Source organism: Alligator mississippiensis, chromosome 4, assembly GCF_030867095.1.
Source record: "Alligator mississippiensis isolate rAllMis1 chromosome 4, rAllMis1, whole genome shotgun sequence".
Classification (NCBI taxonomy): domain Eukaryota; kingdom Metazoa; phylum Chordata; order Crocodylia; family Alligatoridae; genus Alligator; species Alligator mississippiensis.
In genome coordinates this window covers 14,297,242-14,349,341 of record NC_081827.1, presented here as the reverse complement: position 1 = coordinate 14,349,341, position 52,100 = coordinate 14,297,242, and the positions used below count along the sequence as shown (strand labels likewise).

Genomic DNA, 52,100 nt, shown 5'->3' with positions numbered 1-52,100 from the left:
GTTTGCACCAATGTTCAGCCTTTGTTACACAGTCAGAGTTATGTGAAAGGCCTTAATTTAACTAGGAATTCAGGCCCTTGCATCCATATCCTTAGTGGCACTCGTGCAGCTCCATTGCCTTCACCGGTGTTCAAACATCTGAACAAATGGACCTTAACAAAGGAGCCTGGTGATGTTGTGGAGCAAAGAGGAAAGCCCGTCATCTTAGCTTTCATAGCTCTGCTGATTGCAGGCTGACAGGAGAAGGGGGTGGGGGGAGGAGAAAACTATTACAGGCGGCAAAGGTACCAGCTCTGACTCCATACCAACAGGCAGTTGCTCTGCTGAGTACACAGGTGCCACTTTGTGGGGTTTAACTATAATTTATGTATCATCAATAACAAAAAATAAATATGCTGTCCCAGCCCAGCCACCTGCGGAGGGTTTGGGATTGAGAGTATGGTCGAGGGTAGAAAGGTAAGAAAGGTCTATTGACTTAACAAAAACACAACTACGCGTAGTAACAAGGCAAACAAAGACAAGAACAATTCGTGTCGGCAACTTATCAGCAGTCCCCTCTGATGCCTGTTGTACAACAAATTTCTCTTTCCACAAAGTTCAGCGAAGTCAGGCGTCCCTGATCAGCGCTGTCCGAGGGGTACCAGGAAGGACCCTGGAATTCAGTCCTTGGGCTCCTCGAGGTCCACGGGCCCACTGATCCAGGCCAACAGCTAACTAATCCTTTTCACAGAGCTGCATCTTCCTTCTGAATGGTTTCCAGATATTCCAGCTAATTTATAGCTTCTGAATTGTACTGATAACGTACAACCACTCGATTCTTTTTACTTCAACTGTCCTTAGACTGACCAATAGCAGTACAAGCCTTGCATTCCTTTGATAAGGTAATTTTAACTACTCCACAGGGCCTTACTATTTCAAGGTTTTGCTAAATTTACTAAGCTTTACTTTATACAAGGCCTCACTACATCTTAAACTTTAATTAGGCTTTTAGCAACAACATACAGCTTAATATCTAAACAAATACAGAAAAAACACTTGGTCTAATATTCACAGAGTCTTCAGCAAGCACCTTTATCACGCAGGCATACTTTTCAGCTGGCACAATATGGTCTCTGTTTGTTTGCTTGTACTAGTCAGCTTCTAGGCAAGGATCCCAACTGCTTTCGAGTTTGTAGGGCTGATTATTTCATTCAGGTGTATAAAATTCTTCTTGAGATGTTTTCAAGTCTGCTGAAGTGTCCTTTGGTCTGGAAAGGAGCAGCCAACTCAACTGGCATCCAGTGCCCCTCCTCTTCCCTCTGTGACATCCCAGCTTCCCGCTTCCTTTCCCAGCTAACAGGAGGGATTTGCAAGTAGATCTCAAGGAACTTACTGTGATAATTGTTTGGAGGAGTCAACCAGCACTCGGGCAAAGATGAATTGGAAACAAATCCTTTTTCTCTCCTGCCTGGCAACTTTTGTGCTCTTGACTGGTACGTACAATCCAGTAATAATACAGCTTAGAGGGAGACTGGCATTTCAGTAAGGGATGAGCTAAAGCATGAACTCATGTAGGAGGGTAGCATGTTATAGGAGCCATGCTATTTCAAGGAGTTTGAGAGTATGTATGTAAGAATTTAATCTAATCCATTCTACTCTATTCAAATCTCTAAAGCACTGTGATATTCTAAGGAGAGGCCATTTTCTGAGCGTACTGTACACGGATTAAACTACTATTCCTGTAAAATCCTGTTTATCTCGGAATTCTTGTTTTTATTTTTTTATCCAAAAATCAGTGACGAGCTAAGTCTGCACAGGCATAGGTGCTGAGCGCACTGATGCTTTTCCTATGAGAAAATGGATTTCCGAGACTGCCTGTTATTGGATTACAACAAGTGGATTTTTTAGGGTTTTAGCAGGTTGTAGCTTTAAGCATCTGCTTGAGGTCTGTCCTGTGGGATGCTGAATTCAATGCTGTCTGTGCTGTTGTCCTCCAGTACTTGAGGAGAGCGACACCGCTGCTGTGGGTTCCAGGAAAGCAGATGGGGAAGAAAATAAGGAAAGTAAGTGGAATTGCAAATTTTAGGAGGGAGAGAGTGGGAACAATGTGCATAAAGCATTCACATTTATATTGATGCCCCCTCTTAACTATCAGTGGCCAATCAATTCCTCTCTCTCTCTCTTCCCAGGTCTGAAAAAGATTTTCATACAAGAATCAGATGCCTCTAACTTCTTCAAAAAGCGCAGCAGGAGATCTACCAGCTCCATAGACGAGCTCAATGGTGAGGCTGTTCGGGAGTGTTTACGGAAAGTGGTATTTTCTTTCCCCTTCTCTCATCTTCCGCTTTCCTTGAGACAGTCCCAAGTTGACCTCCTGCCTCTCAAAGAATTTATTAGATGATCAAAGGTGGTGGATGGTCGTGGTGGTTGTTTCTTTTGGATTAGAAACTGTTCGTCGTTGATTATCTAAATTTTAAATGGCAGAATGTGCCAACAAATGACAATTTGGAGGAAAAGCAAGAGGAGATGGATGGTGCAGGAGGAGAAGTGTAATTTTTATGGAACTAAATAAAAATGACATGGTAGGAAAATAAACCTGAATGTTAGACATCCAGTTTAAAAGATTTAGGGGAAATTGAACTATTTGAGTAGGTTTAAAGTGATTAGTCATTAGAGTAATCTCCAAAATGTGTGTGTGTGTGTGTGTGTTGATACTTCCTTGAAATGAGGTGAGAAGGAACCTTGGAATGAATTTTTTTTTCATGTAAAAAATCTCTTAGACTTGGCTAACAGGACTGAGATGAATATTGTATCCTTAGCGTTTTCCAAAGTGCTCAGACATCAGACACCTCAGGAGAGGCTGAGCTCAGCAGGCTGTCGTAGGAGGCACAGGACAACACGGTGAAGTGGACGTGTGTGCTTATATAATCCCTCCCTTCACCCCTTTCACGCAGTCATCTTACGAAAGGAGCTAAACAACAAGCAGATCTCAGGTCCAGCACCGAATGAGTGTTTTCATCTGTCCTTAAAAAAAATTGCATTAGAAAATATGCACCTGGCTTCCGCAAGAACCTTAATTTCCATTTGGGAGGAATAAATGTAACAAAAGTCAAATGGCTCATTTGGTGAGGCACTGGGGTTGGTATCAAATGAACTGATTTGATGCTACCTGTCCTTTTGATCAACGAAGCTACTGGTAGGTTACTGGGAGACAAGATAACCTTTCAGTAATAATTTGAAAATTACCTCAATTAAGGCTAATTTAAGTGGTTACATTTCAAAATACAGGGTCCAAATATATGTAAACCAGTGATCTATTTAGTTAGGTTGCGATCACTTGAACAATATCAGGTAATTATGTAGTAATCATGCATGTGTAATAGCGTTTGCCTTCTAGCAGTGTAAGTTAGTCCAGCGTATGCAGTGGCAAATACGTCTGCAGCAGTGTTTATTGTTAAATGAGTAGTAAATAATCATATAATGCCAGACACATAGTAAAGCCAGAAGGGTCAAATCATACTCTCACTGACAAGACACAAGCCCGCTGAATTCATTATTTTAGTACTAAACTATTGAAATCAATAATTTTACACTGCTGTGCCTGAGAGTGCAAGTTGGCCCAACAGCACAGACGTAGATCATGTGGTCATATCTCTTGCTCGATATCCCACTAAATTGAATAGTAGAATTGTCCTGTATCAGTTTGTGATCAGACTGAGATCCAGAGCTTCCCAGTGGTAAGGTCTGATCTAGAAAACTCCCTTTCTCACACTGCTGACCCAAAGCTGACATCTCCAAGCCTTCCTGTCTGGTCCATTTAACCATTACCACTAATGCCACCATTTCCATCCATCCTTCAGCATATCAGGGAGGTATAAGTGGGACACCTCCACCCAGCTTCAGATTGTATGATGTATTCCACGTCTCCCTTTTTTACAGTACGTATGTGATTTGGCAATAGGTCCTTGTATATCATGACATTATTTATATTATTGAGCCATAATGCAAAGGGCTAACTGCTGAGCACTTCCCATACTATCAAGTCATGGAGCAATATCCCTGGAGAGAGGTTTTGGAAGATGGGTTCACCTCAATATACCACCATGGAAGAGGAATAAATTAGTGGCTGGAGATGTTGCCAGGCTTCAGCTGACAGGAATCAGACCAGCATCCTCTCACACAAGATAGCTTAGTGGATATTTAAGTGATGGATCAAGAGGGGTGTGATGGGTTTGTCCTAATTCCCAGGCAATATTCAGCTTGAACAGGAAGCTGCGCACTGGAAAGGCCCAAGCCTAGACCTGGCTGGCCGTGCGAGTGGGAAAGCAGAATGGAAGCAGTGGGGAAGGCCCCCCCCTTCCATAGCCTGAGGTTTTAAAACAAAGTGTTGGGTGAGGTTGGGACCCTCTATCCTCTCAGCGAGGTTAGCTGGGTATATGCCATGTTTAGTGAAAGAGGAATATGACCCATTTTGTTCGGGTGTTAACACGGACTTTACAAATTTTAAGTAGCCAGTGCTTCCTCAACGCTGCCTTAAAACAAGGACCTTTTTAGTTGCTCAGACCTGTGAACTCCTTCCTAAACATCCATGCTGAATGGATGGATGCTGAACCATGTCTGAGTACCAACATGGACAGTCAGCAATGACATGCAGTCCTCTCCTCTCCCAGCTGGCAAAGATCTGCATCCCGGGATTGGAACAGGTTCAACATGGTGCTGCTGAGAAGGAGACTGTAAAATAGTATTTAAGTTAGAAGCATAAGATTCTTCCAAAGCCACCAGCTGTCACATGGTGCAGCCCCCTGGTCGTTTTGGCCATTGTTCCTGGGGTGATTTGGATGAGGTCGCATCCTAATAGTTTAGGGCAGAAGATATTGCCACCCATTTACCTTAGCCATGGTCATCTTCCTCTAGTTCTTGAATCAGCCGTTCTTTTGCCACCTTCCTTCAAGCCAGCATCTTTACACTCTCAAAGCTTTTTGTCCTCCATTTCCTCTTTTCCAGGGTTACGAAGCGGGTTGCTTAACTTTCAGGTGTTCAGCTCTGACTATAACATACTGACATAGGAATTCAACTTAACACCCATTCTGTGCTTTTCAGTACCTCAAGAAAAAAAAAGTAATTGAATTTTCTTTCACTGATCCCAGTTCTCGGATGATGCAGGACTTGGCTTTACTGTCACTTGAATGCCACCTGCTTATTACATCCGTCTTTGAAATCATCATTTAATGAAAGATTTTCATCATTTATTGCTTTGCTTCTCAATTAAAATCCCTGCAATCCTCTTCTCCTCCCCCCCCCCCCCCATCCCTCACTTCTTTCTACTGATCTAATTCACATTGCCTCTGCTCAGGAATGTGTTAGGTCAGTTTATGCTCATGTGTTCCTAGGAAGGGGATCACTCCCTGCCCTGCAGAGGGGAGAAGAAATCTCCAAGATCCTTGTTCCAATAAGGGAGAAACATTTTCATGGACCCAAATCTGGTGATTGGTGACCCGAGACCCAGAGAGGATGGATGATGTAGGGCCTGCTGTTCCAACCTTATGCTGCCCTAGAGCCCTGTATGCAGGCCTGCCATCCTCGGCACATCACAGGAACAGTGCAGAGTATGGAGCCAAGGACCTGACCTGTGATTAGAACAGGTTTTGGCAACATTTGGGAGTAGGAGGGACTATTTTAATAGAGCTTTGTTCTGTATGGGCTACTTCCAACTCAACCCACACCACCACTGCAGTCTACAGACCCTCGGGCAAATCTCCGGTCACAGAAGTCTACTGCCAAATTGCCATGGAAGCCCCTCAGCTCTGTGGGCTGGATAAAATGGTTTCAGGGATTGGATCCAGGCCATAGGTTACTGACCCCAGAGCTAGAATGTGAGCCAAAGTTGTGAGCCGTTTTCAAACCAAGGATTTGGTTGTAACCAACCCATACTCCCTCGCACCAAAACAAAAATTCAAGATTGTCTGGATGGGAGGTTTAATCTGGGCTTCTCCCCGCTTCAAAACTTTAATACATTTTACATTCAATGTCGCATGGTGTGGGTCTTGACACTGGAGTGACACTCCCAACCAAAGCCAGGTAACCCAGGGGGCGTAGGAAACTTTGGGCATGTCTGCACTTGGCTGTACAGCGCCTTTGTTCCTGCGCCGTTATTTATACTTCCTTTTGGAAGTACTAAACGATGGTGCAGTAACAGTCTGTACTGTGCCATGCCGGCCGCACACGGTTAGTTTTGGCTGCTACATTGCCATAGCAACATGCTATTATGTAATGAGGGAGCACGTTGCTATAGCAGCAGTGTCACGGTTTTTGCCAATGGATGCTATGGTGCCATAGCACATCTTGTGTAGATGTCCTTTAACTACTATGTTTATCGTGGGATTTAAAGAGTTTGTCAGCACTACGACCTGAGCACATCTGGAGGGAAACACAGCTGAGTATCCCCTGCTCACCAACCTGTAAATACCAAGTCCACGTACGTGGGCGAAGCCACTACAGGAACGTCCCCAAGCATGTGAGGGATGGAGCTTTCAAAGGTGGTCACAGGAGGATGCCCCTGGGGTGACTTCCAGGTTTGGTGCATGCAAGGCAGAGCAGATGCTCTTGAGCGTGTCCTATCTGCTCTTTCCTGGATACATTGGGGACATGTCCCCCAACTCATTAGACAGCTATACAGGAACCGCAGTCTTCTCTTTCCATGACAGAAGTGTTGTATGGAGTTAGGCTCTCAACTTCATGGCCAGGTTCTAGGCTGGTCTCAGTTTGACCTAACTTGGGTGACTCTTACATGTATATAGTGTCCATTGGCCTAGCTCTTTGGGTCCTGGTGAGGCTCACATATCAGACCAAACACAATCTACCAAACTACATTTGGACAATCTGTGTTTTCATCTCTGTCATTTAAACAGAATCGCCTGCAGCAGCTAGCCATTTTCCTATCAGCATTTTTTGCAGGTGTTATTTCTTTATGTTGCACAACGAGATGATGAAAGCTTGTCAGGTCCTTAGCAGGGCTCCTGTAAACCAGGATTTAGGCAACACAGCTGAAAATTAGCCCAGTACACAGATGATGTTCTGTCAGCATAGTCAGAGCTGTTGTGTTTTGAGGTCAAAACTATGCTCCATTGCCTGAAGATTTCTTCACTGCTGATCCCGTTCTCTTTCACACAGCGGAGACACGGCAAATGCTGGCTGCCGATGAGCAGAGGAGGGAGTATTTTGAGGAGCAAAGGAATGAGCATGAGAACTTTGTTGAAGAAGAACGTCACGGTAAGAACAAAATGTGACTTTAGATCAGCGGTGCCCAAGCTTTTGACTTGTGGGCTTGAAGAGTGGTGTCCAGCCAGCCTGCAAACCAAGGCCCTTGTCCTGGCCAGGCCCAGCCATGCTATCTAGTGCACAGGGCCATGTTACATGGCCTGCAGGGCTCCCTATGGGCTTGGATCTTGGCAGCATAGAAGTGCTAATTAATGCTGCTACTGCTTCCTCCACCACCAAGTTTTCAGACCCACAGGGAGCCCCTAAGCCAGATCTGGCCTGCAGGCTGGTGGTTGAGCACCACTACTTTAGATGGTCCTGCCACGATCGTTATTTGGTGCTATGTAATTGTTCTAATATAGCAGCGCCTAAAGGCCAGAATGAGGCATAGTCCCATCATGCAAGGCATTGTATCAACCTGAGACAGACGGCCTCTTACAATTGAACTCTGCTCCAGCAAATACTGTGTATTCCTAGGTGTCCTTATACTGCTGTATATAATTCATACTGCAGAGAACAGGAGAGGTCTGTTTTAAGTAGAACCATAGTGGGGGGTTCCCAGTTTGCGTTTCCCAGAGGCGAGTCTATTGCATCTCTCAAGTCCCCACCTGGAAGACGTTGTTTCTGTGAAAGCCTGGTTGGGGGCCTGGTGGGAATTCACTATTTAGATGTTGGAATGAGACTCCTTTTTATTGGGGTGAGATTTTAGGAATGCAGAAGGACTCTGGGATTGCTTCTCTCAGCTGTTTCCATAGGTTTGGGCCAGCAAAGGGCGCCAGTAAAATCAGCACTGCACACTGCAGCATACCCGTGCCACAAGGCCCATGGAGTCTCCATTTGGCAGCTATCCACGTCTCCCATATCTAAACCCACAGGTTTCAGTTGGGCTTTGCACACTGTGCGATGACCCTTCCATCTGATGAATGAGCATGCAAACAGCACCCTCTGCCAGCAGCAGTGTTTTCATACAGGAGGTTGCACACCAAGTGGTTTTGATATCAGCTGCCATATCACAGAACAAGCAAAGGAGTGGCAGCTTCAACAAGCAACTTCCCTGCACTTACTTACCAAAAAAAGATTAGCAGCAGGGTAAAGAGAAGCACAAAAGTGCTTGGGGTCAAACAGGAGATCCTGGGAAAAGCAGGAAATAAAAGCCAGACCCCCTGGCACGCAGGGCCGTGCTTCAGAGCAGAAACTGCCGTGCTGCGCCCTTGAGGCACAGAGGAGTGACTTGCTTGGGTTATCTGTCTGTCAAAACAGGATAAATCTGAGAGGAATTGTGAAATCTGACAGGCTAACACTTATAAAACACTTCAGCATCCCTGAAAGAAGGTTTTCTTTGCCTTTCTCTAAGCTCAATCTAGTGTATCATCTTCATTTCTTTCCTGTCATATTGATAGAAGGAAAAAAGACCATTTCCTCGTGTATTTCTCCACCAGAAATAAGAAATCTAATCTGAAAACGGTTCTTGGAGAACAAAGATGACAAAATCACTTTAATTTACTTATTAGAGTGGTAGTACAGAACCAGTCCCTGGAAGACTCAGCTACCTTGAGGATTAACAATTTTCTCTCTAAGCAATGGCATTTCTTTGTATGTTTATTTTTCTACGATTGATGGACATTTTTCTTACTCTTCTCATAACCACCCGATGCCTGCAACCATGCTGGCGGCACAACTACCCAAGAGCGAGCCCTAGAGCTGGGCTGCGATGGGCTTTCCTGATGATGGGAGAGGGAGAGAGCATTACTACTGCTGCCTTCCAGCCTGTCCTCGGTACTTCCCCATGCTGTTGGGAGCTTGCATTAAGAAAACATTCACTGTGCACATTCTCCTACATATAAATGAACAAATGGCTCCATAGATGCTTCAGCTGGCTCACGAGAGAGCAAGTAGGAAAAGCCAGTTGTGGGAAGGGTGGTTAAGACAGTGGGCAAAGGTAATGACAGGAGAACGTTTTCCTTGGATGGCTTACTAAACAGAACCAGATGGGCATTTGTGAAACCGCAAATGGACGTGGCTAACCAAGCTGGGGCCTGGGGAGACTTTGCTGCATGTTCTGCCTTAGGAGGAGACTGGGAAGAAGTGACTCAGAGGCATTCTTTGTTTTTATCGCCTCCTTTTGGCTACGTTTTGAGAAGACCTATTTGCTGGAAGTGGCTGGTTGCTTGAGAAGCTGACATTACTTGAAGTGCCATTTGCAGGCGGTTTTAAAATGGTTCTTTGACAAATATCCATATTTACCCCTTTGGGAAAGGCATTCAGGAAGGCAAGGCCTAAATACCTGCTAAACGTATTTAACCCTTTACTTGCTAGCCTTGCGGTCAGACATGCCATGTGGCTCTGCCTTGTGGTTTATCATGGAAATTAGCCATTAGGGCATTGGCATTTTCCAGCCAAATATGCATCTAAGAAAGTGTGAATTTTGGGATTTTTAAGAATTGTACCTAGCTTTTGCTCTCCGTGCTTGTATAAATCTGAAGTTTACCAAGGTTAACGGATAACCAGGACACCTGTTGGATTCAGTAGCACAAAAGCTGCAGTCCAACTTGACAGTACCCAGCACATTCATTTGCACTCCAGGGGCTAATTTGATCTTCTTGCAGTTATGCCATTCAGAGGTACTGATAACTACATTTAGAAGACTCAAAGCTAGCTGGTAAATCTGAATGACACAATTCAAAATGACTTCATTATGACTGTCGTTAAGCATAGCCAAGGCAAAGGGTTCCTGCTGTGCTTTTGAGTGCCTCGGCAAGGACCATTCCACGGATTTCAGTGAAATCTAAATAGCTGGCTCCAGAGCAAGAGACTTGCAGAAGGGTAGTAATATATTAGCTTTAACAGCTCAAAGAAACATGCATCAGAATAAATATACCTGGAAGGTACGTCAAGCCAGACACAGCAATTTGTAACCGCTTTCTCAAGGTAACTGGAAGGTGAACATTAAAACTGGCCCCCAAAGAACCTAGCACGATGGCACCCAGAGTTCCTAGGTGCATCTCCCTGCAGGAGTAAGTGTAGATCCAGGGTGTCCTGAGGCACGAACTAAAACACATTTAGGAGCTTTTTAAATTCACATTGTTTAGACAACAGAAACCTTTCAACAAGGGTTGCTGAGGTTTACAAACAAAAGATCTTTTTAGCAAAGCTAGACCTCTTTGAATACAAAGTGGATTTCTGCATTTGCAAGGAACTTCTGCAAAGTTTCCGTTTCGAAGCTCTTGTATTGGTACCACCCATCATGGTGGCAGCTGGGTAGCCCATCACCCGATTTTTTTCTCAGGAAAAGTGCAGCGGTGCTTGTGATCAGTCTGCATTGGCATATTGATGTGGTCTTTAAGAAGTGCAAATCAGGGAGAGAAAAGTTCCCAGACCAGAGGGGGACTTGCCACTGCATCGGCCAGTTCTGAATTTTGCAGGTGACCATGATCTTTACCCGTAACTTTAGGGGAAGGTCTCCTTTTAACAAGGACTATACACTGGGCCTAGCTTACCCTGAAATCTCTCTCTGCATTATGTACAGCTTAGAAGCTAGGAACAGGCAGTAGGAGCTTTAAGAGAAAACAATCTTTTCTTCAACACTGTCCTATTGCATTTGCTGCCTGATAGAAAAAGAGTTGAACTGCAGTTTGTCTTCTTTCTCCCCATCTACAGAGCAGAACGAGAGAACCCGGGAACAGATTGAGCAGTGGCGCCAATATCACTATGACGGTCTCTACCCATCTTACCTATATAACCGCTATCACATCTAAATCTGTGATAAAGAGGGAACTTGAAAAGAGTTAAACATTTGCTGATCAAGCCATTTACAGGATACCCGAGAGGCAACATTTCCAAAATCTTGATCACATTACGGATCCCCCTGTGGAATCTATTCTTTTAAGCCCCTTTATTTGCATTGGCTCCATTTTACCAGGTAGAGCTTCTCATAGGGTGCTGCTTTGCTTTATATTTTGAGGTGCTTGTATGTATGACAAAAGCTGGACTTAGTACATGAAAGGGAAACAAGGCAGACAAAATGAAGTCCTTGAGACTTGTCTGAATCAGGGTAGTTTAGGTTGCTTGGTCTCTGTTCTATGTAAACCAGGTAAAAGGGTTGTTTTTTTTCTTTTTTTAAATCACTATATTTGGAGGGATCAGTAAGAAGAAAAATCCATGTTTGCTGAAATCCCAGTCTCTGTAATATTTTACCTTAAGTAAAAAAAATGGTGCTGTATCAACGTTCTGTATTTTTTATTAAATGGTTATATAGCTTTTGCAATCTCTCTGTGGGACTCCTCCTTACTTGCCTTGTCCAAAATGGACAAAACTTCTCATCATCTTTAACCAGTCCCTTAAAAACATGTAAGCAGCTTGTGATGTAAAAGATATATAGGCCTAGGGGGATTTTGTGAATTTAAATGTAGGATTAGGGATGATTAGAACATTTACACAATGTTTCTCTCTCCACATTGTTCTTATTCCAGCCATTAATAAATGTTTACCACCTGAGCACTGAAAGCCAGGATCCCAGTGTGCTTATCAGCATTGTTCTCTGAATTAACCTGAGCCTGTGGCAGGTATGCCCAGGGAATCCGAGTGACGCCTCACTCCTGGCAGACAAGGGTAGACGTGATCTCTTTTATGAAACAGACTAAATATAGTTGGAAAAATTGTTCTTTGTAAGCTTTTGGGCACAAACACCCTTCTTCAGGCACGGAGAGTCTGCTGCTGTTTTGAGGGGTTTTTTGGATGGAATAAGTCTCTCTTGAGGCTCCCCTTCAAATCAACTAGTGTGACAGGAGCAAGGGAAGGAAAACCACGAGTTGGCCTTCTTGCCACAAAACGAAGGGAAGAAGTTATATAAAATTGTTTTCCCAAGGTGAGTGGGATCTACTTCTCAGTTGCAGAATTAAGTAGACACCAGGAGGGAACCTCAGTACTTGCCCCATTAACCAACAGTAGAACAGCCATGGGATCCCTGCTGGAAGGCTCCTGAGAAGAGCAAGTTAATGGCTTTTCCCCGTGCACCTAGTAGCAGGAAAAGGGGTTAACAGAGATCACCCCTCTCCAGAAGGCAAGTAAGGACAAGCCTGTCTTCCACCATCTGCTCATACGAGGGAAGTATGTCCTGCTGGGCTTACTCATAACAAACAGATCGTTCAAATGGAGATGAGAGGCCTACTCTCCTGATTTCATAAGGATTCTTCCCCTGGGAACTGGATTGAGACCAGCAGTTCATTTTAGATCAGATGTCACTCAGTAACCATGATAATAATAAAAAGGATGACAGATCTAAGCCTTTCAGTGCTTGGTTTTCTGTGCCGATACGGCGCATTTGATTTCTGCCAGAACGAGACAGATTGGTGTGTGCACACCCAGCCCTGAAGGGTTGCTTGTCATGAAGTCAAGCAGGCCTCCTGCAAGGCTCATCAATAAAATGCTACATAATTCTTGTTTTAAGTGCTAAGAAGCACTGTAAGGCGCAGTTCCTCAGTCCGTGAATACAGTTCCAGGGGGAACTGGTTGGAACTGTTGCACCCACGTATAGGAGAGCAGATTAGATGATCAGAGAGACCAACAGGCCTTAAACGCCTCTGCCATTGCCTTGTTCCTCGCTAATGTTTTGTCATCACAGACCTGCAGTCTGCCCTTCTGAGTCTTTCTGAAACACCTTCAATGTACGAAAGAACTGGTGGGAGAAGCAAGTGTTCCAAGAAGGTCTGTTTAAAGTGAGGTCCGCAGCTTTGCCCAGCTCAGGAGAACTTTGTCATCCACTCCCCTTGGACTTGTGGGTCTAGCACAGATTCTTTACGACCTCAAGCAAGTCTGAAACAGGAATAGCAGGGGTCAGGACCTTACTACGGAAAGGGGATGATTCTTGAACAGCTTAGTTGGGAGGCATGATGGAAACGGGAGGTACTGTTACAGGTACATGACAAAGTTGACACAGAAGAGCATACAAAAGCACACATTTGAGTCATCTGAAGTCTTGATCAGCCCCCAGACCTGTTGAGTCACTGTCCCCTGCTCTAACCCATAGCTAATACTGCTGTGGTCTCCGACCTGCTGCAAAAAGAACCAGTTAGTAGGTCCCACTTACTACTCAGCCAGGACTCAGACTCTTATCATTGTCTCTGGGACCCTTAGGACTCAGGCCTCAGGCCTTGGAGCAGAGCTTTACACAAAACACCCAAATCGGTGCCTAAAACTCCCCAAGGCCCCCAGACACTTAGATGTGCTCCACTGGAGCTCCATCCCACTGGGGCTCTCAGCACTTCTCTTAACCACCTCAGGAAGAAGAGACCAGGAATACAAGGAACAGACATGATCAAGAAATTGCTTAACCCCAGGGACTCTGTTCCTAAAGCACTCAAGAATAGATGCATAAGCTTTACTAAGGAAAGGTTAACATTGGAAAAATGTACACAATACAGTAGTTATAGGAGAAACAAGATCCCATGCATAATAACCACACTGGTACATAGTTGTGGGATGGTAAAGCAGTCTTAAGTATGGATATGGTCTACATTTGTCTGGGGTTTGAAACAGCCAAATTCCTCAAGAGCATCCTCCCCAGTCTAAGCTCCTCCTCTATCGATTCCAAGATGTCAGCATTTCAGACAGGCCAGTCTCTCCTATTTTCTCTTTTGTGCTTACCTTTCTTCTGTGTGATGATGCTTGGTCCCCTGCCCAGAGCAGCCCCTATATCTTAAATTACCTTTGTCCTGGCCACAGGCCCCTCCAGGTTGTCCCAATTCCCTTCCCCCACTAGGCCCCATATACCCCTTTGCAGGTCAGAGTAGAAAAAACATTATGCAAGTGTGGGTCAGCAGCTGAGAAACAAATTGTAACCTGTGTTGCTTCCCAGCCACAGTCCGGCAAGTACCTTTCTTGGGAAGGACTATCATCTGAGCAACAAAATAGGCTGGCTGGGGCTTCTGCATTCAAACTTAATCCAACATGGGGCTCCTAACCTGAATATATTATATCCTACTGGCATATGAACCTTTGCAAATATTTAAAAATAAGTGCAGCTAGAAATAAGCAAATCCAGCCGTATTGAAAGCACACAAGAATTTCCAGTGCATTCTTATACTGGATGCATCTTCGTATAAAAAGGCAGGAAGCTAGCATGCCCTTGAGAATAAAAACATTGATTCCACGTAGAGCTCAGTAAGGAGCATTTGTGTGCTTACCAGCCTGTAATAGGTTGAGAGAGGCTCTTGTCAGACATGCCATTGAATGAATCAAAGCAAGAGCACGAGCCAAGCACCAGAAATGAGGTACCGTTCATTTGGCTAGAAGCCGGCAGTGAGACACACACTGCACTAACTGCCTCAGCGCTTATAATGCCAGGTTGCCACTTCAATTAAAAAGCCAACCTATTAATGCCACAATTTCTTATAATCTTAAATTAAAAACAAGGGGGGAAAATGAAGGCCTTTTAACTCCATGTTTCAAAAGAGTATTAAATTTTCATTAACCTGCCTTTATTTAACGTTAATGAGACTGAACTGATTACTGTAGAAAAGTAAAAATGCAGGTTTCATTACCCCAAAGCATTTGCAAAGGGCAAGGTAGGAAGATTCCTTTCAGCAACACAAGTTAGTAGTTCTTTCTAAATTAACACTCCCAAAAAGGTGAGATGCATTTTGAAGTCCAGAAGGGGAAAAATGCTTAACGGGTCTATTAAAAACAAGGTTGTTCCAATAAAGGGCTTGTGTCCTCCCACCCATTTTGATATGCAAACTTGGCGCACTGTGTCTGGAAAATTTATTCCTGCGGTCGAGGAAACACTTCTTCGCCAGGAATTCCATTCCCAGCTGATCTATGAGCTTGCTCTCCAAATCTGAATAACGGCCCCATTATAGAGCATATTTTCACATTCAGAATTCAATTCCAGTGCAGTTTAGCCCAGTGATTTAACTGATAAGCCAACAGATCTGTCCTGCCAAAGTTAACACAGCAGAAGAGCTGACCAGCAGCAAGGGAGAAAAAAAAGGATTACTCAATTATTGTTTTTCCTATCTTCCTTGGGGCACGCTATTTGAGGCTCAAAGGCCACTGAAACTGGCCAAGTTTGCGGATGACACCAAGTTACGGGGGAGCATGGTCATGCTTGAAGATAGGCTACAGATACAGGTGGATCTAGACAGGCTGGCAAGTTGGGCGGATCAGAATGTGATGAAGTTCAACATCGAGAAATGTAAAGTGCTCCACCTCGGGATGAACAACCCACAACACACCTACAGGTTTGGTGGCACCAAACTGACTAGTACCACAAATGAAAGGGACCTGGGGGTAATAACAGACCACAGTTTGAATGAGTCGGAAGTGTGATGCTGTAGCCAGTAGGGCAAATAATAATCTGGCATGCATCGATCGATATATCTCCAGCAAAGCCAAGGAGGCGATTCTTCCCCTCTGCTCAGCACTGGTGAGATCACAGCTGGAGTACTGTGTCCAGTTCTGGGCACCACACTTTAACAAGGACGTGGACAAGCCTGAGAGAGTCCAAAGAAGAGCCACCCATATGATCAGAGCATTAAAAGGCAAGCCATATGAGGAAAGGCTGAGGGATCTGGGACTCTTCAGCCTGAAGAAAAGAAGGCTGAGAGGGAAACTGGCAGCAGCTTACTGCTACACTAGGGGAGTACATCAAGGGCTTGGTGAGCAACAGTTCACCAGGGCACTCAAGGGGAAAACTAGGAGTAATGGCCACAAACTCCTGGAAGATTGATTCAGGCTCAACATGAGGAAAAACTTCTTCACAGTCAGGATGTTCAGATTGTGAAATAAGCTTCCTCCAGAGATGGTGCAATCACCTACCCTGGAAATCTTCAAGAGGAGACTGGCTGGTCACCTCGCTGGGGTCACCTGACCCCAGATGTCCTTCCTGCTTCCTGCAGGGGGCTGGATCCGAAGATCTTCCGGCCTTACAATCTATGAAATCAATGGGAGTCTCTCTTTTATTCCTTAAGCTCTGGAAAGCACTAGATGAATGCCCATAATTATTACTCAGCAAATTTAATGGGACGTTAGAAAGAAATCCAACCAAATGTCAACCAACATGGATGGAACAAGGAAATCCAACACTTTGCAAATATCCAACAAACCTATGAGCACAGACTTGGCTCCCATGATGAGAAATGGTGTCTTAAAGGCTGCTTAGATCCCATGATGACAGGCACCCTAGAGGTCTGGATAGGACATTTTACCTTCCATGAGCGCTGGGTAGGTATGTATCTTATTTTGATGGAGACAAGGTTTTTGATGGTATTTAAAAGGACGAATCAGGCTGGGAGCCCAGAGGGCATGAGTTTAAGGCTGCTTGCTGCCCTTGCCAGCTAGGCTGAGGGGGCAGCCCACTTTTTGCTTGTTTGGGGGTTGGACAAGACAACCTATGGATGTTTCTTCCAGCTCTGCTTCTCTATGATAACAACCGTAACACTGTAAACAGAGAATAAATGCTCCATAATCTGGTTTTTGCTAGTTAATGGATACAAGGACAACACCTCTATTTCCCTAGCTTTCCCTTAGCTAAAGAATGAAAGCCTGGAGCCAAATTCCATAGCTGTACATTGTGGAGCACTACCGTTACTGCCCCATTGTTAATTCCCAGTCATAAACACTGTGGGCTTCGCATTGAGAAACTCCTGTCTCAAAGACAGGATGTCTGGCAGCTGGGACCAGGGAATCAGAAGCTAAGTCTCTTGAGTCACCAGTCATTGGGTACCTGGGTATGTCAAGGTACTTCAGCTCATTGCATATGACAACCAGTCTACAAGAACTGGTCACACAAACTCCTCTCTTCCCTTCTTTAGGGTGTTTATTGCAATACACATTATAGAACACGTAAGGCCAGGGATCACCATATTTACAAGGACTCCGAGTGAGGTAACAACAGGCCAAACAAACTGAAGTGTCACACAGTTCAGTACTTACAGTAATGGAATATGTGTACTCACTTGCCACGTGTTACAGCAACAAAAAACCTTGTAGGATGAGAAAGTGTGAAGGAAAGAGTCAGCTGAGGACAGCCGTGCCCAGCACACAGGTACCTTTTTCCAACTGGAGGGGTCCAATTGCTTACTCCCTCTCCACTCCTGGCACAGACGTGAAGAAGATGAGAGGTGTTGACTCACAACACCACCTGGACATACAAAAATCAGGCTGTGGCACTTTCATTTGCATAAATTCAACTTAATTTCTGGGTTTAGGAACTCGTGGGATGCTAATGTTAGCCACAAGGCAGCAGAAGGGACACTTTCAGGGAGACTCCCAAGCCAAGGATGGTTTGTTAAACACACCAGGGTTTCTAGGGCAACTTGCTTTCAGGAAAATAAAACTGGCTCTCTCCTGAGTCACCTGAGGGGTGAAACACCTGTCCTGGAGGTAGCTGGTATGCTACAGGTTGCTGGTGCTACTGGCTTTCAAAGCACTATGGGGTCATATGGACTGTGGCTTCTCTATCCAATTAAAAGGATTTTAAAATGTTAAAGAAAGGGGTTGAGACGAAACAAAATGTTTGTTCTCTAAAACCATGTACAAAATACTGCCAGACTCTTTAAAATAATTAAAACACCATTTTGTGAGCAGGGAGATCTGTAACTGTAATGACCCACAGGTGCAGATGACAAATTGATGACTCCAGCAGCTTAGATTTATCCAGTGCAGTCAGCTAGAAAGAAGGCATAACATTTGCACAAGAGCGTAAGTGACTCAGAGGTCTAAGCATGATTGAGTCTCAAAGTCCAAGTCACTCAGCACTTTTGAACACTTTACCTTCTAAAATTTCTAAGCAGCTTACAATTGGCCCTGCAAGCTCCAATGAGCAGTTCTGACAACTCCGAAAAGCCATATGTGGACACTGGCATATCACATACCTCCATAAATGCACCCTATGATATGCTGCTGCTTTTGTATGCTGTAACAGTGGGAGGTAGCACTGGAACGGCTGAATTAATATGTTATGCTAGGCTTTATTTCCTATTACATACCAGAGACAGACTGGAAGCATTTGTGTTCCGTGTCAAAGGTCTTCCAAGTTCATAACGGCTTGTGCTGTATGATTCCAGTGACATAATTTGAATGAATCGTTCTACACACACTTTAAAATTCAAATCCCATGATAGCAGAGTTTTGTTTCTAAATGCTGTAAACAGCTTGTTCCTAAGAAAGAATCAGCGTGACCACATATTTCACATAGTCTCTTCAGTCAACCTAAGTAGACAAAATTGGTCAATCCAAGGGAAGAACTAGAGGAAAGACTGAGGTGCCCTGGCCAGTAGAAATGGGTTTTCCCAATTTTTCATACCAAAACACAGAACCCACATGTTTTTAGTAAATGCACAATTCAAAGTCAGACGAGGTAAATGTTGTGAAAAATTATCTGTGGGTTACTTAAGACTGTTAAGAAACTTGGGTTGTTCTTCCCCTCTTGGTAAAAGTGTTTCTCCACCAATCTTCGGACCTTTCTTCTCCTAAAAACATGAACATACAATGGATGAAGATTCAAATTCAAGCTAAGCCAGCTCCATTACATTTTTCTGAAAGAAGCTGAGGTAAATGATTATCTGACTAGAACACCTACGCTCACAATAATCACATCATTCCACAAGATCCTACGGGCGATTCTGAAAATGCAGCTATAACTTTACAATGGAAATTCCTACCATGCCAGTTTAAACAAGGCCTTAAACAAACTTAAACAATAAAAACCAAAGAATAAAAGCTAAGGTGCCATAAAATAAATAAACTATCTGTGCTGAGGCAGATCAGTTCAGGGTTGCTAGTAACATGCCAGGTGAGTAGAGACATGCACTTAAATGGATCTGTTTCAGGAAATGGAATCCTTCACTTTTAGGTGGCTTATATTAGCAAAGCCTGGGAAAAACCACTGAAAGAATCAGCCTTATTCCCACCGTAGGCCCTGGCCTGCACCTACCTTTAGCATCCCATCTCGCTCCCATTTGAAGAGGCCACAGGTGCTGAAAGAGGAAGATGGAAGGTTAGGATTGGGTTGGAATCCATTTGCTGCACAATACCAGAGGACCACCAGCCCTCTTACATCCTTCCAACAATGCTTAGCAGCCAGAGGGAACGGCTTCAGACCCTGGCACTTGCTACTGTAATGATAAAGTGTACACTAGTTACTGGATGGTACAAGTCCCCCTGCAAACACACTGCTGGGGAACCCTTCCTACCTGCAGGGCTTTTTTGGTAGCCTGTTAAGAGAGATGGCTCTGTTTCCACAGGGGCACTTGAAAAATCGCTTCACACCCTCATGCCAGTGGTAATCGTGATTCTCCTTCAGGCATGTATCCAGGGGCTTGAAATAGGAGTATTTGCACTGCAAGGCAACAGGGGAGGGGGGTGAGAGAGCACATTGAGATGAGCAGAGACTGCATAACACGTACCAGTACGAGAGCAGTCCTGCTGCACAGCTGGGACTGAGCGCTCGCTCTGGATCAAAAGAATGCTCCCCTCTGTTCTTTCATCCCCAAGGCAGCAGCCATGCTGCTGAGGTCGCTGCCTCTGGACTCTGCCATTGGCCCTTCCCACACTGCCCCTTCCTCCCTCTGCTACCACCTTTTGTCATGCTTGGCCCAATTCCCAGCAGAGACCAGAGCACACAATTGCCTTCTGTGTAGCCACAGACAGCGAGGAGAGGCTTTGGGGGGGGGGGAAAAGCGTGCTAGAAACTGTTCAGGCAGGAAAGAATTCTCCCCGTGCATTTTAAAGGGGTAAAACTCCTTCTCTGTCACTGATGACACAGTCAGCAAGATGCAGATGAAGTAGCCTGGGTGTTAGGCTTTGTGCAAATGATCAGTACTGGACAACAACAGTCCTGAGGGACTCCGGGATCCCAGGACAGTTTCAGGCTGGCAAGAAAAGCTGGTAACTGGATAGCCTGAGGGACCAGAGGCCAGGGAACCTGAGCAAACTTAGCTTGGGGAACCTCAGAGGCAGTGTCTAACTCCTTCAGCATCACCTCACGGCTCCAGCTGATGCTGCCAACATCCCCAAGCAGCAAGCCACTTTCTTTACAATCACAGGCTTTAACAAAGCCAAGCAGGGCTGCAGGAACACAAATTCCCATTCCAACACAGTGAGTGCACCACGTACCTCCCTGCTCCTGTTTTACTCACCGTCTTGCACGTCACCACCCGGCACTTCTGCTCTTTAATGCTCCTCATCTTCTCTTCTAGCTCTTCTTTCTTCACCAGGGGCTCAAAGTAGCGTTCCTGAAGTTCAGCCTCAACCTGCCATGACACGAGACACACCGTATGTAGTCTGCTGTACGAACTGCAGGAGCAGCTCCCCATCTAGTGGTTTTGGCTGAAATCTTTTCGAAGCTCCAAATAATCCATTTTATATGTTCTTGTTAGAAGAGCACAGTAGACTATGTGCACACTTCTCCACTGAAATGCAGCCACCTCTGGGATACATCACAGAAGCTACCTAACAGCTAACAAATGGGCACTCATTTTAGCAGAGGGAAGCAAAAGTACAAGCAAAAGCATTGGGAAGCTTCACAGTACCACAGCCTCAACAGGAGAGGATAAGAGTGCTCTCTCCTGGGAGGTGGAAGAGGCAGGTTTGAACATCATAGGCTGAGGAGGGATTTGAACCCAAGTCTCCCACTTCCTGGCTGAGTGCTCCAAGTACTAGACTATAAAAGGAGCATGCCACCATGTTTTGAAAGAAAACCAGGGGAACCAATGGTCTTATACTTGAATTCAATACAGTTAATCCCTATCTTATAAGACCCTAAGACCCAGGGAGGCACTGAAGTCCATAAGCAAGACAGGACTGCAAGATATGCCCTTCTTTTCATTGTTTCCTGTCAGTTCGCTAGCCCCCACCTGTGTACCCTCCACAACAGGCCGGCTGTTGCGAGTCCTGCTCTTGACTTCCCATATGGATGGAATAAGGAACTTTTTAGACTTACTTGGGGCCACAAACTCCAGGAGCTGGATGCGTAAGTTATGCACACAGTCACTGTGAGCGTTGTCACAATGTTATTTGGTGAATCTGGGCCTTTCACTATAAGTACTGAATAGGTCTGAGAGGCTTTTCCCTTTGCAAGGGCACTCTTAGCTTCTCTTGCAAAAGTGCCTCATTTGCTAAAAACTGCAAATAACTTGAGCACTTCCTTGGCTACAACCTCCCCATCTTTGCGGTGGTGTCCTAAGGGAGCATTGTCCAGTTTGGAAGCTCAAGTCTTGGTATTACCAGCATATGCAATGCAGCAGATGTGGAAACATTTTAAAACTCTAAAATATGTAACTGTTGGAGCTGGGTTTGGTTGGCTCTTTGCAGATGCCATGAACACAGATCTTCCTCCTACCGCTCAGACAGTAGCACAGTACTGAAGGGTTGACAAGTCAAACAAAACAGATTTGAACTTTTAGACACTGGAAATCGCTCTCTTGGCAAAAGCTCATTTATATCAAATCGAAACTTGGGCCTACACATTACCTGTGTGTGTCTAGTTTTTACCAACCCTGACCCATAGGTCTCGCAGAAAGTGGCATGTACCTCCATCAGGACACCCGTATGCTTCGACCTGGCGTTCAGAATTTCCTGAAACTCTTCAGACTCCAGGTAGGCCAGCTGCTCCCGCCGTTTCTTTTGGGCTGGCTCCAACTCATCTGCATCTAGGGAAACAAGAGCTTTGCTGCTGACACCAGCTTCTGAGCTGTGTTCTGCTTTCTAAACATGATCGTTATTTTATACCATATGAACAAGATGTGCTAATGCTGATGCCTCAATTGCTAGAATTTATTTATTTCTTTATTTATCCATTACATTTATATGCCACCCTTCCCAAAAAAGGCTCAGGGTGGCTTAAAAAAAAAATTTGTGAGGAACAGAAAGAACAACTGGTGCAGCGGAGAGAGACCACAAGTCAAATTCTAGTTTAGTTGCAAGCAAAGATGTGTCATTAATGTCAATTTTTTGTAGTCCCTTCTGCAGATCTTACAGCACTTTATCAACAAACTCTGCAAAGTGGCCAAAACCCCCTGCAAACATGTAACAGAGAAAAGATTTCTATTTGGCCACTTCATGGAAAAGCTGGAAATGAAGTTAGTAATTAATAGTAATCCCACACTCCAGCCATTAAGTTATATTCCCTGATAAGACCTAGGAAACCTCCCAATTTGTGAATATTTAAAAATACTGGATTGCCTAGAAGCAGGGGGAGCAAGACCGGCCTAAATAGTAGGTGCCGCATACCTAAAGCAAGTCTGACTGGCAGAGCACTGTGTTCAAGGCTAGCATATTCTGTGGCAAGATGGACCTCCCTCCTAAAACAGACTTTCTTGGTGGAAATGCTGAAGCATCAGAGTAAGAACTTGTTGTTTGTATAGCATAAAATAATGACCACACGCTGTTTACAGCACCATCATTAAAAGAAACAGAAGTGTGCCACCAGTAAGTCTGTGAGTCAGTTAAAACCAGAGACATTATTGTGTTGGTTTATGCTAAGCCCCGGCTTTCCATTCTCAACATGCTGCAGATTTCTGTGCCAACAACAGCAGTGTCATGGAATCTCATTGTGGAGCAGCTCAAATCTCATACATATATACACACTGCTAATCATGAAGGTGGCATTGGGTCCACAGTATAAACACAGCAGCAGGAAGTGACTGCTGAAGTGACCAGCAGTCAAGTAGTTCGCACTGTACCTGTGAGATGAGATTTTCAACAGCGCCCAAATAATTTAGAATAGTGGTTTTCAACCTCTTTTCATTTGCAGACCCCTAAAAACTTTCATATGAAGATGCAGACCCCTTTGGATTACAAGTGTGGGCATTCACAAGCTTTAGATTGATCATAGTCATCTTTCACGGACCCCTTCGACAGTCTTCAGACCACAGGTTGAAAACCACTGATTTAGAAGCACAAGTGCTGCTGGCTTGCAATGAGAGTCAGTTTAAGGCAAGAGGGATGATGCTTTTGCACATACCAATCTAAAGTCTGCTGACACCTGGGTGACAGCAGTTTTATTGCAGTGCTGAAGTGATTAGACAATGCTTGAGGTAAGAATTTTTAATTGTTCAGTGCGTTTGGGAGAAAAAGAGGTGGTTGTGGAGGTAAGTGGCGTAATAGGATGGTTCTGAAGCTGGAAGGAGACCAGAGCCCACCATAATATTGTTAGGGATCAGCCTCCAAGCCATGTTTTGTTTAGACAAGTTTAATTTTTTTGTGGTTCACCTTTCCTGCTTTGTTAAAATTCTGGCTCCCTAGTCACCACCTCACCCTGAGCCACAAAAACCTCTCTCCCTGACTATAAGTAGCTCCCGTCTCAATAGTACAGAAGCCGCCCAACCTCTGGCTCCAGAAACACTGTGGAGTTAGTCCCTTTTTAGTCAAACTGAGACATGTTTTCCAAATCTCTCTGGCCAAGCACATATTTCTCATTCTCAGCTGAACGAGCAGTTGTCCAGCATTTTACAGTTTACAGCATTTTGCTATAAAGCCCTGGAGATAACTGGAGACCAGCATTTTTCATGCCAGGCAGCACTGACATACCTTGTGATGCAGGGGCAGGATTCTCCACTCTCTCTGTAACTGCAAGAACCTCAGCAGGATCCGGTCGTTTCCGTTTGACATTGTTTGGGTCAATTTTAGCGAGGATTTGGCCTTTCACTCGCAGCTTGTTTATAGCAGCCAGCTGGAAAATGGGAAAGAATCATTAAGATGGTGCTGGATATGAAAACTGTGAAAGCCTGGAACAGTGTCCCTTGCACAAAAATGCAAGACAGTAGCTGGGGCAAGATGGGGTTATGGTAACAAGACTGCCACAAGAAAAATCAAACTCTGCTAATGGCTTGCAATGCATTAGGTGTTGAGACAGTGGAGCTCAAGGTACCCAATACTAGGGCTGTGTGAAGCTTTGGTCGCTGATTTAATTTAGCGGAGAGTCAGCTCAATTCAACAGCTGAACCTCGAAATCCAAATCAAATCAGGAGGCCCTTTAATCTCTCCAAATCGAATCAGAACTTTCCGAATCGATTCAGAGAGATTCAATGATTTGGACATAGACACAGCTTTAAATGTTTTTTCCACATACCTCAAGGTACCAGGTGCCTCGTGAAGGCCAAGGTTGGGGGGGGGAGGGGAGGGGGCGCAGCAGCCACGAAGCGTGATGGGGACACCCCCCCCCCAATCTCAGCAACTGGTGCCTCCTGGGTCTGGGTGGGCACCTGGGGTTCCCCCATGGCCAACTGCCGAGCTAAGGGGGTGGTCCCCCATGTGCTTGGCAGCAGACCCGGAAGTGGACCGGAAATACTTCTGGGTTGGCCACCGAGTGCGCAGGGGGCCCCTCCTCACGCTCCTGTGAGACTTTCCATCTGCTCCAGCATTGTAGCGTTCACGAGCCATGCCTGAAACCTCAAGGTATGTAAAAAAAAACATTTAAAGCTGCATCTATGACTGAATCGCCAATTCTCTGAACCAGCATTGAATCTTCAGATTCAGCCAAATCAAATCAGGACAGTGATCCGAATGAACAAATCTGTCTAATAAAAGATATCAGATTCACCCAAAAAACCTTCTCTGCCTATGTCCTTCGACCAACACAGCTACAACCTACACCCTTGGCAGGGACCTGACACTCATCACATGTGTATCTTCAAGCTAAGAAAGCCAGAGAAAGAGACTGAGCCAGTAAAGACAAGGAAACTACATATGCATTTCATTTGAGCTAGCAACTAAAGAAAACAAGAGACTAAATCTTCATCTGTAGCAAAACTGTAAAATGTCCTGTATGTGACATCCTCACATTTCTCAAAACAGGCATCCAATGTCTAGGGTACAGGCAGTCCTCGGACTTACGACACAATGGGTTCCTAAAAACCACATCTTAAGTCGAAACATTGCAACTCGGAACCAATCTTCTCATAAGAAATAATGTTATAAATGGGGGATTGGTTCCTGAACCAAGGCCTGATACCCTATTTTCACCAAAAATACCCCAGAATTTTGTACTTGATCAATTATAGATGAGTAACATAGCTACATTAATGTATTTATATGTAAATAGCAATCATATCGATTTGGAAGGACTTCTTTGAGGTGACTTTGCTGGACTTTTTAAAAGGCTCTTGGCTGGACTCCTCTCAGGAGTCTTGGCTGCAGGTTTTTCTGGAGTCTTGTCTGCTTTCTTAAAGAAAAAGTGTCCGAGGAAATTTGAACAGATGTTCTCCAGGGAGATGAGCGATGCAGCGAACTTGTTCGCTGGCGTGGCGTTGCATCGGATCAAGTGTTGTAAAGTCAAAACTGACGTCATAAGGTTGAAACAGGGCATCAATTCAGAAACGTTGTAAGTGTGAAATGTTGTAACTCGAAATGTTGTAAGTCAAGGACTGCCTGTATTACAAATGTCTCAATCATTCAGTGTATGTCTGGAGTTTTGTAAACAGACCATCACCGGTACAAGCTATTGCAAATTAGCCCCATTGATAAACAAATACCCAAAGACAGGTCCGGTAACCAATGCCTCTAGGTATCCTGTTTAACCACTCAAAGCCCATCACTTCCAATTGCTGAGCTAATCAGGGTCTGCAAAAAAAAAAAAACAAAAACAAAAAAACCCACGTCTTCACCCCTAGACAAGTCCAAAAACAGGAGGCAGGCAATTTAACAACCGTAATATGATGGTTAACCTTTTCCTCCCTATTTTGTTTGGACTTTAATTGGCTAACTATCAAGGAAAACGCTTTGAAACCATATAATTAAACAGTATAAAGCATAACAGAACTGCTAGCAAAGTATATGCAGTACAGGGAAAACCAAGATAAGCAAAAGATCCATGCTGCAAGGCTGCACAAAAACTGTTTCCTGCCTGCACTGGGTAAAGATTTCTTTGAAGCTAAGATAATACGAGGACTAATAGCTCATTTTATATTGGGAAAGAGTTTTTTTTCTGTCATTTAGTTTTGTAACTTGTTTGTAGTTATTAAAGCAAGCCTTTTTGCTATTCATCAACTGAGTGGCGTGTCAATTCTTAGAGCACTAGGTTTAAAACCCCATTTTTAAGTGCAGCAGATGGAAGAGGAGTATCCAAAGTTATGTTCCTGACTGCAATTGTGGAATCTCCATCTTTGAAAATTTTCAAGAGCAAGCTGGAAAGACACTCGGCTGGGATGATTTAGTCAGAGGTGATCCTGCCTCGAGCAGGGGGCTGGACTAAATGACTTTGTGAGGTTGCTTCCAACCCTACTTTCCTAAGATACTAATGCAGCAGAGAAAATCTTTCCACTGAAAGCAGCAGCAGGGGGATGGGTATCCCAGACAAACTCTAATCCCAACTCTGCCATCTTCTACTGCTCCATATCACCCAGCCAGTCTGTTTCCCTGTCTAGAAAGAGCCCAACACTTTTCTTTGGCATTTAGTAGGCCTCAGAGGTTTCAGATCTGGATGAAGACACAATGGAGAGGAACAGGTCAGATGAACATTTCTCCCCACTTTTCCAAAGAATAAGGTAACATCACTGGAGATTTCTATAGAAATCAGTAAGCAACTGACAGACAAAAAAACCCCCTGCACATGGCCCTTCACTCCAATCCTAAACTGCTCATATTCGCTTTCATTCCACCCATTAGGAGGCGATACTCTCTCCCAGGCAAAAAACAATCTCTGCAAAGGAAAAATGAACCTTGCCTGTGCTAGTCAGAAACCAAGCTGCTGCAGCTCAGACCCAATGCAGCTACTGTACCTAGAGAGCTCACTGCTATCCACTTGGCTGAGGGCAAATATTGAGATTACAAGGAATTTGCCACATTGCTGGATTAAGGTACAATCTGGCATTCTTACAACTTCAACAGGATGCTAGCAAACAGAGGCAAAGGACCCAGGTGCTAAAGGGTTAATTTTTATAAGCCAACCTGCAGCCCTATTTTTTAAACATTCAAGGCAAGTTTAAACAAAAGAAACATCAGAACTCTTATCAAGATAGAAAACAAACCAATGGTCCTCAAAAAAATTCAGCTACATCCTGCATTCTCTGCAGCTATTATAGCCATCCTAAATCTGTCTCTGAACTACAGCTAACAAAAGAATTGGATTTTGTCCAGCATAAGGCAAACTTTCAGTTGATGCTTTTGTATCCCTGCTACAAAAGGTACCCAAGGCAACCCATCATGGGACAAGAACTGAGCTAGTTCTTAGACTCATAAAACCCTGCAGTATACAGTGCTAAACCCACAAAATGTATTTCCTTCAGTGCAGTCTCCGAAGCACATCCCTTTGCAGACAAGAAAATAAATCCTAGCTGTACCTGACTGGGGATGGGAAGGGGGAAGGACAGCAAAAGTTTGCCTTTTGCCACTTTCTCATCAGCTGGCAGTGTAAAATGGCAGACCGTCAGGAAGATCACTTACAGAGTGATGCTGAATGTTCCAGCCTTGCTAGTAAAGAGTAGGCCAGACAAACACTTGGCTGGGATGCTGACACAAGGTCATTATGAACCACAGTGAGAAAAATTCATTTCAGAGGCTGGCCATCCCACAGCACTAGCACACTCCTGCCCAATTCAGGATAGATTAGAACTAGTAAAGAGGAGAGGTTCCAACTCCTACTGTTGGATGCTTGAGACTTTATTTAGCAGATAAGCTACTGCCCTGGGGGCTTACACAAACGAGCAGCTGAGATGGCACTTGGCCACTAATGACTGGTGGTCATTAGGAGCTCAGTGTGGCACAGCAGGGCTTAATACATCAAGCACTGGAAGCAAGGTAGTAACTGAAATGCCACCAGTGTCAGACTTCACAAATTATAAGGCTAGAAAGGACTAGTGATCGTCTAATCTGACTTCATGTACAACATAGGCCAAAGAACTTCCCTGAACTTGTTCTTGTTTAGATTAGAGCATCTCTGTGCCAATGTCAATTTAAAAATTTCACACAGAGAATATACAATAGCCACAGCTAGGTTGTCCCAAAGGGTTAATTAATTACTCTTCAGTCTGAATGCGCCTAGCTTCAACTTAAAGTTCTATTGAGATCCAATGACTCTACATGTTCACTCTGGAAGTTCTTACAGGCTGTGATCATGTCACCTCTTAACCTCCTTGTTAAGCTAGTTAGATGGAGCTCAAAGTTCAGCGTTTCAAAGGAGCATTTACCTTCTTAGCTTCTGCTAAGCCACTTAACTTTGGTGCTGGAGGGGGGGAGACATCAAAGAAAAGGATATCATCTCCTTCAGAAAACCCCGCACCCAGTCTAGGCGTCTGTGGAGTTGTCATTTTTGCAGCTTTGGGGAATTCAGCCCCTGGGGTTGGAGAGCGATGTGTGGATTGCCCCGCAGAGGATGGTAAAGCTGCTGTCTCAGCTCTACTTGCGTTCTGAAGAAACCTTAAAAAGGAGGAGATTGGAGACAAGTCATAGATCACTGCAGCAAACAAAGGCAGAGTCTGCAAATACCAGAACAGAATGTAAAGAAGCCTGTCAAGGCAGAAGTCACTGCTCAACAGAAGTGGCTTCGCCAGTCCTGCTAGCAAAACAGCGTGCGGTTCAACTACTTGGGATGGTGAAATGAGGCCTGTCGAAGATGTTCAAAGGACCCAGCAAAGGTGAAGCCTCAGAACATCCCTCTGAGGTCAGTCAGTCAGTCAGTCAGTGCTGGAGTAGGGAATTCATGGTTCTCAGCTGCCTGCTCTACCTATTCTTCCTCCATTATTCTTTCTAGTTCTCGGGCAGAGTGCTGATGTGTTTGGCTTTCCACTGAAGTAAGAACCAGTTTTATTCAGATTAAGTTTTACAGAACTTTAAAATCTCAGAAAAAATTAGCTGAGGGCTAAACAAGTGGACAGCTTTCCCATAAGCAGCCATAGAGGCTAGCGCATTACCGCTTCTGGATCTCCTCGGAGCGCTTTTTCCTTGCCTCTAGCAATTGCTGTTTCTGTTGTTTGATCAGAGCCGAAGCAGAAATTGACTGGATAGCAGGTCCTTCCTTCTCAGCACCTAAAATAAAAATCCAAAGGTAAGGGTTGCACAAAAGAGCCAAGTGTCTTCAAAGGTAAGTGTTGGGAGGAGTATGTGGACACACCTGCCTTGGACCAGTGCTTGCAGAGGTTCCGGGCTCCAAAGGTTGGCATTGTTAACAAGTCTTTGAAGTCGTCAGAACATGATAAAGGTCTCTTAGCAGCACCTAGAACAGAAAACAAAAAAAATTCTGATGGACTCAAAACCACAAAGGGAAAAAGGTCTGGCTATAGTATTTCACACTTGACAGCTCAGAAACACAATCCACTAATACTGGCTGCCCCTTTCTGATTTCACAGACTACTCTCCTTCCTGTTTTAGGTTTTTATACAGTCCCTATTACCAAAGTGCACAAGCACCCAAGATCCCCTCTGAGCTAAAGCAGCACTCTTATCCTTGTTTTACAAGTGGAGAACTGAGGGTTTAGACCAGTGATCTTCAACTTTTTTAGATTCAAGGCACCCCTCAAAAAAATGTCGCCTATTTTTTACTTGATTTTTGACTGAAGAAAAAAAAAAAAAAAAGAGCAAGCTTCTACTGCAGAGAACACAGAAAGACCAAAGGTTAGAACACTTTGAACACTCTGGATTCCTATTTGAATTCTCTGGATTTAACTTGTGAATCATCTTTGCACACCTAACTGCAATAACATTGTGTAGCACTCTGTCACACCCCTGAAAGGATCTCAAGACACCCTGTGGTGCTGTGGCACCCTGGTTGAGAATCACTGGTTTAGACAGACATGACAACTATACCAGTATCAAATGACATAGGTATGAGATGGTCCAAGTGAAATAAAGTTTGCATGCTCTTAGGGTGATATGTAGGTAGCAAAACCCCTGCCACTTCAGTATGTTTCATTAAGATTTAAAGTTACAGGATTTAACTCACTTATATCACTACAGGAGCACAGGCATAAAATATGGGTGATGCAAGCTCCAGAATTGCAACTTCTCCCCTTTTTAGTTATATGTTACATGTGTCTATAGCCAGAGACCCTAAAGCTCAGATCCACAAAGGTGTCTAGGTGCCTACCTCCAACGGAAATCAATTGGAGTGAGGTGCTTAGCTCTCTTTGTGGATCAGGAGCGAGCGACTTACCCAAGGTTACACAAGCAAATAGAGTACCTAAGCAAAGACTTGCATTCAGGTCTCCCAGGGCCCAGACTAGTGCCCTAAGCCAGAAGTGGACAATCCACAGTACACAGCAGATTGTAGAGGAGACAGGCAGCGCAGTGACAGGGCAGGGAACAGAAAACAGAGCAGGAGACCAGCCAAGGGAAGGGGACTAGAGTGACCCTTGGAGAGGGCATGGCATACCTGCCAAAAAGGTTAGGCCTTGCCTGTCCTAAGCACTGGTCTTTCTACAGGATGTATAATACTAAGCAAACTACAGCAGGAAATGAAGGCACAGGGGACAACCAATTTACTTGAGGCCACAGAGAGCCAGGGACAGATTCAGGACCAGCACTCAGATTGAAGCAGGGCTGGAAGGATCCTCCCAGGCCATTAAGTCCAATCTCTTTAAAAGAGACAAGAAGGAGGACCCAGGGAACTACAAACCAGTGAGCCTTATTTCAGTACCCAGAAAGTTACTGGAGCATATCTGAAGGAAGGCCATTCGTAAGCCTCTGGAGAAGGAAAGCCTGATCACAAACAGCCAGCATAGATTTATGAAACACAAATAGCGTCAAACAATCATAACCTCATGGTTTCATAGTGGTTAGGGTTGGAAGGGACCTAAACAGATAATCAGGTCTGACCCCCTGCCCCGGGCAGGAATGAGTGCTGGGGTCATAACATCCCAGCCAAATATCTATCCAGCCTCCTCTTGAAGACCCCCAAGGTAGGAGAGAGCACCACCTCCCTTGGGAGTCCATTCCAGAGTCTGGCAGCCCTAACCGTCCTTTGACAGAGTAACTACTTGGATGTATGGAGGAAATGCTCAGATACAGTGCAACAAGGCTTTTGACAAGGTCCAGCACAACTTCCTCATAAACAAATGGGAGAAATGTTGGCTAGGTAAAACTACTACAAGGTGCACAGATAACTGGCTCAATAGCTGCAAACAAAGTGCAATTATTAATGGGTCCATGTCAGAGTGTCAGGAAGTCCCACAGGGGTCTGTCCTAGGCCCAGTGCTGTTCATCGTGTTTATTAATTATTTGGGTGCTGGCACAGAAAGCTTCTTGAGCAAGTTTGGAGATGACACAAAACCAAGAAGGATTGTAAACATGTTGGTGAATGCATGCACAATTCAAAAGGATCTTAACAGACTGGAAAGTGGGACTAGAACCACAGGATGAAGTTCAGTGTAGACAAATGCAAAGTGCTACACCTCGAGAGGAATAACCAAAAACACAAATACAAAATGGGGGACACCTGGCTGGATAGCAACTCTATGAAAAAGGACTTGGGAGTCTGTAAGAGTCTGCTGTATGATGCAGCTGCACAAATGGCAAATGCGGTTTTGGGACGCATCAATAGAAGGCTTAGATGCAAGACACAGAGAATGATAGTGCTTCTCTACTTGGGACTGGTTAGGCTTCATCTGGAGTAGTTTCAAGTTCTGGGCTCCACCTTTTAAGGATGTGGAGAAGTTAGAGAGTGCCTAGAGGCAGGCAGAAAAGATGATCAAGGGCTTGGAAAGCAGGTCATATGAGAAGAGAGTGAAGGAACTAGGCATGTTCAGTTTGTGGAAAAGGTGCTTAAGAGGAGACATGATTACAGTCTGCAAATACTTGAAAGGCTGCCATAAAGAAGAGTGAAACACCTTTAATCTCTTGCTGCAGAGAAGAGGGTGTGGAACAATGGCTTGAAGTTGCAGCAAGTAAATTTAGATTGTGTATCCAGAAAAACTTCTTCACTCTATGAGAATAGTGAGGCAGTGGAACAGACTGCATGGAGAAGTTGTGGACTCCTCATCCCTGGAGGTGTTCAAGAAGGGGTTGGACAGCCACTGGTCAGGGATGAGCTAGGTGCAGCTATGCCTATTTCCTACCATGGGTATTTCCCATGCTTCCGGGTTTTGCTAGTTGCTACCTGTGTCCTCTATTTTGCTATATGCATTGCGGTATTTTTAAGCCTTCCCAGAGGCACTGAATGTTGGCTGCAGCGAAGGCTGGGGACTTCAGCTGGGGTGTGCTGATTCTCCTGCAAGGAGCAAAGCCAGAGATTTGTAGCTAGAAGGTCTTGCCCCTCTGCTCAGGATCAGACCAATCACCATATTTGAGGTTAGGAAGGAATTTTACCCCATGGTCAGATTGGTATGGACTGTGAGGGGTTTTCTGCCTTTCTGTGTAGCAGGGAGCATGGCCCTCTACCTGGGACCTATTGAGCACATATTGACAAGTTTATAGAAGCAGGACATTGGCTGCTGTGGGTCCCCCCTGAATTACCTGTGGCAGGTTAGGGTGATAGGTCTATGCTGTGTCAGGGTTGAGGGTAGTCTTATGTAGAGTTTAGATCAGGGGTGTGCAATTATTTGGGCCCACAGGGAGTTTTGCTGAGCTGTTGCAGGTCAAGTCAGATTCCCCCTCACCCCCATGCTCAACAGCTCCCCAAAACTCCCTGTGGGATGCAGCCATGGGTGGACAGGGAGCAATGTTCAGGAGCAGGATGGGTGGGCAAGACTGGGATCACAGGGCAGAGAAGCAATCCACTGCCCGCATGCCCCTCCAACAGGCGCAAGTTCTGCGTGCAAGGAGCGGATTGCGGCTCTGCCCCAGCCCAAGCCCTGTGCTGTCACCCCGCCAAAATCCCACACCCGGCCCCAGATGCAACTCCTCGCACATGCTGTCACCACTCTACATTCCCGGGGTCTCCACAGAAACCACCCGGGAGCCACACAAGCAGGGCATGTGACCAGGTGGGAAGCTGTGTTTCGCAGTGAGATGGGTGGGCAGGGTTGCAAACACTCTGGGTTCTTGGGGTGGTGACAGGAGAGCCAGGGCAGAACCATGATCCACTCCCCATATACCCCTGCCTGCAGAATTTGTGCCCATTGCAGGGGTGTGCAGGCAGCAGATCACTGCTCTGCCCTGACCTGGGCCCCAGGCTGTCACAGCCCCCAAATCCTGGTGTCTCCCTGGCCCCACCAACCCACCCACCTCACTCCCAAACACAGCTCCCTGCTAACCTGTGGCCCCATCCCATCCACCTGGCTGAGTGCCCCGACTACAAAGGTCCCACCCCCAGCAGGGGATGCAGGACAGACTCACTGGGGTGCCTGGGCAGAAGGGCTACATCTGGCAGCTGCAGCAGCCAGAGGGAGCCACCACTGTTGGGAAATGGAGTCAGGCCACTGTGCCAGCCCAGCCCTGCTGCATGCCTGGAGATGGTGGGACCAGCGGCACGTGCCTGGGCTAGACGTGATCGAGGAACCTGCTGCAGTCCAGACAAAAACCTTCAGCGGGCCATAATTTGCCCACCCTTGGTTTAGATTACGGTTGTATGGGATGGTTTGGGTAGGGATGATTCTGCCTCAGGCAGGGGGTTGGACTGGATAACTTCTGGAGGTCCCTTCCAGCCATACTTCTCTATGACTATGACCACTCGATTACTTGTGTTCACCCTCTACTGAGAACCAAAGGAATCCCCAGAATTGCCACTTCCAAACCTTACCTGTAGCTGCCAAAAACAATACACAAAATACCAAGAACACCCTGCAACAGGCAAACGAAGGTACTGCCAATGTCCTGCCACTGAACGGGGCACCAGTCAGTCCCTCTGTGCTCAGCACTCAATAGGCGCTTGACTCTGGTCTGAGCTATTCCATTCAGCTTGCCTGTTCCTCAGGAGCACACTCAATACTTCTGGAACCTTCCAATACCCCATTCAATTATAAGTCTTAACCCACTGATTCACAATTGGAGATCAGAAAGCTGGCACTGCCCCCCATGGTAGCACTGATTTTGACACTGGCCATTGCCTGAATGCAACATACTGGACATTTGTTTAGCAATGCTTGCCCTGCAGCTGTGATGCCAAGGGGAATGGGAAGTGAATTGAAAAATACCATCTGTACAAACTACCAAATCCCCAGCATCTCTAGCTTGCGCATCCCGGGCTCTGCAGACCTATCACCCATTCAGCTGAAAACATCTGAGGAGGAGGAAGAAAGACAACGTTACCAATTTTCTGTCTAGCTTCCTGTACAATTGCATTGGCTCCTTTCACGACCAGATTTGTGAGCGTAGTTTGAATCTTCTTCTTTGGAGCTGCAGCTGCTGCACTAAAAGAGACAAAAACCCCACAAAAAGTGAGCTTTATTCAGTGACTTGAAGCAAGAAAAGGATAAAGGGCTGGTATTTGAGCTTGAGTGCGATCTCAGCCATTCAATGAAAGCTCCAATTACACAGCCTTCTGCCTAAGCAGGTATTTGTCTGAAGTAGGAACTTTGTGCTTGGCCTCTTTTTGGTATCAAAACTAGATTTCCCATTTCTCTCTAGATTTCAATATACATGGTTATAATATCGAGAGGATACTTGATCACAAACACTGTGATGAAGCTGGATGACGTTAGCTCAAGAGAAAGAAGCTACTTGCTGCATACAAACTCGGTTTATTTAATGAAGTAGCATTGGTGAGAGACTCAAAGTGTTTTGCAAACACTGGGCAACTTCCAGCAAAGCCTTTCCAGCTTCCTGGCTTTGGAATGGGCCCTGAAAAACCCAAATGCAAGAGACATATCCAAAGACTTTCCTGCCACTGACATGGCTCATTTGAAAGAAGTCAGCACAGCAGGCCCTTGTCTCCCAATGGATTATTGCTTTGGCCATATTATTACCATCCCCTTAGAGAAGTCTGCCATCCAAGCTTTGATTCTACTTATGGAGACAAGCAATATCCTGGCAAAACAAGGTACGGTTGCAAACCAAAGGAAGGGGCTAGTCGAAGGGTCTCTCTGAAGCTTCCTTGAGGCTCAGTTATACATAGCCAGGAAGGAAATGTACTCAAAAGCCAGAGACAGTGCTTTAAGAAGCCTCCAGGGAAGTTTAGTGGTTCTCTTACACAGAAGCTGCGTAAGCTGCTGAAGAAACCCCTCCGTAGTAAAAGCCTTCCCGGCACAGCCTCTCCTTCAAGCTGGGGTTCTTACAAGCCAGGCTTTTTGGAACACGGCCACCTGAGAAGGTGGACTGCAGGTCTGCCCGCTTCGAGCTGAGCTTCTTGTACTGGGATTGCACGTGATACTGACAATATTCACAGTCATTCTGAGAGGAAGAAGACAGAAAGGTTTGTTGGTAAAAACTAACAGATGATTAAAATTAAAAGCATTTCCCGAGACAACCAACAAGGTCTTTTCATAACTGACCTGCAAATGCACAGATATTGCGGGTTATAAGCAAGAAACCAAGCTTGGCAAATGCATACATAAGCCGTTACTACTGTGACTAGTGGGCTGCTATGGACCAATTGCTAGATGGAAAAAATGCAAATCTCATACATTAAAGTAGGGGTTCTCAACCCCCGGGCCACGGCAGGTTGACTGCTGGTCTGCAGCACGGTTGGCTGCTGGACCAGAAGTGGCCACGGACCGGCAAACCACAGCCCCCCAGAGCCGGATGGAGAGGATGTGGCTCCTCCTGCAGGGCCCACGGCAGCACAGGGTTTGGCCTTACCTTTCTGCCAGCCGGAAATTCCAGCCGCAGTCAGCTGTGATTGCTGGGCCACGGCCACTTCCAGGCCACGTTTGCCAGGCCACGACATAAAAACTTTGGGAACCCCTGCATTAAATGTTTTATTTTCCCTATCAAATAAGCTCATCCCGAGCCTGGGAAGGCCAAAGGTTTAATTTCCAATGATGACTCATCTACCTGTCTGTTTCCGTGTTTTAGGACCACAGAATTTATAATCTCCTTAAATGCACAGGTACAAAGGAAAAGTAACAGTAGAAGCAAGACGTACTGTACAGCTATTTTGAATGACAATTTTTTAGACACATTTCAAGACAATATAGATTAAAATCTGTCAGGAAGTTCAATGCTGTGAACAGCCCCCTCAGCCTGGTAAGCAACAAAATGGAAATAATTTCATTCTATCTTTAAACTTTCATCTGCACATTGTTTGTAGTAGCAGTAACTCCCAGGTCAGACATTTTCAGCCAATTAGGACCTGCCAGTCAGTTCCTTCAGCCAGCTAAAAGTTTTCCCCACGATTCATTATTGTTGCACTGGATAATTCAGTTGACATTTAGGATGCTGTATATAGATGACCCTATGAACTGATCTGAAGACATATTCTAAATTTGTTGCATGCATCTTATACATCTATTGTCCTTGTTCCATTCTAAGTGTGCTTCAAATGCCACCCCACTCAGCTAGTGACCCACCATGTTCAATACTGAGTCACCTCTTTCCCCTTAAACCCTATCCTCAAGTGACTGCATTTTCTCTGATGGCTTGGATCACTATTTGCATGACATACATCGCCCAGCTGTTAGAAAAATAGGACTGAAAGGGACCTCAGGAGATCAGCTTGTCCAAACTCCTGCTCAAGGCAGGATCACCAACAGCTCACAACATTAATAGTTTAATGACAGCCTAGAGACAGAGGGATACAGACCAGATTGACACTCTGCATGCAGGGATCACCATTCTTCTTCCTGGCTTTGCAGGTGCCCAAATCCAGGGCTTCACCCATGAGCAGGATCTTCTGGGGATGATCAACAGACAAGCATACCTAAAAAGAAAAAGCAATAAGAGTAAAGATAAGGCTCCATAAGCAGATTCATGAATGGTGGTCATCCTTAGAGGCATTGCTGTAAGCGAGCTGTATTATTGAGGACCACACAATATCTATTTATTATCAGTGGATAAACAGGGGGTTTTGAGTTCAGTCCCAAAAGCTTGGACTTTTCAGGTCACTTGACAGTGTCATTCATTTATACACATTTTGGATAATTTAATTGGTTGCATGGTGCAGCATGGGTCCCAATTTATTGCCTATCATTTTCATGACAGCAGCGTTTCCCAAACCCTATGGGTCTACATCCCTCTGTAGTAAAGTCGAACACTCCTGTGCTCCACCTGTCCTCCAGCTCCTGCTGCCACTTCTCTTGTCACTGATTCCCTTTACCAGCAGCAGCAGGAGCTAGTAACAAGGTAAGTAGTGACAGCGGCTGAAGTAAGGGGGCATTGACTGTTGTGATGTGCATGCGCCTCCCCAAGGAACAGTTCCCACAGCTTGGGAAACACCATATTTTAGCAAATGCTGGTTATCTGTATATTAAGCATATAAAATCTGTCAGCATTTCTGCTTTGTAGCTTGAATTATGCTGCAGCTGACTGCATGCTCATTGTAACTGCCTGCTTTGTAACTACATGTGCACCCCTTAACTGTGCCAGAGACAGGGAAAGGGAAGCAGCTGTCAAAGGGCTGCTATCAGAAGCACTGACAATGACAGGAACTAGTTAGCTCTGCAGCTCCTCTCTCACCTCATTTTCAAGGCTTCTTTTAGCAGCTGACAGGGAGTATGAAAGCCTTGAAAATGAGAGGAGCTAGTCAGCTTCAGAACTGTTGATTACGCTGTGTACCCACATAGCTTTGATTGCTTCTAATAAGTTTGGATAAGTGCCTGAGGCCTCTCCCCAAGGCGGTGCACTTGAATGGAACGTGGCAAAACTGATGATTTAGCTTGGCCTGAGGGCTCAGACCAACACACTACATACCAAGGGAGCACCAAGCCCTCAGCCACTCCTTGTGCTTGAAATGCTGCAGACTTTCCTCAGAAGCTGACACATATGGTACTGGTTTGACAGGATAGGCCCAGTCAGTTTGACATGGGGCTGAATGCAAGTGTCATCCCTGGTCCCTGATGCAAAGGACTGGGGGAAAAAAAAAATCTCCAAGGTGGATGTTCAGATGGGAAAAGAATCAAAAGGGGAAAATACAAGAACTTTTTGACATAGTGTCTGCAAAATGTGGCCCGCCAAGCCATTCTATCCAGCCCACAGGGCCCCTAAAAAAAAAAAAATGAAAAAATGAATAATCTGCCCTGGGCTGCCTGTCATGCGGCCCTCAATGGCTTGCCAAAACTCAGTAAGCGGCCCTCCACCCAAAATAAAGTGCCTGCCCCTGGCTTAGAAACAAGTGAGAAAAAGGAGATGAAGGTCTATCAGTACACCCCACCCTTTTATTTACAATATCCTGTATTGCAGAATGATAACGTCCCAATGCGTTCTCTTGCAAGGAAGCAGAAAGCTTTGCATCTGTTCCCTTTATAGGTTTCCCTCATGTTATGCTGTACATGCGTTCCTGGAAAATGGTGCATAACTCGAATTCACATAAAGGGAACCCACTGTACAATGCAACGAATAGGGATACTTTACAAGACCTCAACTGTACTGACCCCCAGACCCATTTCTACCACTTTTACAAGACAACTTTGGTATTCACCAACAGCAGACAGTACACACAAGTATAGGGAGAGGGGTAGGAGATAAGCTAGTGGGACGCTTAGAAGCTATAATGGGGATGGTAACTACAGAAATGTGTCACAGACAATGAGCAAGGAGCACAGATCCACACAGGAGACTGTATTTTGGTGCGCATCACTCCCACAATGCACTACACAAAGCAGCTAACTGCGGGCTTCCACCACACCAATCGCATAAGAGTGAAAGTTACCTTGCATATAACAAATTTTTGGTATAAAGAGTCATTGCATAAGAGCGAATTCCCACATACAGAACCTGCATAAAGCGAGGGAAACCTAAGGTTTCTACCTTAAGAACGGTAGATCTGCTTTCATTTGCATCTGCTAACACAAGCTTACTATATGGTATTTTTTATTCACATGTATCAAGCTACATTTAGATGGAAATGGAAAGGAAATTCAATTAAAATGCCTAAAAGAGGCATTTTAAAACAATTTTATTAAACTAATAAAAAGCAACCATCTTGAATGTCCTAGTAACATATGAGAAAAGTTCATTATATACCATCATTTATTTACCACTAAGCAAAGGGAAAAAATGGTCACCATATCCTTCATGATTTTAAAACTAGTAAATCTCATCCCTGCCAGCTCATTCTTCAACTTTGAAAAAAAATAATTTAATGTTAAACAGATTTTTACAATGAAAAGTGTATTTAATTTAAAACTGAAAAAAAATCACATCTGATTTAAATTAAACCAACTTTTCTTTTTAAATCATTGCTTATCCTTTCCTTGTGGTGGCCAAGAAAAGTCATCTTACCTCATCTGAACCCTCCTTAGGTTTCATGGGATTAGCATTGAGCAGCCCAATGACTGTGCCTTGGTCTGTCTTCCAGTGTTCCTTGTGGACATCACCAAACAAAAATAATGAGATGCACTTATTCAGATCACGCAGGTCGTTCAGTCGCCAGATGCTGAAGGTTTTGCCCTGGAGCAGACAAAATTTACTTTCTGTTAGATCTTTACAAGAAGACCACTAATACTGCCCATGCTTAAAGTAGTCACCATTAAAATCATTACTCTTTTGCCTTTGTTTCTACTTTATGACCTCTAAGCAGCATATAGCGTGTGATGCTATTTGTTAACACAGGTAATTGCAAAAGATAAAATAGCCTTTTATCGGCCATTTCTATTGCTGCTGTTACTAATATTTAACTGCCATACAGCACTTCTCACAGATTCTTATTAGTCCACAATAACCCTGTGAATAACAAATTAACCCCATTTTACAGCTGATGAAACTGAAGTGGCATTTTAACCAAAACTCAAAGTTCAAGCTAGAACTCACACCTAATACTCAACTCCTTGATGCACAATCCTAGCCTTCCGAATGAGCCCAAGGAAAGTGGTAGAAAAGGCATGGTTTGGCCCTTTTAGAATGAGATAGGGTAAAACCCTGGTAGGTGTGCAATAGGGCACAACTCGTCTTTGCCAGGAAAAGGGATTTATTAGATCTAGCCCTTAAGGACTGGTTTAGTCAGAGGTGATCGTGCCTTGAGCAGAGGGATGAACTAGATGACCTCATGAGGTCCCTTCTAGACATACTTTCCTCTGATCCTATGATTTAGATGCCTAAAAATTAGGCACTGCAAGCAGCTCACATCTCTGATAGGGGCCTAGGTTCCCTATACAGGGTCTGGGAGAAGTCAGACACATGACAATGGAGATGAAAAACAGTCAATACACTGAGCAGGGAGCCAGCTACAGCTACTCAATAGGAAATACGGAGTACAGGAAGATGCTTGAAATCTTTTCCCTTTGCAGCAGCTCTTTTTCACTCAGGGAGATGCTTCTGTCCACCTGGGATCCAGAGGCCAGACCCCTCTCCGGAGGCTAGGTACCTATAAGACTTCTTTGAAAGAACTCACTCTCTTCTTTTAGGCCCAGGCAGAGATGTCACCTTTCACAGCCCACTGGTTATAGCACTGGCTCAGGAGATAAGATACAGGTTAACAGTTTCTCTTTGGCCTGAGCAGCTTCAAATCCCAGCTCAGAAGAGTGTCACAACCACTAGGCTATTTGCTAGCATAGGTTTGGGCACTTTGCATTCCTCCTCTTGAATTCTTGGCTGCACAGTGGAATGACTTTAAGATCCACTGGACCAGAAGGATCATGGCATAGCAGTTAGGACACTTATTTGAGGTGCAGAAGTCCTAAGTTATGGTCCCTACGCCTAAGAAAGTGCCTGCATTTTACATTAAACCATCCCTGAGCAGATTTACACATCCTTTAGCCCCAATATGACTTAGCGGGGCTAACGGAAACCTGGTGGGATTCTATGACTTAGTGGGGCTAACGGAAACCTGGTGGGATTCATCCCACGATTGGGCAGTACATATTGAGGGCTATAGATTGTACAGAAAGGACAGGGTGGGGAAAAAAGGGGGAGGGGTTGCGCTTTATGTCAATGAGCAATATACATCAACCCTCATCAAGACGGAATCCAAGGATGAGGAAGTAGAAGGATTGTGGGTTAGGCTACATGGGGGGCAAGGAGAAAGGGATTTGGTGGTAGTGGTCTGCTACAGACCCCCACATCAAGGGGAAGAAATAGATTCGGGGCTCCTGAGGCAACTCTCGGAGACCATAAAAGCTAAAGAGGCGGTAGTCATGGGGGACCTAAACTACCCGGACATCTGCTGGGAGTCACAGACAGCAAAGTCCCACCGCTCACGCAGGTTTCTAACCCGTGTACAGGACCTCCACCCGCCACAGGAGGTACACGGTCCCACTAGGGGGAACGCCATACTAGATCTGGTATTGGCAACAGGGGATGACATGGTAGGGGACCTACAGATCGGTAGCCATCTGGGGGACAGTGATCACCTAATAATAGAATTCACCATAAGACGACGAGTGGGTAAGGTAACTAGTAGGGTGGAAGTGCTAGACTTCAGGAAAGCTGATCTCAATGAATTCAGGCGATTAGTCAAGGACGCACTGCAGAGTAGGAGTTTTGAAGTGATGGGAGCCCAAGAAGGGTGGCTGTGCCTTAAGGAAACGATCCTTCGGGCACAAAGCAAGACGATCCCCGTGCGAGGTAAAAGAGGGAAAGGGGCCAGGAGGCTTCCCTGGCTGACCAGAGAAATCCAGGGCAGCCTAAGGGCCAAAAGGGGAGCACATAAAAAGTGGAAACAGGGAGAGATCACCAAAGACGAATATACCTCCTCTGCTCGTGCTTGTAGGGAGGCAGTTAGACGGGCCAAAGCTACCATGGAGCTGAGGATGGCAACCCAAGTAAAAGACAACAAGAAATTGTTTTTTAGATATATAGGGAGTAAAAGGAAGGCCCAGGGAGGAATAGGACCCCTGCTAAATGGGCAGAAACAATTGGTGACAGACAGGGGGGACAAGGCTGAACTCCTCAACGAGTTCTTTGCCTCAGTGTTCCTAAGCGAGGGGCACGACAAGTCTCTCACTGGGATTGTAGAGAGGCAGCAGCAAGGCGTCAGACTTCCATGCGTAGACCCTGAGATGGTGCAGAGTCACTTGGAAGAACTGGATGCCTTTAAGTCGGCAGGCCCGGATGAGCTCCATCCGAGGGTGCTGAAGGCACTGGCCGACATCACTGCAGAGCCACTGGCGGGAATATTTGAACGCTCGTGGCGCACGGGCCAGGTCCCGGAGGACTGGAAAAGGGCCAATGTGGTCCCCATTTTCAAAAAGGGGAGGAAGGAGGACCCGGGCAACTATAGGCCAGTCAGTCTCACCTCCATCCTTGGCAAAGTCTTTGAAAAAATTATCAAGGCTCACATTTGTGAGAGCCCGGCAGGGCAAATTATGCTAAGGGGAAACCAGCACGGGTTCGTAGCAGGCAGATCATGCCTGACCAATCTAGTCTCTTTTTATGACCAGGTTACGAAACGCCTGGACACAGGAGGAGGGGTGGATGTCGTATACTTAGATTTCAGGAAGGCCTTCGATACGGTATCCCACCCCATACTGGTGAACAAGTTAAGAGGCTGTGTCTTGGATGACTACAGTCCGGTGGGTGGCGAATTGGCTAGAGGGTCGCACCCAGAGAGTCGTGGTAGATGGGTTGGTTTCGACCTGGAAGGGTGTGGGCAGTGGGGTCCCACAGGGCTCGGTCCTTGGACCGATACTCTTTAATGTCTTCATCAGCGACTTGGACGAGGGAGTGAAATGTACTCTGTCCAAGTTTGCAGATGACACAAAGCTATGGAGAGAAGTGGACACGCCGGAGGACAGGGAACAGCTGCAAGCAGACCTGGACAGGTTGGACAAATGGGCAGAAAACAACAGAATGCAGTTCAACAAGGAGAAATGCAAAGTGCTGCGCCTAGGGAGGAAAAATGTCCAGCACACCTACAGCCTAGGAAATGACCTGCTGGGTGGCACGGAAGTAGAAAGGGATCTTGGAGTCCTAGTGGACTCCAAGATGAACATGAGTCGGCAGTGTGACGAAGCCATCAAAAAAGCCAATGGCACTTTATCGTGCATCAGCAGATGCATGACGAATAGGTCCAAGGAGGTGATACTTCCCCTCTATCGGGCACTGGTGAGACCGCAGTTGGAGTACTGCATGCAATTCTGGGCGCCACACTTCAAGAAGGATGCAGATAACCTGGAGAGGGTCCAGAGAAGGGCCACTCATATGGTTAAGGGCCTACAGACCAAGCCCTACAAGGAGAGACTAGAGAAACTGGACCTTTTCAGCCTCCGCAAGAGAAGGTTGAGAGGCGACCTTGTGGCTGCCTATAAGTTCATCACGGGGGTACAGAAGGGAATTGGTGAGTATTTATTCACCAAGGCGCCCCCGGGGGTTACAAAAAATAATGGCCACAAGCTAGCAGAGAGCAGATTTAGATTGGACATTAGGAAGAACTTCTTCATAGTTCGAGTGGCCAAGGTCTGGAACGGGCTCCCAAGGGAGGTGGTGCTCTCCCCTACCCTGGGGGTCTTCAAGAGGAGGTTAGATGAGTATCTAGCTGGGGTCATCTAGACCCAGCACTCTTTCCTACTTATGCAGGGGGTCAGACTCAATGATCTATTGAGGTCCCTTCCGACCCTAACATCTATGAATCTATAATGGATACAGTGTCACGTGTCTTGGCTCATATCAATACCCAACACAGAAGAATCAGTGCAGTCTAGGTTCATATGAGCACAGACACCAACAATACCATATGAGCCTTGTCTAGTTGGAATATTTAATAGTTGGTTTTAATTAAAAAAAGGCAAATCTGGAGCTGGCTGATAAAGCATGCAAAACGTAATTAGCTCTTCAGTGAAAACACTATCATTTCATTACAACTAAGCTTATGATACAATGGAACTGCTTACACTGTTTGAGCTCTGAGGGGTGATTTTCTTCATTATCACTCCAAACGTTACCCAGTCCGTTTCCTCAAGATTTTCCCCAGCAAGTTTGTTCTGAAGCTGAGACAGTCGGATCAGCTTCCGTCCAGCCATTTTCCTCTCCATTTCAACTGACGATACACGGGGTTTTCTATAGTAAATATTAACATATCAGCACAAATGCCTGGAGCCAGCCCAGAACATTTAGAATTGCAAAAACAGATTTAAATTCATTAGGGCATGAGACCACTGAAGCATCCCCTAATCACTGCAGGATTGCGCCTTCCTGTATACAGTTAAATACTCGGTCTATGCTTAAAGAGCTAAAAGACTCCCCTTGAGAAATTGCAGGAAGATCTGTGAGAGTATGAAATAAAGCATGTTCTGTGCCTTATTTCACTTCCTGAGATCACCTGAAAAGTGTCATATTCAACAGCCTTCAAGCTTGTGTTGATCCATCATATACTGTGGTACAGTGTGTGCACTGCAAGGTTCATGTGTACTTAATTCTATTGATTTTAATGATGACTAGACTAGAGGAATACTGCTGCTGCCCAGGCAGGAGTGAGCATTGTAAACACAGTACTGTTTCCAGGGAAAGGAGCTGTTTCAGGTAACAGGAGACCTCTTGTGATCACAGAGAGTATTGCAAATCTTGTTTGAGCAACAGTGGGCCAGTCCTGCAGTTCGTAGCAAAGTGCCAGTGTAATCCGACTATCATTTTTCCTTTGCCTCCTCCCATTGTCCTCGTAGCATAATCACGAGAAGCATTTCTCAGCACATTAACAAAAGGATGAGGACATTTTTAAAAGAATAGTTGGCATTCTGTAAAGGGGAGGTAAAATGGGTGTCCAAGCATGTTACTATCCAACTGCTAACTTCTGACCAATGGTGCTGCTTTACTTCAACATCTTTCTGACTAATGAATATTCTGGCATGAGGAAGTGATAAATAAGATACAGGTATACCAAATCCCTGACAATCTGAGCCCACTATTCACAATGCATTTCAGCCTCCAGTGTTACACACTGGACAGATCATGTCCTCTCTCTGCTTATCTGAAAGTGATACAAAAAAGCTTTGGCTTGCCAACCTCAATCTCAGGCCAGAGAAAGCTTCCACAGAGACTGGATGATCAGTCACAGTGGAACATCCAGGCAAGTGAGAAGTCCTCTCTTTGACTCCAACGTTGGGTGTGTTCCCCTCAATAGATCTGAGAGGCTGAAAAGATGAACTTAATACTGTCCTTAGAGGAGGACTCTTGTTCTCTGCAAGTGACAGAAAAAATTAATCATAAATTAATGAAAAATAATATTTTTACTTAAAAATTCTACCAGCCTAAACTTAACCAACTGAGCCCATGTTATAGGAATACTTAATCAGTGTTTACACTGCCCTTTCTGTACAGGCCTATTCCCTGGACTGGAATCTCAAGGAGCAGTTCCATTTCAGTTGTAAATGCTGCAAGTGATAGTGTTTTCCAAGACAGGCTATGTCAGCGTCCAAAATCTATTGTATAACTCTCATTTCCAGGGATGAGAATTGCAGCACACTGCATATCAGACATATCTGAATTAACATTAAACAAGCCCAACTAGTTTTTGGTAGCAAGGTAGGTGTTATAGCACAGAGATCAGCTTCAGCTGGATAAATAAGTCTGCCCCAAGTTCCTTGTTCCCACATGTAAGCTGCTGCAGGTACATAACTACTAAATTAAAGGTCACTCAATAGGTTTCCATTGGGAATGAAGACCAGAGACTAAATCTCTACTGAGCAGTACTGCGACTCTAAGGCACCAGAACCCAAGAGTAAGAATCGTACCTCCCGGTGAAAGTTTCGCTTTCTGGACTCCCCGTTTAGTTAGTGGTAATGCAGGTGTGTCAAGCTGGGCAGAGAAACACGGTGACTCCTGTAGTGTCTGCATTTTCCGTTCCTTTAAGGGCATGCAGGGCAGTTTCCCCGCTGCACAAACACAAAAGGTATTTAGGAGACCTCCTGACCTGTTCACAAGCAGCCGGAACTGCTCAAACAAAACACTTCCCTGTATAAGAATTTACATGCAGGAAACTGGAAATCCATGCTGCAGCCAGCCATTGAAGCCTGTGCACCGAAAGCAACAGATGGCTGGGAGCCAGCAGCTCATCTTCAGTGCCTCAACATACTGTGGACAGATGAACCACAGAACTGCAGTAAAGCACAACCAATCCCCCATTTTTATCTATTCTACATCCAACATACAATGGTGTCACTCCTGCCTCCCACGTTACAAACACAATGGGAACCCAGCCGTATTTGCTTTGAAAGAGACCAGTGTCCCAAAAAACAGGTACTAAGCACCTGTTCGAGAACCTCTGGTGCTTCTACTTCACAACTCATGGGGCATCAATCATCTCCATTTTACACATGGGGAGACTGAGGCTTAGTGTCCTGCCAGGGTCACACAAGGGATTTGTAACAGCAGAGTATATAGCACAGGGCTGGGTTTTAGACAAACAACCTAATTAGCCTCCATACCTGGAGCTTTCTTTACTGGGCCTGAGCTGGATGGCTGCTCAATGGCAGTCTTTTGCAACTGCTCCTGTAACTTCTTCATCTGCTCTTGCAACTTCTTCAGCTCATCTACGAGAGAATAAACTATAAATGTAAATAACACAAACCTGTTGCAAGCTAAGATTAACAATATTATTAGAAATTCAATGCCTTTACTACTTCACAGGAATGTAGAGATGTTTACTGGGAAGAACTGGTGCCATTACAGAGAGAAAGCTCAAATTCAGTAAGTGTCCCACTGAACCAAATTAATTAAAAAAGGCCCCCTGGAGCTTAAGTGTTCTTTAATACAGAGCTCTTTTGCCATACAATCAACCCAACACACGCCATCATAGGTGACCCACTGGGGGGAGGGGTGGGGGGGGCGGCAGCAAAGATTGGCCCTCGCCAGCCGGGTAGTGGAGGCGCCAAGCAGAGCATCAGCCAGTGCCTCCCCTGAGATTTTGGGGGCACTGAGAGAAGTGTCAGCAGTGACAATAGGCCACTGGGGGACCCCACCTCCCAGTCAGCAATTGGCTGCTGGGCCCCCCCCCAGTCTCAGGAGGCAGCAGTCGCCCACGCATGCCATGTTGTGTGGGATATATTTAGATCTCTTTTTTACTAATCATGAGATAGGGTCAGTGAATAATGCCTGTTCACTTGCAGTACGGTGAAATATTTGTGCCTTCATGCTGAATACCTTGGTAGCAGGTAAGCATCTGGCCCACACAGGCAGCAAAAAAACAAGAACTAATGTATACTGCTAGTAAGCAAAACTCCCTCTTAGGTTTGGTTTCTTTGGAGTCAGCTGACAAAGGCAGCCACTGGAAAGCAATTAATTTTGCCCTGTAAGCACTTAAAACTGGACTAAGTCATTATTTATTTAGCTCAAGCAACTGACTAGTCTATACAAGAACTTCCAGTTGCTTCCCTTCAGAACTGCATTTGAATTAGAAATCAAGCAGGAAAGTCTCTCTATTCCTTGCCAACACCAGTAAGCCATCCACTTAGTCTCAGGAGTCATCTAGCAATAACTATGACTTGAACTATATTTGGTAAATTGGCCAAAAATGGCTATTTGAGAAACCTTGTAACTCCTGATTGGTTTTCTCCTTCTCTTGACTGGGGGCTGGACAACAGGGTATTTCTTGTGCAGGTTCTTCCTCTTTCTCTTCTTCTATCAAGTCATCCACATCTCCAAACAAAGCAGCCACAGTTTCCTTCTCCTCGTTGGCTTCACTCTCCTCAGACCCAACCTCCTCGGTGTAAGAGGTATCATCCTCTGCATCAAACAGCTCATCGTACTCATCAGGTTCTCCTGCTTCCTCTGAGCAACCTTCTTCCTCTTCAGGGCAATTCCCATCCTCAGCTGCCACATCTTCATCTAACAGGGAAGCCAACAGCTCCAAGTCCTCATCTCCTGGAATAAATTAATTAAATCAAGCATCACTACAGCCCAATTCAAGGAAGCCTGCCATTTCCAGGTTACTCTACTCGTATAAGCCAACTACTGCCTAGCTCTAGTCAGGGCGCTGATTTGCTTCTTGCACTATCAATTTGCTCTAAACCAAGCTGCAGTTAAAATAAAGACAGATGTTAAAGCACAGGTTCTATTCTTCTGCTCTAACTTAAATGTGACAATCATTTTTTCTTTCAAATTTTACTATGTATAATAAAAAAATAAATGGGAAAGAAAGAGAAGGCAGATTTGTCACAAAAGGAGACAGAGGAGACTTTGGGGTATGCATTCTATTTTTCTTGGTCCTATATTTATTTTATGTTTATTAGAGAGGCTCTCAAACCATAGTGCCTGGACCATCCATGGTCTGCTGAGAGCTAGCAAGGCACACAGTGCTTGCTGTTTTACATTGGCAGCTGCTTCTAGCAGAGACCAGACCCTTCACTGCAAAGAAGAACCCAGAGGTTGGTAAAGGTAGAAGCCAGATATGGCCAAAGGGCTCAGTGATCCCCCCATGGGTTGGACCGACCTGTCAATCTTAACATATGTTGCCACATATCCAGGGGAACCTAGGAACCAGGTAGCTGGGCAGCAGACCTGAGAGAGAAGGGAACAGAGTAGAAGGAAAACCAGACAGCAGGGGGAAAAGGCAACCAGACAGCAGAGAAATAAAGGGAAAGAATGAGAGAAATGAACAAACTGGAATCAAAATTCAGAGCAAGGCACAATCAGCATGATTTAGACTTTGATGACAAAGAAGCTGCAAAGCCACAAAAGGGATGGACCAGCACAAGGTGAAGGTGCTTAAGAGGAGCTGGGAGGGGATCTATTTTTGCTACTTCTAAGGCACTTGCTAGTCAAACACTGTTAAATAGCACAAATCTACCAGCTCTAAATGTAAGAAGCAGGGGGGGGACAGGAAAGGGTGGACAAAAGAGAGCTGCAAATCTTACCCTCCATGTTTTCAACAGGATGTCTTCAGTAGCGAGCCCAAAGGAAAAAAAAGTGTCATCTGTCAGGGAGAGAACAGGGGCAAAATTATTTATTTGCAAGTTAAATAAAACATGGTCAACAGGAATAAACTAAGGACATAAACCATCCAAGGTTTCTTGCTTTTAATAGGATTCAGAATTGCCATTATGAAGGACTCAGCACTCATGACCTAGGCACTACATGACATTGTCCATCCCCTCTACACATCTAAGAACAGAGGAGGCAGTTCAGGTAGAGATCTCCTGAGCCACTGAATGCAGCCCTTGCATTTCTAGGCAAGCCTTCATTCAAGGACTTCCCAGGACCTCCACTTTAAAGCTTTACGTGCTACAACCCAGCACAGTGCCTGAAACACCAACCACACCGCAGCTAAAAACAGAGGACATAGGCACTGCCAATGCAACGACAGGGACATAACAGCATAACATGCCCAGGTCACAGGAGGACCAGGAAAAGATGTCAGGGGGAACACACAGGGCAGACAAACCACGTGGCCTTCCTAGGGCACATCTTTTCTATATCCACACACTGACTTTCTTTATTGGAGGGATGGTTTGGGGGATGAATTACAAGAACATAGCAAATGACCCCCCTCAAAGGAGCTTGGACTTTGGACTCTGCCCTGTCACCCACCCAGCTGTCACTGATGTTAGCCAGTACGTATCAACGTACCACACAGAGGTGCACCAATACATCAGTGCCGTATCAGATCGGCACCAATATGAGGAAAATGGAGAGTACCAGCAATGAGCTTTTGTCGTCTGATGTGGCCGATAACGTGGCCAATAAATGCCGCGTGCATGCGCGCAGCCACAGCAGGGGAAAAAGCCATGCTAATGCACCCATGCACAGGAGAATTAGTCGACTGCATATCAGCATCGCTTCAAAGCCAATTACTGCACATAAATACCATTTTTACACACGCAAGCGCCCGGCGCTACGACCCTTACAATCGTACAAGCGGCAAAATGCACGTCAGCGCTGAGAAAACAGCAGCGGTCCTTCTGAACCTAAACACACAGAAGCCGTTTTCATTCGAAAACGCACCGCCACCGTTTTCTGCGCGGACACGCATTTCGCCCGCAACGCAGCGCACGTCAGCCCGCCGCGGCACGTACAGCACGTTCGATTCAGCAAGTCTGCAACGAAGCGGCGGATCTCCGCTTCGGAGCAGCCTCCCAAAAAGCGCACGTACACACGCCCTGAAGTTAGCACCTGCGCTTCCAGGTACGAGCGTTAACGTCCCCCGAGGCGCCTGACGAAGCCGCTTTCCTCGACGCTCTTGCTCTTCCGGGGGAGCGAGACGGTCGTTTGTTTCTGGAAAGGGAAGGTTTTCTCGAGCGGAGAAACCCCCGGCTGCTCCTGGGAAGGAAAACAAGAGGTGTCCCCAAGGCGGGGGGAGTTGAAAAATGTCCCCAAAATGTGCGACGCGTTTCGGGGGGGGGGGTTAGATAGAGCCCCCCCATCATATCAAGCCCTAGCAATGAAAGGGGAAGCAGCGCCCACCTCTCTTGGGCTCATAGCTAAGATCAGGGAGACTCAGGCAAAGCCAAATGTAAATCAACGCATCTGCCCCCGGCTCGGGCGGGTATCGGGACCCCCAAAACCTCGGGCCTGGGGCCCTGCCCGCCCCCTGCCCCCCGCCCGCCATCGCGCTCACCGCTCGCCTCAGACACCCGCCAAAATTCCAACTAGACCCCGCCCCCGCCTGGGAGCGACGCAGGCGCAGTAAGAGCCTCGGGAGCCTGGCAAAGGAAGTCCGCCTTCTACGCATGCGCGCAAACATTATCCCCTGTGAGTACGTGACCCGCGCCATTTTTATGGAGGGCACCTCCCCGCCCCAGCTTCATTCTGCTGCTCCCGCTGTATGTTTGGAAGCCATCTTGGTTGTGGGCAACGGAGCTTGCTGGCGCCCGTCTTTGGGGGGGCGGGCAGTTTTCCCGCCAAATTCCCCCTGTGAGCCTGAGAGCAGGGTGGCTGCAAAACACCTGCCTGGGGCCCAGGAAGGATGTTAAGGTGTTTTGTGGTTGTTGGTCAACCAAATTTAGTCGGTCTAATAAAAGATATGACAGGACTGGTAGTAGAGATGAGGTCTTTTATGAGACCAACAAGATTTTTGCAAAACAAAATTTAAAGAAATTCATTGCAAGCTTTCGGGCACAAACACCCTTCATCAGGCATCGGAGAAAAGCTTGTAAAAATTGTCCTGGGTAGAAATTAAAGTTCATATTTCATAGGATTTCACCGAGGAGTCAATAGATGGAAAACTCCTCCGGGCAGGCAGTTCAGAGCTGGTGTGGAGCCTCTGCCTCCCATGAGGATCTGTGATGACTGATGCAAATGACCTTGAAAAACAAAGGCAGGAGCAGGATCTCCTGTTTCAGGGGGTCACAGTTGCTTCCTGCTTGGGAAAATACGAAGATTTCATTAAAAAAATAAATAAAAGAGATCGCATTTCCCCCAAAGAACCTCGTCTGCATGATGCTTTGTGGAAAAGCTGATGATGTCACAGCAAGCAGAGCAGTGATGTCACAATGAGTTGTGTCCTCAGCCTGTCCCGGTGGAAAGCACCAGTGAGGACACTGCCCCGAACGGCGATGCTGTCTGATGTCACTGCCCCAGCCCGACCAGAGGGTCTGCATGGATGCCGGACGAGGCACGTTGCAGCCGGGTATTTCACCATCCCTGCCAGGAAGCACGAGCAGCTTGCTGCTGTGCCCCACCGAGAGGCTGCTGGGCACCTCGGGATGCCACTTTTCTCTCCGGGACCCAAGTGACAGCCTAAGCTAGCACCCCTCATCCTGACAGGACACGATTCCCCATGTCCCGCGCAATTTTTGAGCGGCCCAGCCCAGCCAACCAACTCCAAATGTTTCAGCCTCAGACTGTAATTCCCATTTGAGATTTACATCCTGCCTACTTAAAGCAGCACCCAAGAATTATGACAATTCAATTAATGAAACACCGCTCATTCATTGCCTTGGGCACTTGGCAGAACTATGTGTACAGCCCGCTCCATTTGAGCACGTTCCCTGGATAATCAAGAATCATCTCAAACACATCTGATTCCTGCCGCTGAGAGAGGGGACCTGAAACCTCCCTGCACAAAGTGTCCATCAAGTGCCCCTGTCCCAAATGACTGCA

General features: G+C 45.6%; 2 protein-coding genes across 3 annotated transcripts in view; one reads left to right on the top strand and one right to left on the bottom strand.

Moving 5' to 3' along the window:
• Positions 1–11,714, top strand: part of UCMA (upper zone of growth plate and cartilage matrix associated) — a 13,972-nt gene extending 2,258 nt beyond the window's left edge. Inside the window, exons 1-5 of the mRNA XM_059725793.1 lie at positions 1–1,472; positions 1,977–2,042; positions 2,169–2,261; positions 7,150–7,248; positions 10,894–11,714. The exon at positions 1–1,472 is cut by the window's left edge and continues 2,258 nt beyond it. Of these exons, the coding sequence (XP_059581776.1) occupies positions 1,415–1,472; positions 1,977–2,042; positions 2,169–2,261; positions 7,150–7,248; positions 10,894–10,991 (414 nt within the window). The 5' untranslated portion in view covers positions 1–1,414 and the 3' untranslated portion in view covers positions 10,992–11,714. The remainder of the gene's footprint in view (positions 1,473–1,976; positions 2,043–2,168; positions 2,262–7,149; positions 7,249–10,893) is intronic.
• Positions 11,715–17,032: 5,318 nt separating this feature from the next.
• Positions 17,033–50,700, bottom strand: MCM10 (minichromosome maintenance 10 replication initiation factor). Of its 2 annotated transcripts, none has more exons than XM_014607568.3 (21): positions 50,617–50,700; positions 50,172–50,318; positions 48,917–48,975; positions 47,592–47,924; positions 46,490–46,594; positions 45,797–45,937; positions 45,069–45,243; positions 43,961–44,126; positions 39,417–39,584; positions 36,781–36,897; positions 35,230–35,429; positions 34,350–34,450; positions 29,282–29,383; positions 29,082–29,196; positions 28,359–28,587; positions 23,764–23,905; positions 21,766–21,884; positions 20,373–20,486; positions 19,428–19,573; positions 19,169–19,211; positions 17,033–18,704 (listed from the first exon to the last, which is right to left on the bottom strand). In XM_014607568.3, exons 3-21 carry the CDS (start codon positions 48,921–48,923, stop codon positions 18,621–18,623), a joined length of 2,607 nt encoding a protein of 868 aa, XP_014463054.1. In that variant the 5' UTR covers positions 48,924–48,975; positions 50,172–50,318; positions 50,617–50,700; the 3' UTR covers positions 17,033–18,620. The 2 variants fall into 2 exon arrangements, with proteins under 2 accessions (XP_014463054.1, XP_019343100.1); XM_019487555.2 differs by lacking the exon at positions 50,617–50,700 and adding an exon at positions 50,463–50,537.
• Between the last annotated feature and the right edge of the window lie 1,400 nt (positions 50,701–52,100).

Excerpts from the sequence above, each read along its gene's own strand:
- MCM10 (XM_014607568.3), bottom strand. Across the intron at positions 19,574-20,372 it reads GGGTGGTGACGTGCAAGACG|TGCAAATACTCCTATTTCAA; the intron begins GTGAGTAAAACA and ends GTTGCCTTGCAG. Across the intron at positions 18,705-19,168 it reads AGCGAGATGGGATGCTAAAG|GAGAAGAAAGGTCCGAAGAT; the intron begins GTAGGTGCAGGC and ends TCATGTTTTTAG.